The sequence below is a fragment of the Achroia grisella genome, unplaced genomic scaffold (genome assembly GCF_030625045.1).
Source record: "Achroia grisella isolate CSIRO2021 unplaced genomic scaffold, CSIRO_AGI_Agris_v1 utg1470, whole genome shotgun sequence".
NCBI lineage: Eukaryota > Metazoa > Arthropoda > Insecta > Lepidoptera > Pyralidae > Achroia > Achroia grisella.
Genome location: NW_026712639.1, coordinates 33,799 through 105,887, shown reverse-complemented (window position 1 = coordinate 105,887; position 72,089 = coordinate 33,799). Strand labels below are relative to the sequence as shown.

Genomic DNA, 72,089 nt, shown 5'->3' with positions numbered 1-72,089 from the left:
TATTTAGCTGATTCCAGCAAATAATTGGCTGTTTTCGTATTTGCGTACGTGCGCACTTCGTTCGTATAAAGCAAATCCCTAGGGCGAGTAAATATAACCGGAACGATATGATAAAACTAAATAAATATTACGATTGTAGCAAATAGCCATGTTAATAGAAATATTAATGTTGCCAAAATGTTACGATATGTAGATTAACATTTCTGTCTGATGAAAAATTTTATTTGTAAAAAAATGTTTATTAATGACTAACTGTGCACACGGTTTCACTCACATGAAATTTACAGCTTGTGTTATTTTGATATAAAGTTTCTTTAAAATCTGTTCAGTAGTTTTTGCGAGTAACAACATCCATTCACACTTACCAACTTTCGCGTGTATAACATTAGTAAAATAATAATGCTTTTGTAAAAAAATCTAACCAAAAATTCATAGCGCGGACAATATTTGATTTCACAAATAGTGAGTACGTAGCGATTTCTATGTTGATTGTCGCATGCCTAATCCTTTTTAATGTGTATTTACCTAGAACAACATTTATTTAATAGAGCAACACGCATGTTTGGTCATTTTTGAGATGAGACTGCGTTTCGACTGAGTGATAGAAATAAAATATACATATATGTAGTGCTTATGCTAAGTTTATCTGAATAAAGATTGATTATAAAGATATAATACAAAAATTAATAATTAAAATAGTAAATTAATGCCAAAATTAAATTATAGTATACAAGAAGTGTCCACGATTTCCCACGCTTTAAATTTCAATGAAAAATATATACCCTATATATTATTCTGATACATAAGCTACATCATTGTAGTTTCATCAAAATCCGTTCAGTAGTTTTTGTGTGAAAGAGTAACAAACATCCATCCTTACAAATTTTCGCGTTTATAATATTATATATAAGATTAAGATTACCAGGATGTCAACGATTTTTATAATATTAAGATTACCAGGATATCAACGATTTTTATAAGATTAAGATTACCAGGATGTCAATGATTTTTATAAGATTAAGATTACCAGGATGTCAACGATTTTTATAATATTAAGATTACCAGGATGTCAACGATTCTTATAAGATTAAGATTACCAGGATGTCAACGATTTTTATAAGATTAATATTACCAGGATGTCAACCTAAAATGTGAAGCAAAAAAATATCCAATTTATCGAACTATAAAACCGTAAAGCTGATTCCTATAGGTGGCCTGTACAGCTTTAGAGCTTTATCGGATGAAAAATAGAGGAGAGTGCAGTGCAGCAGAGGCACTCAATATTAAAGGAAGTGAAACGGAGGTAAATAATATGTCTGATGAGAAAGAAATGATGAGGAAACAACGGAGATAAAAATAATTGCTACTAATATCACTGCGATATCTATACATCTGTTTAAAACCTTTTTTGTACCTAAATATTTAAAAACATTATAAAAACAATTGAAATATATTCACATATGTCAACAGACAACAGTCTTTGATTTCATACATAATAATGTATAATATATAAAAGAACCGGCAAATACAAACAACATCTATACATATAAATAAAATTGGAGTGTCTGTTTGTAATATTGAAATAACCGTTTTTTACTACATGTATATGAATATAAATGCGGTACATACACCAAAATAACATTTTTTATAATTTTTATCTGTCTGTCTGTTTGTTCCGACTAATCTCTGAAATGGCTGGACCGATTTTAACGGGACTTTTATTGGCAGGTAGCTGATGTAATAAGGAGTAATTTAGGCTACCTTTATTTTAGAAAAATAAAGTTAAATTCCACGCGGACGAAGTCGCGTGTACAGCGAGTATATAATAATAGAACAAAAAATAAAATGTCAAAGAATATGTAATATTCTAATTTATTTAAATATGTATAATTTATGGATTTCCCCTTGACGGAAACAACCTTAGTGAAAATTTTCAATCAGTAGTTATTAAATAATCATAATCTCAGGACAATTCACACAGCGTCATCTAGACCCAAGTTAAGCTAGCTAAAGCTTGTGTTATGGGCCCTAGATAACTGATACAAATACATAAATATATTTTTTTCGTAAATACATACATATTATACATAGAAAATACCCAGACCGACACAAACAATCATACTCATGAATACAAATGTTGGTGCCGTACGAGGAATCGAACCTGCGACCATCGGGAATAAGGGGGTGTGTTAACCGCTAGACGTGCCATATCAATTAAAATTGCTATTAAAAAATTAGGGGTTGGTGATAAAAGGGTGAAAATTTATTACTGTATATATTTTATAATGCCATACAATAAAAAAATAAATAATTTTGTTGAAATAACGAAAGCACTTTTTTTTACCCTTGTGATACTTAGAGGTATAAAAAATAGTTATAAACTTATTCTCAGACTCAGATTATTATATATAAATACTAGCTGTCTTGGCAAACGTTGTTTTGCCATATAAATTTAAGTACTAATATGGCTTTAAAAAAATAGGGGTTGGTGGTAAAACGATGAAAATTTTGGGTTGTATGTATTTTTTAATGACACATTATAAAAAATAAAAATATTGTCCTGAAAATAAAAAAAATGTTAGGGATGGACAACCCTTTTCACTTAGGGGTATGAAAAATAGATAGTAGCCGATTCTCAGATCTACTGAATATGCATATAAAATATCATAAAAATCCGTCAAACCGATTGGGAGGAGTATTGTAACTAACATTGTGACACGAGAATTTTATATATAAGAAGATATACAACTAAAATGTAGGTATATACAAAGAATATTTCATAAGTTCTAAACCGATAGGCGGATTACTAAATAGATTTCAAACCTTTTACAGAAACTACAAACTTACTCACGTGAAACATTGGGCGGTAGAATAAACATAGAATAAGTAAACACTAAACGCACTTGGATAACATCTTTTTGCTTACAAGTGGAACAGTTTCAGTTACCTGTTACTCGTTACCTCAGTTACTGCATTAATATTACCATAAATAAATAACTAGTTACCTCCAAATTACTTTCTTAACGTATTGTTAATAATATATGTCAATATCACTATATAGTATAAAACAAAGTCGCTGTGTTGTTAAAGATATATGTCAATATCACTATATAATACTATAAAAAAACAAAGTCGCTGTCGCTGTCTGTTTAATAGTTCTCTCAATAATATATATAAAGTTCAGATTTATTAAAATAACTAACAGTATTATCACAGGCGCGCCAGCAATATACGAAAAAACAGAGTTTCATAAATTAACGAATTTGATATGAAATTGTATACACCGTTGTTACCCAATATACGGTTTCAATGAGTCTGGTAGGATGAAGAACCAAGAAAACTGTCTAGCAATAATAATAGGAAACTCAGTTTAATAGTTCTCTCAATAATATATACAAAGTTGAACTTTATTAAAATAACGTAAGTTTATTTATAAAATAGTATAGTTTAGGGGGGTCCGGCGGGGGGTTGGAACCACACTAAGTGTCTGGCAACGCAACGCAAGTTATAATAATGCTACGAACAATATATGAAAATATGGAGTTTCTTAATATAACGAATTTGATATGAATTTTTTTACACCTTTGTTACCTGGTACCTACCAAAGGAACCACGATCCAGGTTTCATGTTTGGGGATCGTTCTTACCTGTGTTGGGGACACACATACAAGAACTTTCACATTTACCAATAAGACGTAAGTCTGGACGTCGTGGGCTCTTGCTCTATATGTATGCTTAAATCTTTAACTACGCAACGAATTTTGAAGCGGTTTTTTTTTTAATAGATAGAGTTATTCAAAAGGAAGGTTTGTATATATAATACATGTACACCTGTGGGAAGCCGCGGTGGGTAGCTAGTAACTTATAAGCGAAATGAATTCTATCAATTACAAACACAGAACAACAACGAAAACATATTACAATCAATACAATAATATAATTAGGAGCGTGTAGTTCTGTACAAAACTGGATTGTAAACCAACACTATGTATGCCTAAAAGCTAAATTATATAGACGCATTCAATATACGCTAGATAAGGTTATATAATAAAAATTAAACTAAATAGAAAATAATATATAACGTAACGTGTACTATTATGCTACGGACGAGAAGCAGCTGCAATTCACTTCACTTCGCCCCTTATTAAGTACCTAATAATAATTTATTTAAATAATAAAAAATATTGAGATCGTTAAAAATAATTAAAAAGAGTTCCATTCAGTGGTCCTAGGTAAGCCATACTTCACTCCACTATTCATTTAGTGACAGCTCGGCAGGTGTTAATGTCATATTAGTCTCAAGATTCGAGAATCGAGACTTAAAAAAATTGACTAATCGGTATTAATGTGTTATAGGTTGTCGTGAAGAGAATTTTCACTTCGCCGACGTCACCTGAGATGAAATCAAAACTATAGCGCGTTTTAACTTTTCCACACCGCCATCTTGTGAGTTTTATTTGAACCCCAAGTTTGAACACCAAATTCGTATAACTGTACGATAGGGAAGAAATATTAGAACACAATCCTTAAAATGTCCGACATTATTAAATGATTTTTGAATTGTTTTGATTTGATTTAATGAGTCCATATTATATTTGTTAGTAGATGACAGAATTGGTCAGTAATACAATATTGCCTTGCCTTTATCCCATTACTTGTGGTCGGCGCAGTTTGCCGTTCTCATCCACTGCTCTCTATCGGTCGTCATGTCTGACCATATTCTTCATTTATCTATTGATCAGTAATACAACCTACTATAAAAAAATTCGACAAAAAATTTTACGAACGATATTTTATGGTAATTTACCAGAACAAGGTTTTCTTTGTGCATCCTAAGTAGTTCTCGACTTTGTCAACACACGTATGCGTTCAAATGAAATAAAAATTCATTCATTTATTCATTTATTCATGTAGGAAACTTTAGCTGCTTATAAACGTAAATTTTTGCATTCATATTTTTTCCTACTGTCCAGTTCAGTGTACAGATTCAACTGTAAAGAACTGGCAAGAAACTCAACTGAAATTCTATTGTTTTTAACCAATTTATTTACATTGTAAATTGTATATAGTGAAAATACTACAATTATGCACGTTTGTCATTCAAGTAATCGTTTAGTTTGTAATAGGCTTTGCTCAATAAATATTATTATTTATTAATAGACGTTTTGTTGCTTAGTTTTAGTTTTCATTGAAAGCTACGAAATATTATATATGTTCCAAATATAAAACAGACTAGTACTATGCAATACAGAAACAATAAGTTTATGTATTATCTAAAAAAAGTCTGTAAGAGCAATAGTGTTCAAATGGTACCTACACTGCCACCTATGGGAAAAGCACGGGTATTATCTCCATGACTTTTTCCTTCTAGGCTTTACACCTGAATTTCACAATTTCAGACCTCCAGTTCTTATACAGTTACTTTAAACCGTATAATATTATTTTAACTTCGCAATAGATGGAGCTTTGGCAAGATGAGAAGGCACTCCATCGAGTATAAGATTCATTTCAAACAAAAATATTTATTTAACTTACAGTGCAACTACTAATGTTATAAACGCGAAAGTTTGTGAGTAGAGATGGAAAGATAGAGAGACATTAGTTACTCTTCACGCTAAAACTACTGAACGGATTTTGATGAAACTTTACAGAAATAGAGTAATATATCAGAATAAAACATATACTATACGTTCAAAATCGACAGAGTCGCAGGTAACAAGTGCAAGCAAGTGAATAATATTCTGCCTACAATTGTAATATTCCTGTCAACTTGAAACCCTTTCATTATTTTACGTCTCCACTATTTTTTTTATTGGGTTGTTTGAGCTATTGTCAGCTGCCTATAACACCTGTAGCACTGCGACCTATATAGATCTATTGTGCTCGCCCTTTTTCAGAGTTCGCTACCTAGACCCGTCAGGGACAAGAATTGAAGGATATTCTTAGGAGCGATGGCTTTTATCTCCTCGGGAAAGAGTATACTTTCCAAAGGAGATATTTCGTTCATACATGAATGGGCTACAACCCGTGTAGTGGTGTTTGCTCTTCAGATTAGCAAAATCTGCAGATTTTGTTGCGCAGAGGCCTAGTTTCGCCATATGTTTGTTTAATTTGCAGTGTCCTGTGAGGGTTCTGGTCATCATGCATATATTGTTTTTTTTTTACTCAACAGCAGTAGTGTATTGGAGTATTTGTTCGAGTAGCCCGATATTAGGGCTTATGAATGTACCAATCCTGGCATTTTCTGCTAGTGATTCAGTGCTTCGTTTGGTTATTAATTTAAGATGTCCCAGTTTTAGGCAACGAGACACGCCACAGATGAGTTCGGGGCCCCGTTGGGCGGTTTTTGCCCAGTTGTCCATTTTCATTGTCTTCAATGTTTGAGTGCCCGGGGACCAAGATACAATTTCTAATAAGTTTAGATTGGACTTCATACGAGTGAAGTGCTAGTAGAGCATGCCTCCACTAACATAGATTTAAGTTACATGTTAAACCAGTCCAAGTTACCAATAAAATTACTAATGCTATTTATTGTAATAGTAACATTATTTCACCGGTATACTCACTACCTAAATAATACATTTTTCTATTATTTTTTATTAGTCATGCTCACTAAAATGGTGGGCCGGATCATTGGGCTCCCTAAAATATGGTCGAGCGCAGTGATGGCTGGCTCATCCGTCATACTCGTGAACGAGTGTAGCTTTTAGGGACTGGTCTGCTCTTATCACTACGACTGATTTAATCTTATTGTATATTTATATTTGACCCTAATAAATTAGTGCTGGTTGGTAGTTTGTATTCACACGTTTCGACTTGTAAATGTAAACTTGCAAGGACTATTTAAAAGAGCAACACACAAGTTTCTTTCTCGTTCTTCTTGTGATGAGACAGTTTTCCGAACGAGCGGTAGATAAAGAAAAAAAATTGTTATGATTATTCAAAGGTGCTTAAACTAAGTTTATTTGAATGAATGATTTTCTATTCTATTCTATTATGTAGTGACACCTCATCACATCATATATAACGATACAGTAGTGAGGTGATAACCAGCGGGACACAATATAAACTTTATTTCTTAACTAGATTCCTAATGGAATGTCGCAAAACAAAGAAATGGTTCCACTGGACGAATTTTCATGGTACCTTTGTTATTATGTTGTTGAATGTTGAAAAAAAAAGTTTATCTACCAAAATTTCACGATCTCAATTACATTTATTAACAACAATTAATTGAAAAATGAATGAATAGTGTACTATTATGTTACAGACGAAGCGCAGCTGCTCCTCCCTTCACTTCGCACCTTCAAATTCAATTCAAAATTCATTTATTCATGGAGGACATTTTAGCCGCTTATGAACGTCAAGTTTTTACATTATAATTTTTTTTCCCTACCGTCCAGTTCGGTATATAGATCTAATTGAGAAGCACTGGCAAGAAACTCAACTGAATTACTTTTTTTTTAAATCCAGTTTTATTTCAATGCATAGGTATACATAGGTGTCTATGTCTAACATTAAATATAATAATAGAAACAGTTCCACTGAACGCATGATTATCTATTCTACTTGAATAATAAAGTTTACATAACTAAATTTCCCGATTTCAATTGCAACAATTGTTAACAACAATTTTGTTAGTTGTATTGTAGTTTAGAACTTAATGTGCTATCGTCGTCGTCGATCTCATATTGTATTATTTTACTGATAAAGGCTATAACAGAATAGCAGAGAGGGTGGACTCACTGCCCTCACTGAGTTATAGACCGTTTTGTCTCATTCATTAGTTTTACATTATATTATTGTATTGTATTAGTTTTTTTTGAGACAAATAAAGATTATTATTATTAATTGCAAAATGAGATTATAATGCATAAAATATTATTAAACGATAATTCAATTATACGCTATATTTTTAACTACCTTTTGCCTGCAGCTTCGCTCGTGTTAATTTATCTCCTCAGGGGTGGAATTTGTGAAAATCCTTTCTATGACGTAGGCATCCCGCCTACGTCATAGTAGCTTTATGCACGCAAAGTCTCAGCCTGATCGGTTTAAAATTGACAAAGTTTCATATAAATTTTCATCCCCTATTTTATCCCTTTGGGGGTAGAATTAATCAAAATCCTTTCTTAGCGGATGCCTACGTCATAACATCTACCTGTATGCCAAATTTTAGCCCGGTCCGTCCAGTGGTTTGGGCTGTGCGTTGATAGACTACGTCAGTCACCTTTGAGTTATATATATTTAGATAATACTACGGCGAGATATATCAAATCTCGTATATATATACATGTATATATATATTACTTCCAACGTGTACTATTATGCTACGAACGAGGCGCAGCTGCCTTTCATTCTCATATTATTAGGTACCTAATAATTTTCCACTATTCATTGCAGCTCAACAGGTTTTTATATCATATTATTCTCGATTCGAAAATCGAGACTTTAAAAAATTGACTAATTGGTATTAATGTGTTATAGGTTGTCGTGAAGAGAATTTTCACTTCGCCGACGTCACCTGAGATGAAATCAAAACTATAGCGCGTTTTAACTTTTCCACACCGCCATCTTGTGAGTTTTATTTGAACCCCAAGTTCGAGCACCAAATTCGAATAGCAGGATGATAGGGGAGAAATATGGTAACAAACAACTTGAACTTGATATTTTTAATCTGCTTTGATTTAATAAGTCCATACCACATTTATTACTAGATGACTGATCAGTAATTGAATGTTTCTCATTTGATTTCAATTACTGAGTCAATGACGTCCTCATTGACTCAGTAATTGAAATCAAATGAGAAACATTTGCACATCGAAGAGGGATGACCGTTTCATCATGTGAACCTACTTCGAAATGGATATTGGACTATTGTCAACGTGCAACAGGAGCACCGATATATTCGTGGGGGAGCTGCCAGTTAGAAGACGAAGACTTAAGCCAGCTAATTTGACTCCAAAAATGCCTGCTACAGGCTCGATACAGAAGGCCGTTCACCGACAAGCTCGCCATCAATTTGCTCGCTGCCTTCATGATTTTTTTAGTGGATGATGATGCACCAGCCTGCGCTAACGGTTTACGCTGACGCTCAAAAGTAATTCAATTGAGTTTCTCGCCAGTTCTTCTCAATTGGATCTATATACCGAACTGGACGGTAGGGAAAAAAATTATAATATAAGAACTTGACGTTCATAAGCGGCTAAAATGTCCTACATGAATAAATGATTTTTGAATTTGAATTTGAATTTGACGAGGCTCTATTGGAAGATGATAAGATGCAGCATGAGGTCAGTTAACCCATCGTGACAAATTCACTAAGAATTTAGCACGATGGTTTCCAGGGGGAACCGCGTGGAGGTCGACCTGACATTGAATATTGTTAGACTTTACAAATAATCCCCTGTTCAATCTTGATTGGGAGGGTGAGCAATGGAGAGTAGTTCTGATTCATGCCTCTTTGTATTTTTAAAGTCTATTAAGCTATACATACAAATAAAATTGGAGTGTCTGTTTGTAATATTGAAATAACCGTTTTTACTATATGCAGGCCGGGGGAGGCCTATGTCCAGCAGTGGACGTCTTCCGGGCTGCGATGATGATGACTATATGCAGATAAATACGGTACATACACCAAAATCATATTAAAAATCTTTTAACAATTTGTCTGTCTGTTTGTTCCGGCTAATCTCTGTCTGATGTAATAAGAAGTAACTTAAGCTACTTTTATTTTAGAAAAATAAAGTATATTCCACGCGGCCGAATTCACGGGTACAGCTAGTATACAATTACCTTTCATCGTACCAACTGCACAATAATAAATATACACATTCACAATAATAATAAATTAAACTTGTTGTCTGTCAAAATTCTTTGTTTTTTTTTTATACCACGATGGTGGCAATCATGCATACGGCCCAAATGGTTACCGTAGCCTATGAACGCCTGAAACACCAGGGGTATCACTTGCGCGTTGCCGACCCTTAAGAAACCTTAATATACCCTTCTTGAAAAACCCCATGCTGTTAGTCTCGTGGGAAAACTTCAGCAGGAAGTTCATTCCACAATTGGTACACGGTATTTGTTGGTATACAAAAACTTGTAAGTAATAAAATTTTTAATATAAAGTACAATTTAAATAGAAAGTATAAAACTATATGGCCAGTACATCAGCAACCGTTGCTTCTCAATATATTTATGAAAATATCATGTATGCCAGGAAGAATATAGACAGTTTCAAAAGAGTTAGTGATTGCACTAATAAAAGCTTATGTAACAATAACAAACTGATTTTACCTACATGTCGTTTGGCTAAAGTTAGTAATTCGTTTCATGGCAATTGCGTAAGGTTTTAGAATAAAATACCAGAGTCTGTTATAAATCTACCAGAAAAAAGATTTAAATGTCAAATAAAAAATTTCCTTTGCAAAAAAGCTTACTATAAAATTGAAGAATTCGTTAACGATAATAATGTTTTTGTAGAAAAATTTTAAATACATAGCACTGACAATATGATCTGATTACACTAATAATGAGTGCGTAGCGATTTCTATGTTGATTATCGCATGCCTCTTACTTGTTACACTGTAATTATTTGTATAAAAAAAAAACATCTATTAAAAAGAGCAACACACAAGTTTCTTGCTCATTCTTCTTGTGATGAATCTGCATTCCGAATGAGTGGTAGAATCAAAATATGACTATTCAAAAGTGCTTGTAATGAGTTTATTTGAATAAAGATTATTTCTATTTCTATTTATTTCTATTTCAACAATAATATCGCTGATTAAATAGAAAATTAACATTTTTCAAAATTAGAAACTAGAATTTCCTCATTTTATATAAGTCAATTAAATGAACCACGCCGTCTTAATCATTATCTAAATACTTTAACAATGATATATAACTGCGGTGTAAATTTTTGTTAAAACTTTAAAGGAAAAAATGTGAGTAGCTTTGACGTGGTCTAGTGTTTTGAGTAGTCATGCTCACTAAAATGTCCAGACTTGTGGCGGGGTGGTGGGCCGGGTCATTGGGCTCCCTAAAATATGGTCGAGAGCAGTAATGGCTGGCTCATCCGTCATACTCGTGAACGGGTGCTGCTTGTAAGGACTGTTCTGCTCTAATCACTATGACTGATTTCCTCTTATTAATTGTTTAACCAGTTTGTTATGTATACAATATTTTTTCCTTTTGGGTATTTAATTGAATTAGTGCTAATTGGTGGTTTGTATTCACACACTTAAACTTAAAAATGTAAAGTAATAATAAAATTATTTAAAAGAGCAACACGCAAGTTTCTTGCTCGTTCTTCTTGTGATGAGACAGCTTTCCAAACGAGCGGTAGATTAAAAAAAAAATGTAATGACTATTCAAAAGTGCTTCAATGTAAGTTTATTTGAATAAATGATTTTCTATTCTATTCTATTCTAATAATTTATATAAATTTAAAATCTTTAAATGCTTGCTTTGTAATAAATGTACATTTTGAATAGTACCATCTATTTAACGGACCGATGTATTTAAAATGAATAAAACATCTGTGTTTAGCTGCAAGTACTTTCAACGTACTATTACGCTGTGGACGTGGCGCAGCTGCTCCTCCCTTCACTTTCACCTCATTAGGTATTTGGGGACCCTCGCGATTTCAGGGACACGAGTATAATAAGTACTTGCTGTACACGCGACTTCGTCCGCGTGGAATAAAACTTTATTTTTCTAAAAACTCTAAGTAGTCTACGTTACTCCTTATTACATCAGCGACCTGCCAAAAAAAGTCCCGTCAAAATCGGTCCAGCCAGTTCAGAGATTAGCGGGAACAAACACACAGACAGACAGACAGACAAAAATTATAAAAAATGTTATTTTGGTGTATGCACCGTATTTGTAATCATATGGATGTAGTAAAAAACTGTTATTTCAATATTACAAACAGACACTCCGATTTTATTTATATATCTAGAATATTGAGGGCCTATACTAGTATAATAACCTGGTAAATGTTTATACCGTTCGATTCCTCGCTCGGTGCTAACATATATATATATATTCATGAGTATGATTGTTTGTATCGGTCTGGGTGTTTTCAATGTATTTGTATCAGTTATCTAGTACCCATAAGACAAGCTTTATCTATCTTAACTTGGGTCTAGACGGCGCTGTCTGAATTGTCCTAAGATTTAGTATCACTAAATAACTATCTGTCCCGGCAAACGTTGTTTTGTCATATAAATTAATAACGCTATAAAAAAATAGGGGTTGGTGATAGAAGGGTGAAAATTTAAGGTTGTATGTATTTTTCAATCCTAAATAATAATAAAATATTATGTAAAATATAAAAAAATAAATTAAGGGGTGGATATCCCTTTAGGGGTATGAAAAATAGATAATAGCCGATTCTTAGACCTACTGAATATGAATATAAAATTTCATAAAAATCAGTCAAGCCGTTTCAGAGAGTATGGTAACTAACATTGTGACACGAGAATTTTATTATATTATATTTAAAAATGTACCCCAATGTACTTTTAAAAATTGGGGTCGACTTAAATAATAGGGTTAACGTTTTAGTACTAAAAAGACTTTAAAATCCGTTATATGTGTCGAAGCAGGGATGTAGAGAGCTGCAGGGAGATATAAAAAAATTTTCGTAACCGTAACCGAATCCGAAATAAAAGTTTCGGATAATATCGGATACGGGCGGAGCCTAATTGAGACACGTTATGTGACCATTTTATTAGCTATTCATATTTTACTTTTGAAATTCCTTAAAAAAATAATATCCGTAACCGAAATTATCCGAAACTATCGGATAATCTGAAATAATGTTATATTCGCATCCGTATCCGGTATAATAATCATTCCTATATCCGAAATTTCATATCCATAACATCCTCGTTCGAAGTATAAAGCATATAGCACTTCACTAATAATTTAGTGGCAGTTTAGGTAATATTAATCTCGATTCGAAAATCGAGACTTGAAAAAATTGATTAATCGGTACTAATGTATGGAGTGTTGTCGTGTAGAGAATTTTCACTTCGCCAACGTCACCTGAAATGAAATCGAAACTATAGCGCGTTTTAACTTTTCCACACCGCCATCTTGTGAGTTTTATTTGAACCCCAAGTTTGAACACGAAATTTGAATAACTGTATGATAGGGAAGAAATGTTTATACGATAGGGAATAATATAAACAAACAATTTGACGTTCCTAAGCCTTTAAAATGTATAAATGAGTAAATGATTTTTCATTTGACTTGATTTAATAAGTCCATATCATGTTTGTTATTGCTTTAAAAATGTTAGCTAAAACATTTTCAAGAAGGGTATATTAAAGTTTCATAAGGGTTGGCAACGCGCATGTGGTACCCCTGGTGTTTCAGGCGTTCATAGGCTACAGTAAGCATTTACCATCAGATGGGCCGTATGCTTGATTGCCACCATGAAGTATAAAAAGAAACGACCATTGTTTTAAGGTTATTTACTAAAACGAGGTTTCCTATGGCTGACCGGACCCCATGTGCTTATTATATTGTGCATATTATATAAAGGCGACGGATGAAAGACGACTGCATGCAACTGAAATGAGAATGTTGAGGTGGATGTGTGGTGTGACAAGAATGGATAAGATAAAGAATGAATACATTAGAGGAAGTATGAAAGTGGCACGGTGTCAGAGAGGTTGAGGACTAATCGTCTATCATGGTATGGACATGTAATGCGTAGGAACGAGGATAATATTTTAAGAAAGATGTTACAAATGAATGTGGATGGTTATAAGTGGCGGATAACCCTTAGCATTTATTACTTAGGGGTATGAAAAATAGATAGTAGCCGATTCTCAGGCTTACTTATTACTGCATATAAAATTTCATAAAAATCGGTTAAGGCGTTTCAGAGGAGTTTGCCGGGACAGCTAGTATATATATATACATAATCTATTCAAATACAGGGTGGCCCATAAGTCACTTTACATTTTGAAAATTAAATAACTTTTTTTCTATTAATATATTTCTTTTTCTCTTTTCAGAATTAAAAAATATAATCCCTGGAAATTTTTATCATGGATAAGTTTACAACAGAACAACGAGTGAACATAATTGAATTTTACTTTGAAAATGGATATTTAATTGTTGCAACGCAAAGTTCGTATATGCGCCATTTTAATGTTCGACATCCCCCTAGTAGGCCTGTAATAAGGATAAGTTCCTTATTACAGGCCTACTAGGCCTGTAATAAGGAAGGCCTGTAATAATACAGGCCTACTAGGCCTGTAATAAGGAAGAAGAAGAACTGAAGCGTTTTCAACAGCATGGCTCTGTAAGTGATAGGACTAGAAGTGGAAGAGGTCTTTCAGTACGTACACGTGAAAGTACTGAAGCTGTGAGCCGTAGCAATGAAGAAAACCCAACTACATCCACTTGAAGGCGTTGTCAAGAACTTAGCATCTCACGGAGTTCTCTGCAGCGCATTCAAAGAGACTTGCACATGTACCCTTACAAGGTTCAAATAGTGCAATCTTTAAAACCAGCAGACTTTCAGAAATGAGTAAATTATGCTGTCAGGTTTTAGAGAGCTTGTTGAACATCAAAATGGCGCATATACGATCTTTGCGTTGCAACAATTGACCATCTATTTTCAAAGTAAAATTCAATTATGTTCACTCGCTGTTCTGTTGTTAACTTATCCATGATAAAAATTTCCAGGGATTATATTTTTTAATTCTGAAAAGAGAAAAAATATATATATTAATAGAAAAAAAGTTATTCAATTTTCAAAATGTAAAATGACTTCTGGGCCACCCTGTACAAATATATATATAGTAATACAACTATTCAAGAATATTTGCGTTGTTATTTACATATACATACATAATTAATATTACTTCATATAAAGTTATTTTTATGTAGTTATAAATTAGATATCTATATATATGTAGGTATGTATATCATCATTACTTAGTACAAAATAAAGTCGTTGTCGCTGTCTGTCCCTACGTATATAGGGACAGAGAGCGACTTACGAGCTTAAATCTTTAAAACTACGCAACGGATTTTGAAGCGGTTTTTTTAATAGATAGAATGATTCAAGAGGAAGGTTTATATACCAATAGAAATAGAAATAGAAATAATCTTTATTCAAATAAACTCATTATAAGCACTTTTGAATAGTCATATTTTGATTCTAGCACTCATTCGGAATGCAGATTCATCACAAGAAGAATGAGCAAGAAACTTGTGTGTTGCTCTTTTTAATAGATGTTTTTTTATATAAATAATTACAGTATAACAAGTAAGAGGCATGCGATAATCAACATAGAAATCGCTACGCACTCATTATTAGTGTAATCAGATAATATTGTCAGTGCTATAGATTTAAAGTTTTTCTATAAAAACATTATTATCGTTAACCAATTCTTCAATTTTATAGTAAGCTTTTTTGCAAAGGAACTGTTTTATTTGACATTTAAATTTTTTCTGGCAAATTTATAACAGACTCTGGTATTTTATTGTAAAACCTTACGCAATTGCAATTGCCATAAAACGAATTACTAACTTTAGCCAAACGACATGTAGGTAAAATCAGTTTGTTATTGTTACGTAAGCTTTTATTAGTGCAATCACTAACTCTTTTGAAACTGTCTATATTCCTTATGGCATAGATGATATTTTCATAAATGTATTGAGAAGCAACGGTGAGGATATTTGATTCCTTAAAACACTCTCGCAATGACTCCCTGGAACCCATACCATAAATGGAGTACATGTACCCTCTTGCGAAGCCGGAGCGAGTAGCTTGTGTACATGTACATACTCGTATAATACGCCTGTCTCACTTTCACGTCAAAACTATTAAAGCGATTTAAATGAAATTTGGCACATAAATAGTCTAGAACCTGGACATACGCTACTTATTAATGGGAATTCACTGTGTGAATTGTCTAGAGGTTATTATTATACGACGACCTCGGTGGTCTAGCGGTCTAGCATACCGCTTTACGACCGATGGTCGCGGGTCGATTCCTCGCACGGCACAAACATTTGTATTCATCAGTATGATTGTTGGTCTGGGTGTTTTCTATGTATAATATGTATATATTTACAAATACAATATCTATGTATATTTATCAGTTAAGCTAGCTAAAGCTTGTGTTATGGGTACTACCCATAACACAAGCTTTAGCTAGCTTAACTTGGGTCTAGATGGCGCTGTGTGCATTGTCCTGAGATTATTATTATTATTATTATAAATGCAAGTGCATTTACAATAATAATAATAATCTCAGTACTATTATTAGGTTTCTATATTTTCTATATTATTAGATCTGTAATAGAATCTCAGATTATTATTATTATTATAAATGCACTTGCATTTATAATAATAATAATCTCAATGCATGCATAACTTTGTATTATGAGTACTTCTCCTTTAGTCGCGCACTCTTGACAGTGTGGTTGTGGATTTAATGATAGTATCTGTTCGTGGTCCTCCTTGGCGACGGAAAAACCGTACCAGATGAAGACAAATTGCGAGAATTTGTCTTCATCTGGTACGGTTTTTAGTACGAGAACATTGTACATGGAACTGCTTTTTTCAGACTACTGTAATGCTGTTGGCCGCAGCTGGACTTTACAGCTTCACCGGACGATAGGGGGCGAGTGCAGGTAACACTCCAAACTAAAGGAAGGACTTATTTTATTTTATTTATTTATTCATTTATTTCAGGCAACTAGGCCCATATTTTAAATACCTTGTAGACTAACATACCTATAATATAATATTTAAAAACTAATACAATAATATTGTCTGTGTGATCACGGCACTGAAGACGGCAATCTGCCACGGTAGCGCCGATACACTACACCTTTCGGCCAGTAGTCCTCTTTAATGAAGGTGGAGCGGATGAAGGTGAAATTCCGCCTGACGGATACGACTTTAGTCTGAGAGCACCGCTAGGGGTTCGAACCTCGGCTCAGGCCGTCGTAATTTCAATACCTGCTTGAATTGGACGGGGAATCGATGGGAGAGGCAGAGAGGTTACCTGAAGGTTGTGCTTATATTAGTATCTGCTGAAACCAGTAACGTATTTATAGGATGGCAAATCAGGAAAAAGCCTCAGGCCTCCAGAAAACCTAAGAGTCTGCGGTCCCGGATCAGACGAGATTACCAACTCGTAACATTTATTATTACACATTTCGCAAAACAATATATTGCGGCACTGACCACGGCAATATACCGTTCCGTCTACATTACGCCACTAAGGAGCAGGACAATGTCGATTATATATGAACCAAGAGTTACCTGACATTGAGGGTGATGCAGCTGGCGGGTCATAACGCGAGTTTCAAGGCGTTTATGGCCCCCACCTTCATGAAGGAGGACTACTGACCGAAGGTTGTTGTTGCGAAGGTGGTGCTGCCGTGGCAGATTGCAGTCATTGCCGTGACCACACAATTTTAATATCTTAATTTGATAACAATCTATGTATGTTAGCCTATAAGGTATTTATAATATGGGCCTAGTAGCATGAAATAAATAAAAATTAATAAAAAATTGTTTATTTATTGAAGTTAATTCGTTTTTATGGTTAAGGGAATGGTGCACCCGTCTGCGCTAACGGTTTGCGTAACGGGGCACCAGTGGAGGATGAGGTGAGGTCAGATAACCCATCATGAGATTATGAAACTTATATGGACCTTCAAAAAGTTGAGAAATATGACCGATTTCAATCTATTGCGAACAATATATTACTCCCTGGCTCAGTCAGTATTCTGTTACTGTATTACAGTCTGGAGTGGAGCTTGTAAAACGCATATGATATCATTAGAGCGAGCTCAAAGATCTCTTCTAAAGACAATGACTTTCAGTCACTATAGATTCCCTACAAAGGCCTTATACCAAAAAAATGTCAGATACTAACAATTAGACAACTATATATATTTCATCTGACTTTAAAACAGTATAACATAACACCATACAATACAAATGACAACAAAAAAAAAACGCACTGTAACTAATATTTGCGGCCCTATCAAATGTCGTACAGCCTTTGCAAGACACCAACAATTTTTCATGTGTCAAACACACCATATAGCCAAAAACAACCTTAAGAAATGGTTATTAACACTAGATTATGAACAGACAGAATTATTGATACGGTAATAGCACTTCTATAGGCGTTTCTAGATTATCACCAATTTCTCAAGACATACACACACACTCACACTCACACACACACATACACACACACACACACACACACACTCCTACGATTACACCAACCTACTTAAATTGTAATATATCATAACAAACTCACTTAAAGTACACCTCAATATGGAAGAGGTCACTGACTTCTGAAACACAGGTATTTTCTATACCTACCTCAGAATTCAGGGACTTCATAATTATTTGTATTTGTAAAAAAAAATTAGATATTAGACAATAAAGATATATTATTATATGAGATACCAGGAATTTATCACGATGGTTTCCAGGTGGAACTGAAATGGGATTATAAATCCACATTACTAACAATCCTCTTTCTTCGACTTGTTACTAAAAGTTAGTTGCAAAAATTATTAAAATTTCATGAAATTTGTTGTAAAAGTTGTGATCTAGTTTTAGAAAGAAATCCAATTAATAATTTCGGAGATATGCGTGGACAAACATACATACGCTTCCAATAATTTGTGTATCCGATTAGCCACGGTCTTTGAACGGTATAGTTACATCGCTGGCCGAGACAGCTTCTGATGCCAACTTTGTATGTTTGTTTGTCTTGTTTTTGTGTATGCATGTTTATATGTTATTATGTGCAGTATTGGTTATTATCTATTTAACTAATAAGAGTATGATTCTACTTATTCTCTTCTGGAGAGCATCTTCTATTGACACTATAAGGATCGGAATTCTGTTGATAATACTACCTGGTAAAATTTAGACTTTATATTTATATATCTACTCATATATATACATTAAGATATAATCTATACACATACCTAAATAAAATTGGTGTGTCCGTTTGTAATATTGAAATAACCATTTTTTATTACATGCATATGAATATGAATACGGTAGATACACCAAAATATTTTTAAAATTTTTGTCTGTCTGGTGGTTCGTTCCGGCTAATCTCTGAAATGACTGGACCGAATTAGACGGGACTCTTTTGGCTGGTAGCTCATGTAATAAGGAGGAACTTAGGCTTATATTTTAGAAAAATATAGTTAATTTCCATGTGTACGAAGTCGCGGGTACAGCTAGTATAGGTATTATGTGACATTTTAATGGTGACATAATAAAAAAAATAATTTCTGTTCGATTTTTTATTACATGCATATGAATATGAAAACGGTAGATACACCAAAATATGTTTAAAAGTTTTGTCTGTCTGGTGGTTTGTTCCGGCTAATCCTGAAATGACTGGACCGAATTAGACGGGACTTTTTTGGCTGGTAGCTCATGTAATAAGGACTAACTTAGGCTTATATTTTAGAAAAATATAGTTAATTTCCACGCGGACGAAGTCGCGGGTACAGCTAGTATAGGTATGTGACATTTTACTGGTGACATTATAAAAAACATAATTTCTGTTCGATGCTTACGATCTTTCAAACACATTTGACTATTAAAATGTCACATAATTATATCTAAATTATAAAATTTCCGCATACGACTACAGCATGCTGTTTTTATCAGGGTATATTAAGGTTTCTTAAGGGTCGGCAACGCGCACGTATCACCCCTGGTGTCTCCAGCGCCCATAGGGTACTGTACTCACTTACCATCAGGTGAGCCGCCGCTCGTTTATTCATATGCTTAAAAAAAATTAGTCTACGGTAATAGAAAGAAAACTACACGAAATAATGTTGTAATTTCTTCATTTTCCTCAGGTACATATCGGCCGTGTAAATTGACTGAATTATTCCAATATCACGAAGCGATACAGTGTTATCTTATAAATAGCTTCATTGTGACGGTAGCTACGTTAAAACAGGGATGAGCAACATCCGCCCCGCCGGCTGCTTGCGGCCCGTTACACATGTTCATACCGCCCGCCAAGTAGTTCTATAATTGAATGAATTTTCCTATTTTCTCCCGTTATAAAATTAATTATTATAATATACCTACTAAACTTTGTATATGCAAACATTTGTATTCATGAGTATGATTGTTTGTATCGGCCCGGCCTGCCAAGCAACACACAAGTTTCTTGCTCATTCTTCTTGTGATGAATCTGCATACCGAATGAGCGGTAGAATCAAAAAACTTTACTATTCAAAAATGCTTATATTAAGTTTATTTGAATAAATATTATTTCTATTTCTATTGTAATGTTTATTCTAGCTTATGAGCACGTTTATTAATACGGTTGCTCACCCCTGTGTTAAATATTTCTCATGCGCTATAAAGTATACTATATATATAAGGTTATATAATTTCAAATATACAAATAGCCTGGTTAGAATGTTAGTGTTTGCACCATAGCTCTAGGGCTATTCATAGTAAATTTAATACTGTTAATAATCATGGTAAAATCCCAAAAGAATCCATTACAGAGGTTACAATAAAACGCAAAATGTATGGGACTATTTCTTAACTGGTATGTTTTCTAACTATTTTAATGCTGTTGGCCGCAGCTGGCCTTTACAGCTTCACCGGACGATAGGGGGCGAGTGCAGATGGCACTCCAAACCTGAGGAAGGACTTATGGAGCAGCTGAAGGACTACTCCCGCCTGACGAATACGACGCCAGTCTGAGGACACCGGTAGGGGTTCGAACCTCAGCCCAGGCCGTCATAATTTCAATCCATCTTTTATCAAACCATACATTTTGCATGACATTTGTAACATAATGCATTTATTATATATTGCTAAGTCCTTTATTATCTCAGTTGCTATGAATCTTGTGTGAAAGATGTTATAATTATGTGTACCAATTGACAGTTAGAACTGTCAAATACATAACAATACATAGTGAAACTGTCTGTTTATATCCATTTCAAACGAGATTGTTAGCAACGGAGTTTTATAAGCGACCCATTACGATATGACAAAATCATACAAACAATTATAATTATATAGATATGCAACAGAATTAATGCAAAATTTATAATACTGAAAGTTTAAAATATAAAGTTTTACGATCTTACACTAACTGAATATTTGTATTCAAACGGATTCAAAGTTTGTTAAACCTTATATATATATATTCAAATAGATATCTTTCTTTTCAGAAGTGGTTAGTTTATTTTTTTTTTTTTATTTATTATGTTTTACAGCTCTGGATGGAAGTCCTTTTAACTCCGTAAAAATTACAAAATTAGCTATTCTTAAATTTTAAGGCTATATTTAAAAACAGAAATAAAGTACAAAATTAGCTATAGTACTTTATTTCTGTTTTTAAATATAGACTTAAAATTTAAGAATCCAATTGGACGTGACGTTCAGAAAAATGAATATTATTATCATTGCCTTGCCTTTATACCATTATTTGTGGTCGGCGCAGTATCTCCACTGATCCCTATCAATCATCATATCTGAGCTTACTCTACTTTTATACATATCATGTTTCCCATAATCCATCTTTACGTCGTCCTCTCCCTTCCTCTATTAATATTCCTAATTGTGATGCATAGTTACATTAATTCTGTTGCATATAGTACAACATATAACAAGAGCATTTATATTATAATATATATATAACTAATATACAAATAAAATGTAATATTGACAATATATTTTTATTTTAATACTACAATGGTAGCTCATCTAGAACCAAATGTATTAATAACTTCATTATTCAAAGAATACAACATAAGATTTTTAATTCACTAAATCACGACTTTATAAGATTTATCAATACTATAGTATAACACTATATACATAAGTGCGTTATGCTGGTTATAACACACGAGGCGGTATTTCAGCCCGAGACGGAGAGGGCGTAATATGGCCGAGTGTTATATACACGTATATTGTATGACGTTTTTCAAGACATTGATTTTGAACAATCTCAAACAAAGTAAAACGAGTGCGTTTAATTTTTTTAAATCAGCGCGAAAAATACTAGCTACAGTCGGTTCGAAAGTTGATGAAAATAGCAAATAGTGCTATTATGGAATATAACTTCACTTGCGTTTGCAATAAGACATTTTAAAATATCTAAGCTAACAGCGGAAATTCGGGAACTTTTTGTAAAAAAAATATCTCGAAAACGGTTACATTTAGGATAGGATGTCTCCTAGTGAAATCTGTCAGAAATGATATATAGTTTATATCATTTATGCCGTTAACGGGAATAGGTCGACTGATCCAGTAACCCTGTATGAGCAACTGGTACTTCTTAGCACGGTTAACAAGCTGACTTATCATTCCCCATACGATGGTAAGTCAGCTTGTTTGTCGATCATATGAAATAAAAAAAACCACGGCCGCAGTCCTAATAAAAAAATTAGTAACTGTACAGGGTCAATAGTAAAGAGTATACTCAGGGCTACACAGCTCTTTTACAGTAGTAAAAAAATTAAAAAACAAATTTTGAACTATTCATGTGACTCATATTTTTATTATGATTTTTGTATATTCTTAAATGACCATAATTATAATTTATCGAGACATTTAATGGTAGTAGGAACTGTTGTTTAACAAATGCTTCCATATAAATAGAAGGCATGTATTAAATATGTGTGTAAACAAAATACATAACTGCCTTTACACGAAACTTTCATTCACGCGCCATCGGGAGCGCGCGCCATTTAGCGCGTGAAAAAAGGCAGCGCGTGACAGTTCGCATTTTACTATTTTCATATTCACTCTTTGACGCATATTAGCGAGACGAATTTATGTCATTTTACTTTCTTTTAAAATTGCTTTTTTTATTTGAAATTTTCCAAAGGGGCCGTTCAAGTATTACGTAAGCACTATAGGGGGGCGGGGGGTCTTTTCTTTGCTTATTTTGGATGACATGGGGGTGTGGGAGTCTGTATGATGATTACGTCATCGGTCGTAATTTACTTTTTTACACGAATGGCAACCCTCACATTGTCTTTGCTAAAAAAACAATACATTAATTGAGAGATGTTTACGTAAGCATGGGTGGAGGGGGTAAGAGCTTTGCTTACTTTTGCTGACAACGGGGGATGGGGGGTAAATAATTGTGATAAATCTGTTTACGTAATACTTGAACAGCCCCAAAGACACATTTAAGATTAATAAACCATTATTAAATATTATATCTATGCTCCGTACTCAGTCCGGCATATTGCAGTGATTAATTACAATGAAACTTGGTTAAGTGGGACCTGGTTAAGTGAGAAACCTATTATTGAGAGTTGCAACGCGGTTCGGGTACTTTTTCATTGACTTCCCACTGTTAATAACTTTTCGAACCTGGTTAAATGAGATTTGAATACTAAATTTTTTTCAATCTTTATCTCTATAATTGGGACTCAGTAGCTCAATTCCCTGTAGATATAAGTGTGACAAATTAATCAGATAAGGGACAGGTTCTGACACGTTTCTTTATTATTTTATTTAATTTGATTTCTCACATGCTTCGTTTGTCAGTACAACTTCAGGTTTTTCCATCTCTAAAAATGGAATAACGGTACATTTCGACTTCTATAAGCGCCCTCTGTAAATGAGATAATCATAATTTTAAACTATTTTAATTGGGAAACTGGATTAATTAAAACGCTTACTAATTGGTACAGAATTCTTGGTTCTTTGAGTACCCAATTAATCAGGTTTCACTGTATTAAAAAAGACGCTAAAGCACGCACGATCGTAGAAAGCGAGATTTCGTTTTTTTACAGCTCGTGCGGTCTTTTACCTTCTTCTTGTCTACATTTACACATTCTTTTCTGCGTGTAAATCGCTTCGCACGTGAATGAGCTCTTATGTAAAGGCTTATGATTTAGTTTGAATTCGTGTTTACAAAACAGTTTTAAAATACATATGTATTTTTTACCTTATGTTTTAAATATTTTAAGTTCAAAAACCATTTTCAGTTTTCCACTTTGTATGTACTTGGGAAATATGTTCACATTTAAAAATATGGGGTTACAATTATTGAATCTGAACAATTAATATCGAGGGATCTACGTATGGTATACCTTTTACAACTGCCCTTGTAATTTAGAGTCAAAACGGATAGGAAATTAGACAATAAACATATTTACGTGTGTACGTAATATATAAATAATACTGCAAATATTGCACGATATTCTCTCACCATTCTCTTCGCAATATTAGACTTTAACTACAACGTCACAAGGTCTTAATTGAAGCATTCACAACTGTTAATTATATCCCACTAAAAGTTTACCACAGAAATGTATATAAAGAAATAGATGTCGTAATTGTTAAACGGCCATTTTCAGTTTTATATTATTCAATATATTGATAATTGTACGGCAATAAGGAGCCGTACAATTACAATTCAGATTTCTTAAACAAGTTTTATATTTAGCGAACCGTATGAATTTCGCATGGATGCATTACAAATCTACATAATCTCAGGGCAATTCACACAGCTGGCGCTGTGTAAATTGCCCTAAGTCCTGAGTTAAGCTAGCTAAAGCTTGTGTACAAGATAACTGATATAAATACATAGATTTGTTTCGTAAATACATACATATTACATATAGAAGAAAACATCCAGACTGATACAAACAATCACTCACGAATACAATTGTTTGTGCCGTGCGAGGAAGCGAACCCGCGACCATCCGATGTAAGGCGGTATGCCAAACTACACCACCGAGGCAGTCTATCTAATAAAAACCCTGCCTGCAATCTCGTTATTTTACAATATTCGATTTTCAATTAAAATTAAAATCACCTATATCCTTCATCATAAACTATAATAACATAAGCTTTGCATTTATACATATCATTACTGTATTTAATAACTAAAAGATTTTTTTTTTTTAAACCCTTAACAAGCGACCCTTCCCGTCTTCACACGGTGCATCCGTTACAAGTCTTTAAACCCTTCAACTTGTTCTATACTATAACACGCATGTATTATACATATAATCCTGCCTCTTGAATCACTCTATCTATTTAAAAAACCGCTTCAAATCCGCTGCAGTTTTAAAGATTTAGCATACATAGGGACAGACAGCGACATCGACTTTATTTTATACTATGTAATGATGATGATATATATATATATACTAGCTGTCACGGCAAACGTTGTTTTGCCTTAAAATAAAAAAAAAATTAGGGGTGGACTACCCCTAACATTTAGGGGGATGAAATATAGATGTTGGCCGATTCTCAGACCTACTCAATACGCTCACAAAATTCCATGAGACTCGGTCAAGCCGTTTCGGAGGAGTATGGGAACGAAAACTGTGACATGAGAATTATATATATATATATATATATATATATATAGATACATTAATAATGCTTTTACAAAAAAAATCGATGCATTTGTATCAGTCTAGTACCCATAACATCAACGAATCAACTTGGGACTAGATGGCGCTGAATAAATTGTCCTTAAATATTATTATTATATATATATATATATAGACGACGTCGGTGGTCTAGCGGTTTAGCACACCGCTTTACGTCCGATGGTCGCGGGTTCGATTCCTCGCACGGCAAAACATTTGTATTCACGAGTATGATTATTTGTATCGGTCTGGATGTTTTCTATATATAATATGTGTGTATTTACGAAAAAAAAATCTATGTACTTGTATCAGTTATCAAGTACCCGTAACACAAGCTTTAGCTAGCTTAACTTGGGACTAGATGGCGTTGTGTATTGGTCTGATATTGTTATTATTATTATATATATGTATATATTTCTGTGGTACATATAGTTTTAGTAGTTTTATCATGTATTCAGATATTAGATATTAATAGAAGAGCATTGTTGTCTGTTCAAAACACGATTGTCATGATATTTCGTTACATACTACGTTATAAATATATTATTTTTAATCATACTCCATCGCTTGACCATTGGTGATCTCACGAGTTCCTATCGAGTATTTATATATAAAAAAAATATTTAAATATAAGCATATAATAATCTATACATATTAATAAAATTGGAGTGTCTGTTTGTAATATTGAAATGACCGTTTTTTACTACATGCATATGAATATAAATACGGTACATACACCAATATAACATTTTTTACAATTTTTATCTGTCTGTCTGTCGGTCTGTTTGTTCCGGCTAATCTCTGGAATGGCTGGACCGATTTCGATGGGACTTTTTTTGGCAGGTATAAGGAATAACATAGACTACTTTTATTTTAGAAAACTTCTCTAATTAACTTTTTGTTAAATTCCACGCGGAAGAAGTCGCGGTTACAGCTAGTTTTAAATATAAATAAACTCGAGGAACTCCTGTGAGATCATACTTAGGCCCCTCACAGCACCATGTGGAAAATGTAGTATACATATAAATATATATTAAACATAAGAATATAGAGTACAGTATAAACAAAACAATATGTTTCATTTACAAACGGTTAGTTGTACTTTCGAATGACAGATAGAGGATTAAAAATATTTGAGCTATACCTTAATAATTGAAAATATCTTTACATCTAATAAATATTGCATTTACTATGTACTTATATATTATAGGCAACTACTGAAGCCCAAAAACACGCTTATAACGCAAGTACCTGCTTCAAGTATAAAATTAGCAAAAAAAAAAAACAATAACAAACATTTATAGGTACAAATATAAACAACTGAATTATTGAATATTCATCAAATTAATAATTCCATAAACTTTCATATAGACGAATCCCGAGAACTAAAATTTATGATTAAAAAAAAAGCTATTGCAATTGTTGAAAAGTTAAATAATCTATTCAAACATTCAATTTGTAAATAAAACGGTTACATTCATAATTTAATGATGTAAATAATTAATTATACATTTAGTATGGTCCTTTATATGTCATATATCTAGTACAATACTGGTGTAATTCAGAAAAATTAAGTTTTTTTAATTTACATTTTAATACAACTTTATTGGTCTGCTCTTATCACTATGACTGATTTAATCTTATTGCATATTTATGTTTGACCCAAATAAATTAGTGCTTGTTGGTAGTTTGTATTCACACGTTCCAACTTGTAAATGTAAACTTACAAGGATTATTTAAAAGAGCAACACACAAGTTTATGCTCGTTCTTCTTGTGATGAGACAGCTTTCCGAACGAGCGGTAGATAAAAAAAATTGTTATGACTATTCAAAAGTGCTTAAATTAAGTTTATTTGAATAAATGATTTTCTATTCTATTCTATAGTTATAAAACTTTCCAAATATTGTAATTTTTGAGTTAAGCTAGTATTGTACTAGACGTGTGAGATTTGTTTTTATAATATCCAAATCACATTGAGATGGCATCTACAGGATGACGTTTAGTCAATAATAATCTTTATTTCTTTAAATATAATTAGTATTTTTAGTTAATACTTTATTTTCTTCTACGTTTAAGTTAGAATGGGCTGTATTGTATAATACTATTTGACATATTTTTGTTTCATTTCGATTTAGAATACCGTTTTCAGAATCATATATTTTATCATACACTCGGATTATCTAGATACATATATTTACATATTATATACATATAATTGTATATTGTATAAATATGAAGCTTTTTGTATATTACATATTAATTAAATTAATATCCATAGTCTGTAGCTACAAGCTTCATGTAATTCATGTATACATATGCCATGTAAGAAGCAATTAACATGCAATAAATTTAATTTGTTGTTAACAGGGCACATATCTTATGCATAACAATAAAAAACTTGTACAAACCCATTTCATTGCAATGTTTCATCACTGTCATTCAAAATAAGAAAGTAGTTAGCAAGAACAGGACAAAACAGTTAGAAAAACAAATAGGTTTGATACTAGTTTTCCATCATTGTGAATAAAGCTTCAATTACAATTTAAATGAATCACTATCATATATTTTAGATCCAGGGACCTGTCTATTAGCGACTCATTTCATATACAACATCTTATTATATAATATTATATGCTACACCACATATACAGATATAGTCGATGATAAAACTTTAGTGACAATATACATTTGATATGTAGCACTATATACAAATATTGTATATAGTGTCAGTGGAACTTAACATAATCGCTACATTTGAATAAATAATCATTATACATCTAACAAGCATTATATAGAATTAGTCGGACAGTATATACTAAGCCTATATATGAATCCTTCAATTCTAGTACCCGACGGATCTAGGTAGCGAGAAAGTATGCCAAACCGATAGCTCCTATGAATATATATTGTAAATAAAACTGGCTTTTAAAAAAAAAGTCATTCAATTGAGTTTCTTGTCAGTTCTTTTCAATTGGACCTATATACCGAACGGGACGGTAGGGAAAAAATAAAATGTGTAATGTAAAAACTTGACGTTCATAAGCGGCTAAAATGTCCTACATGAATAAATGATTTTAGAATATGAATTTGAAAATTTTTCATATCTTTCAATTCTTGTCTCTGACAGGTTTAGGTAGCGAACTCTGAAAAAGGACGAGCACAATAGATCTATGTAGGTCGCAGTGCTACAGGTGCTACAAACTCCTGACAATAGGGGGGAAAGGTGATTGGTCATAATGTGGATTTATGACCTCATAGCTAGCAATGTACCATGTCAGGTTGACCTCCACGCCCCCCTGGAAACCATCCTGGTAAATTCCTAAGGTTTATAAATTTCTAGTGAATTGGTCACGATGGGCTAACTGACCTGACCTCATGTTCATCTTATCATCCTCCACTGGTGCCCCGCCAGCGTAAACCGTTAGCGCAGGCGGTTACGTTACATTATCATCCACAAAAAAAAATCTCCTGAAAAAAATCCGGTAGAACTGATATATTTTAAATATTTACTAACCAACTGTGCCCTGGTTTCGCTCGCGTCTAATTTGTAGCCCATTTGTTTTTCTTATGTATAAGCTATATCATTGTAATTTGATTAAAAAATATTTATTTATTTATTCTTTTACACACAGAATTGTATAGATGGCGGATTTAATGCCTGATGGCATTCTCTACCAGTCAACAGTAGCGTTGATCAGAGATAATAAGGCGGTGCAATTTAATAATTAATATATAAAGAAAATAAATATAAATAAATACATTATGTAGTTTTTGCATGAAAGAGTAACATCCAACAATATTAACAAACATTCCGAGCGATATTACTTCTGAAACCTATTATTTTTTTTTATACAAAAATCTTGTATTATTATTACAAAAAATCGGCAACCCTATTCTTTGGTTCAATCAAAAGCCAACGCTGTTTATAGTTAGATTAATAAATAGGGGTGTAACAAAAAAAAACATACCACTTATTTTCATTAAAAAAACAAATGTATAACAAAATTTTTCTATTATGATAGGACTGATGACAGCTGATACTAGGGATGTGATTGCATTTTTAATTAAATAATTTTGAAACTCGAAAAAGTATATACTTTTTCGATATATGTATATACTTTTTGAAACTCGAAAAAGTATATACTTTTTCGTGTTACAAAATTATTTATTAGTATATATATAGAATGAGTCGTTCCGATGTGTACGTCCATAATTGCGACTTAGTATACCCTATCCGACTGACCCTGCATAGAATATATATTGCGCGAACTATACATATAACTTTCATACAATGAACAAGAGAGCGCAAAAAGAACGGAGTGTTAATTGAATGTAGTCCATCCCTTGGGTAGGGTTGTATTGTCGTTGGCACTGGTACTAGAGCCGGCTGGCTCCAGTCCGAACTGGCTGAAATCCAATCCGTACTCGTGTAACAGGGCACTGTCCGTGGATGACTTGGACTTGATTGGATCATTCCTATCGCGACACTTGAGGGGATCGAAATCTTCTAAACACGTTGGCGAATCGTCCAACTTTATGAGATCACTTATAGAGCCACACGACTGAAAAAGAAATTCCTGTGTTAAACACAAAGCGACATATACGCCCACACAGTGCTCACTGAATATTAGATTTAAATACATATATTTTAGAGTATAATTTTCATTAGTGCAATTCAACATATATTAGTTACAACGGCACAAATAAATTTACTGTCCGTTATATTTTTGTGGACTTTTTTCAGATAATTCAATATTATGTATTGTGTAAATATGTTACACAAAAATTGAAATACATATAATATTAGATGTATTTTTACATTATTATTGTTTAATTACTACATTTAAATTTTGAATATTCCAACTTATAAATACAAAAACGTACTATATGAATATATACAATGAGGAATACTAATGAAAATCTTAGTAATGATATAATTAAATAAATGTTTAGTAAATTTAACACTTATTTAATAACTACCCCTTTACAAAGTACTGGAAAATAATAAATTTATTATTCAAACCAAAACACATACTAAAACTAAAAGCAACATTTATCGCAAAGCACCACGAGTATATAAGCGTTATCAATAATATAAATTGTGTATAATTTAAAAATATGTATAGAAAATATAAATTTTGTTAAGATATATCATGCATTAGCGAAATATATGGTAATAGAAAGTCTAACGGGAATAGTGCTAAATTCAGAACGTAAGCAACATTTCAGATTTATATATTACGATGTAAAAAAAGGTTACATTTAGCTAGTCAGTTAAAAAATTATAAGTCAATAGTAAACATTAATATTAAGATAAATTTTAATTGTATTTATTAATGTGACAATATTGATTATTTTCAAAATATTACTTTAAATTTCAAAATTGATAAATCTACTATTTCTTTCGGCAATCAATTAAACATCATTAGTTTTATAATAGAACCTTCTTAATAAATTTTGGTAGTCCTTACTTTTGGTGTAACAAGTGGCTTATGCACAAAAATATAACAAAATATATAGTGATATTTTGTTATAATATAACAATGTATTTAGTTGACAAAAACAACATACTATTTTAAAATGTCCAATTTGAATATAGATTTAGAATACAAATAAAAAATATAATAATTCATGTAATAATGATTTGTTTTTGTCAACTAAACACATTGTCATTTATATTATTTACGCAATATTAAGCATAATTAATATATTATAACAAAATATCATATATTTTGTTATATTATATATAAGCCACTTTACGTTACACCAAAAAAAGATTGGCAAAATCAAAATATTCTTTTTTAGTTATAATTGGAACTTATATTTTAACATTTTGAATACTATTTTAATTTTGCATTTTCATTAATTGTCATATCACTTACGCATTATTAAGCATTATTTCCGTCAGACCTATATATTATTATTATATTAACAATATAAAACGTCATTCAGTCACGGATAAGTCATCAGTCGTTAGTCAAAACGTCATACTCGTGCAGAGTAATATGTATATCTAATATCAAAATGAATATGACCAAACGCGCACTAAACATAAAAGCAACCGTTGCTACTATTTGGTTATGAATTTAAGAGTAAAAGTGGGATTTTTTAAATTATTAACCGGGTCTTAATACGAATAATTTTATGGCAAATAAAGTTATTTACCTATCTCGACGTTTCGACTAGGCACTAGCTGTGGTTACCAGCTGGAGCAACAGCAATGTCAATGTAGTCAAGTGACAGCAGTTTTTTATCTAGTCACACACGCGGTATCCATACACTTATCGACTGTTGATGCCACTGAACTTTGCTTGAATTTATTTACCCTGCTGTGTTGCGGTTTTTCGTTGAACAATCTAGTGACGGTAGATGATAAAACTGCTGTCACATGTCTACATTGACATCGCTGTTGCTCCAGTCAGCTCGTGACCACGACTAGTGCAACCGAAACGTCGAGACAGGTAAATACCTTTATTTGCCATAAAATTATTCGAGTTACGACCCGGTTAATAATTTAGTAATGTATATTAAACGCGAAAGTTTAAAAATAACCATTGTGAAAGTAGGATCTCATCGTGTTACAAGCACTAAATGCAATACAGCAACATCTGTTGCTTTGTTATCCAAATATTAAATTGTTCTCCAAAACGTCACAAGATGGAAAATATATAGGTTAATATGCATTAGTCGGCAAAACGTACAGTCCGCTTCGGAACTCAGACATAATGCCCGGTAAATTATCCATCGTCAAAGTATATTTACCTTCACAAGAGGAATTATACTATCTTCTTTGCGTAGTTCTGTAGATTCCTACTGAGCGTATTCCTCTGTTTGTTAATTATTCTCTATAAAAGTGCATCTGCTAAACTTGAACCTTGAGTAATTGCACTAAGGTTTATATTCGTCGTACTGCAGAATATTTGATTGCATTTAAGACAGAACCACGTGTTTTTCATACCACTAGATTTCTATGGGACAGGTTGAAAGGGGTACTGAGAAATGACGTCGTAAGTAATAAAGGGACAACGTTGTTATGTTAGAAATATATTAAACATTAATTAATTAACAATAATTGTAAATAGATACATATTATTTGATTAATATAATTCCGTAATGTTAGTGCAAACAAACTCCACTCTTGTACTTCATATATTGTGAATGCATTAATATGTACTTAATTCCGTTTTACAATAAGATACAAAATCGATATGACTACAAATGCACATATCACAATTACCTCTTGAGCATTCCATTTGGGGGCGACGGTTGCTAACTTATTATCGTGACTCTGCCTACTGTTCACAGAGGACGCGTTTCCATTGCACGGCAACGTGTTAATTTGCGGTGCCTTTCTCTGGTTGGACGACATGGTCAGTTTAAGTTTAGCCTTGTCTTTCCCTTCCGTGAACCGTATAGCGCTCGTGTGAAAGTCCGTATCCGGTTGGACGGCGTTTTTTGTAATGTTTCTTACAAAGTTGGATCTTTGAATTGGCGGCGGGATTGCTCGCGGTGGAGGCGCCGGCGCGTCCGACAAATCGACAAGTTTCCTCGTGGAAACGATTGGGTACCGAAGGGGGGGGTGAGGACGTTCCGGTAACCGGGGTGGGGGGCATGGTGACAGTGTTCTCTGCAAAACAAAATTACATAATGTGCCACGCTGCCAGTGTTGCCAGTCCTACCCGGGGAATCTCACGATTAAACTAAAAATTACCAATTTTCCACTTCCATTTTCACACCAACAATGCACACAATATTGTAGACTTATAATAACAACAAAATAATTGTAATTTTAAACACAAACTACAGACAGACTAACCAATCGTTATTAAAATAAATCACAATGAAATTTTCATATTTTCCGATATGATTAACTTCTGAAATATAATCAATTTTCTTATCGTACCGTATAAATTGCAGACATTGGATCAGGCAACACTGGCCGGTACTCCTAGACTTCATGCTAATAACGCATTCATAAAAACACACGAACAAAACTCAAACTAAGCAGAGTACATGTTTGGCAAACTTTACTTGTAATGAAAAGCACGTCTCAAATGATTGGCATCACTATAATTACTGAAGCACCGATTTGATAATCCTTACAATAAACAATATACATCAAAAAGTCATTTCTTAAAATTGTGCTAAACCATATAAACAAAATATCATTATATCCTTTTTCAAATTTGACACATCATTATTTATACGTAAAAACAAAAATCAAGGGATGTTACCGTTTTTTATTTATATTTATTGAGTTCTCGATATTAATTATCACATGCCTAATCCTTGTTATCCTGATATTGTTGCACGCCTAATCCTTGTTAAGCTATATTTATTTAGAACAACATTTATTTAAAAGAGAAACACGCAAGTTTCTTGTTCGCTCTTCGTGTGATGAGTATGCACACAGAATGAGTGGTAGAATCAAAAAGATGTGACTATTCAAAAGTGCTTATATAAGGTTTATTTTAATAAACATTATTTGTATTAATTATCAATAAAAATAAATAAAACGAGATAAGATCCCTTGATTTTTCTTAATTTTACGTATAAACATACGATTATTCTACTCTAATTATTCCAATTTATGTAGCTAAAGAATAAAATGACAGTAGTATATCAAAACTGTACTTCTATGTAACAAGAAATATAATTTCTATCATAACTTATGTAGATAATATATATTTTTTTATATTTCTGTACCTAATATTAACTATATACATTATACTATATTATTCTCATTACAGTCAAACCATAAATTACGATACACTTTGAGACGGAGGGGAGGAAATCCACAAAGTGGAACTGTGACAATGAGGATCGCCCCCGACCCTAATTGTCACAAACAGGATTTTTCGTCACGTCACTCTATGGATGATAGGAGTGCATTAATGTGACTTAGTGTGACAAGAACGAAGTGAATGCCCAAAATACTACGTAATTTATGGATTATTCCTTAACTGTAAAAAATACTGATATATAAGTACATATCATCGAAAGTTATGATACAGATATAGAGTATGTTACTATAAAAACGACACAAGCTAGCAATACGTTGCCATACCGAAATGAGACATATCACATACATAATAAAACTTAAATCAGACACACGTACATGAATTTACATACAAACTAAGCGTGTCATTACTAAACTTGCCTCAATATTACAAATACTATACTAATATAAATCCTGATGGCACTAAAATACTGATAATTACTATTTTTATATACTCTACATTTTAAAAATAAGGTATAATTTAAGGCAAGAAATGACACGCAAAGCACATGCAATACCCTAATATATTTGTTACAAACTCCTCAGTACTTTGTTTTATATTATATTTACATTTTGAGATCACTTAACACCAATTCTACAGTTTCATTTACTACAATTCACAATTTTCTTTACTCGATCCGGCTCGAAGGCCCAATTTTTTTTTTTTAATAATCATAGGAATAAAAGAAGTTTGTAACACTTATTATGTGTTGATGGACCGTATCCAGATTATTTTATTCCGAACTCACCGCCTTCTCTGGCATGCTTATGTCCAAGTCGCGCGAGCTGTTGGGGAAACTATCCCGTCGTTGTACATTGCTGCTTGACAATAGAAACTCCATTTCTGTGAGGAGGTCGAGTGGGATGGTGGGTGGTGGATCACGAGGCGGGGGCTCGTGTGACGGTGACGAGTCAGAGGAATCTGAAGACACCGGCGTCGCTGAGCCACACGAAAACCTGTTACAAAATATATAATTTAATAATAAGAATATTTATTGCAAAGAATTATCGATTGTGCGTATCTCAATCGATAATTCATGCGATAAGGATACGGTTTCTATCTCAATTGTCGCATGCCTAATCTTTGTTAATGTGTATTTACATAAAACGATATTTATTAAAAATAGGAACACGACTCGCGAGTTTCTTGCTCATTCTTGTGATCTGCGTTTCTAATGAGTGGTAGAATAAAAATATATATAAGTATATAAAAGTAGTAGTAATTGTTCTGCGTATGCATGTGTATGTATATATGTATGTGTGTGTGTGTGTGCATACATGTATATATGTTAATTGTAGATGTCAAAATGTGTAAATGTATGTTCATATCAATAATGGTTGTCAATAAATGTTTTTCTTTTCTTCTCTTTTCTAGTTTATATTAAGTTTATTTGAATAAAGATTGTGTTTATTCTATTTTCTTGTGCCTACACTTGTAATATTTCTGTCAACAGTTGACGCCCTTCCATTACGTCTCCATATGATATAAATTTATGTTCAGTGTAATGTCAGTCCACGTTACGACTCCGCGTGGAATGTACGCGTTACTAATAAGCCATGTAGCACACTAACAAATAAAGTTACTAATGTACAATAAATAGTACAATTATTTCATCGATATACTCACTATCTAGATACGGTAATAAAAATCCCATCAAAAACATAAATGTGAAATGATAGCCAAGTTCAATATTATGATATATGCCTTGATGGTTGACTTCAACGACAAAAGAAGTGAGATATAAAAGGGGGTCAAGTTCAATGGTCAGTCCTAAAATTTATTTATAACAATATAAAATATCACATCCTATAACTTAGGATAATATATTGTAGCCTAAGGTCTGACTTGGCTTGTTTTCATATACGAATTATACTATAGCCGTCGCAAGTTCTAAATCTGTTACTTGTCGGTTCCTATTTTATTATTAGTAGTAACTAGCCATCGAAAGTAATAATTGGTATATGAGAACTAGCCAAGTCAGACCTTAGGCTACAATATAATATCATACCTACTCTTTTCCTTTGTATTCACCTAATTACATATCTGCATGCCAAATTTTAACATCCTAGGTCATGTGAAACTGGGTTATAATTTTGATCTATAATTGAGTCAGTGATAAAAATGTCGATTTTTGGATGTTATATCTAAATAACCGTTTAGGATGTGTTTATGAAATTTAGAACACATATTTATCTCGCAAGTCTCAATGTATGAACCAAATTTGACAGGTTTATGTGACAGAGTTTTTGAGTTATGAGGGGGTCAAAAGTGGCTCGAAATGGTTCGTGTAAAACTACACACGGTGCTGCTCGTCAGTTCTCTTACTTGAACTTGGCTTTGAGACTTGGCATTAAATCCATCATAAACACAATTTTGTAATCTACAGATATAAATAAAATTGGAGTGTCTGTTTGTAATATTGAAATAACCGTTTTTTACTACATGCATATGAATATAAATACGTTACACACAACAAAATAACATTTTTTACAATTTTTGTCTATCTGTTTGTTCTGGCTAATCTCTGGCTGGCTAATCTGGACCGATTTTGACGGGACTATTTTTGGCAGATAGCTGATGTAATAAGTAGTAACTTAGGCTACTTCTATTTTAGAAAAATAAAGTTAATTTCCACACGGACGCAGTCGCGGTAACAGCTAGTAACAAATAAATAAATTATGACGTACCTGCTATCATCCATAGTGTTGATCGAGGACGGCCGCGATCCAGTTTTAGGCATTTTATTTTTTAACCCTTTGACTGCCGACTTCATATTTTTACCACCCTGGCGGACCTACATTAAAACAATTATAACAATTAACACTTAACAATAACTGGTTCTAACAAATAAGGCAAACATGATTCAATAAATAAATATTAAATATATCACCATATAATTGTCACATATACATATAAAGATACACCGGTTCAAACATATATATACTATATACCAGATTTCATATAGTTCATAAGCGTCATAAGGGCTGCACAGACATAAAATAGTTCTCGAGATACAATCTAAAATATTATTAGTTTCAAAGCGGTATCCAGCATGTTAACACATTATGAGCGGAGCAAGTATTTTACCCGTGTTAATAAATATATATATTATATGTATATATAAAATTCTCGTGTCACAATGTTAGTCACCATACTCCTCCCAAACGGCTAGATCGATTTTTATGAAATTTTATATGCATATTCAGTAGGTCTGAGAATCAGCTACTACCTATTTTTCATTTACTACTACTATTATATCTTTAAAAAAATAAGGGTTGGTGTTAGAAGGTTGAAAATTTAGGGTTGTATGTATTTTTAATGACACATTATAAAAAATAAAATTTTTGTTCTAAAAATAAAAAAAATGCTAGGTAATGGACAACCCTTATAACTTAGGGGTATGAAAAATAGATAGTAGCCGATTCTAAGACCTAATGAATATGCATATAAAATTTCATAAAAATGTCAAGCCGTTTGGTAGGAGTATGGTAACTAACATTGTGACACGAGAATTTTATATATAACATAGAATTCTGCACTCTTGCTGTATATTATAACAATAATATTGTCTCAGGACAATCCCCACAGCGCCATCTAGTCCCAAACTAAGCAGAGCTTGTGTTATGGGTACTAGACAACTGATATAAATACATGGATACATTTTTTTTTGTTCTTCCAGTAGTTTTTGCGTGCTAATGTAACAAACATTAACATCCATACTCATAAACGTTTGCGTTTATAGCGTTAGTAAGAAATGATATTTTAAATAAATTTCAGTTAACTTATTTTCACTACATATTAATTCAACTACTACATATTCCTGTTAAACTGAATTATTTGTCTGTTATTCACTTGTAATCCTTCACAAGTACAATACTTAACTTTCTTAATATCTTAAATTTCATCTTAACTTTAAACGTGGTTATACGACTTCAAATCTACTTTTTAAGCTTCACTCAAAACTTAATTTTCAATTTTTCTTTAATTTTAACTTATTCTTATTTTTTTAAACTATTGCAACTCTATTAAAGTGTCCTGTTTTTGAACTAAAATGTATATACAAGTTCAGATACCGTTTTTTTTAAATTGGGGTTGGCAACCCTAGATCGCTGTATACTAGTTTATTAAATAACTATACTATTATTAAACAATTAATTGTAGTTTAAAAAGGCGTAGAATACAGTATGATTCACAATATGCGGTTGCATGCAATAAATACCGTTTACAGATCCTGTAACAACCCAGTTTAGGCAACAATTTTGATTCACCTCTGATATTGTAAACTTAGTGGAATGTACATTATTTATAATACGGACAAACTCGATTTTTGTTATTATTATATATAAAAAAAAAATTCAATGGTTTTAAAAAAAAATCAAAATTTGCCGATTTTATATTCACCTATCTAGGTGATGATGATCAATCTATCGATGAGTAATTTGGGCAGTATATTATTAAAAAAAACTCCTAAGATAGTAATAATAATAAAGCTGGACCATTCACACAGCGCCATCTAATCTCAAGCTAAGCAGAGCTTGTGTTATGGCTACTAAACCACTGATTTTACCTACACTTTGAATTTTTTTGTACATATATAATATAGTATAATAGAAAACACCCAAACCGATACAAACAATCGTAGTTATGAATACAAATGTTTGTATCGTGCGGGGAATCGAATCCGCGACTATCGGGAGTAAAGCGGTATACCAAACCGTTAGAATACCTCTTTTTTCTTAAGTTCTTTTTTAATGTGATTCTTTTATTCTCCGGGATTGTATCTTTGTCTCCGTGATTAACAAACAGACATCAGACTATACTTCAATTCAATTCAATTCAATTTATTTACTGGAACATGTGTACATAATGGTCTTAAGATTATAATAGTTCCAAACATGCCCTGCCGTTTCCGGCGTGTAAAATCTTACAATAATATTTATTACATTTACATTATTATCACATTTTTATATTTAAAATTATTATTACAATACATTATTATGAAATTATTTTATTCACTTAGTAGGAAAGGAAAAAAATACTATTTTTACCATTTTCTTTAGTTCTTTTTAATGTAATTCTTTTATAAATACGTAGTCCTTATAAAAGAATTACAAAAATTTACCTTATTACCTTATATAAAAAACATCTATTAAAAAGAGCAACACACAAGTTTCTTGCTCATTCGTCTTGTGATGAATCTGCATTCCGAATGAGTGGTAGAATCAAAATATGACTATTCCAAAAGTGCTTGTAATGAGTTTATTTGAATAGAGATTATTTCTATTTCTATTTCTAAAAATATAAGCCTATTTAAAATTGGCAAAATGCTGGCAACATAAGTGTACAGGACTCCTTACATTCGGGCCATTGGCTAGTACGATAGTTCCCTATTTTTAAATATTTATATTTTTGGCAAACGTAGTTTTGCCATATAAATTAAAATCGCTATTAAAAAGTAGAGATTTATGCTAGAATGGTGTCAAAAAAAAAGAGATGTATGTATTTTTCAATTCTAAATAATAATAATAAAATGAAAATAAAATATTACATCGAAAAAATAAAAAAAATATATTTAAGGATAGATATCCCTTAGAGGTATGAAAAATAGATAGTAATCGATTCTCAGACCTACTGAATATGCATATAAAATTTCATAAAAATCGATCAAGGCGTTTGGGAGGAGTATGGTAACTAACAATGTGACACAAGAATTTTATACATAAGATATTGGTTGCTATGGTTTTGTTGTAATTCCTTCTACTATTGCTCTTGCTCTGTATATAATAGTTTAACGACATATATTTTTATAATATACTTTTACTTTTACATATTTCGCCTTTAATGCCCACCATCGATGGCTGCACCGACCCTAGCCCCTATCACAGTATATACACAGTCCCACAGAATAGATAATGTCAAATTTGTATTCAATATTAAAATACAGACTATAGTTCACATAGTAGCAAAGAAAAAAACTAGTGTAATTTATAAACTGTGCCAAGAACAATCTATTTTTTGCATTTGAGGTCTTGTCACGTGCAAAATTCAAAATATCTTTATTCATGTAGGTCTATTACAGACTCTTATGATATGTCAAATCTACCGTCAGTTCGGAATGATTTCGAGATGAGAAGAACTGACAAGAAACTCAGCTCGTATTTTGAGACTGTGAACAGGGATGAATGGAAGAGAAAAACATATTACGCCGACCACAAATAAATGGTATAAGGAAGAAGCAGATGATGATGATGATGATGATGATGCTTAAGTGATTTTTAATTTCATTTATTTGTACGACTAACAAGACAGACTATACAACTACTATGAGGTTACAATTAGTATTACTTGCAAAAGGTTCAGGTATATAGTGTTCACTTCATTACTGGTTTCCACGGCATGCGTAAATGTTTACAGAAGTTTATATATGTACACATTATTTTTTTATTTTATTTTACTTTATATATATTTATATATATTAAAATTTTTATTTTAATTATTTTAATTTATTATTTTGAATAATTGAAATTATAATTGTGACATAATTATCATACAAAAAATGTATAAAGTGTTATTGTATAACAACATGTTTACATTTCAGTAGTAGTTTTTTTTTTAAAGTCATTTTTGAAAAATACGTAGTCCATAAAAGTACAGTCCACCAAATATTAAATACCAGAGGCGCAACGGTTTCATCGAGGTCGTGAGAGTACAACAGTGTTCTCTAAACTCACCGTTTTCACAGCCGATTGTACTGCTGGATTGGCCTGTAAATATTCACAATTTAAAGCCAAAGAAATATCAAGTACTTACAGCATGCAAGCGTTACGTAGGTAAGGGCTGCCATTAAGTTGTTTATATAATATATAACTTCATTTATACAGAATATGTCTTCATAACTTCATATTAACAGCTTTTAATTATATACATATATATATATATATTTTTATTTTATTTAGGTACAACCATTGTAAGTACATGTAAAATAGCTACTTGCAAACGTTGTTTTACCGTATAAGTTAAAAGCGCTTTTTAAAAATAGAGGTTGGTGATAAGGGTGTAAATTTAGGGTTGTATGTATTTTATAACGCCACATTATAAATAAAAAACAAAAAATATGTTAAGAATTGACAGCCCTTATCACTTAGAGCTATTCTCAGACCTACTGAATATGCATATAAAATTTCATAAAAATTGGTTAAGCCGTTTCGGAGGAGTATCGTAACTAACATTGTGACACGAGAATCATTACATAGTATAAAACAAAGTCACTATTGCTGACTGTCCATCCCTATGTATAGTTAAATGTTTAAAACTCGGCAACCGATTTTAAAGCGGCTTTTTAAATAGATAGAGTGATTCAAGAGAAAGTGTTATATATATAATACATGTACCTACAGACGTGCGAAGCCGGGACGAGTTTTATAGGGACTAGTTTTATATATAAGATATAGAATGTAACCAACAAGTACTGAAACGTAGATATAATATGAAATACAAACATATTAAAGTATATACGGTACATCAATAACATATTTGAAAAAGTTTTGTCTGTCTGTTTGTCTGTTCTTGCTAATCACTGAAACGGCTACACAAATTTGACAGGAGTTTCCCTCTCAGAATGCTAATGTTATAAGGAGTATTATAAGATACTGTAATAATGTGTATATAGTGTAATTTATATATGTTCAGCCATAAGCTTATGAATAGTTAGATATAGTAGATTGTTCTAAACTGAAAATAATAGTAATACACGCTTTCAAATAAATAAATTATTCACAAATCCGAATAGCAATTAATAAGCAATAAAAAAATATATATTCAAATTGAGATCCTCTTTTTATGGAGTCGGTTAACAATACATTATTCAACTGGAGTGATAAACAAGCTAACTCATCACCGTTTGTGTCATCATCACAGTCGTTTGTATGAATAATCGTTACTATAAGTTGGTAACGATTGTTGTATGAACAATCGTTACCATAAGTTGGTAACGATTGTTCATACAAATGAATCGGAATTATTTTTAATTTTATATGTTTCTGTAATATAACTAGCTGTATCTGCGACTTCTAAAATAAAAGTAGCCTAAGTTACTCCTTATTACATCAGCTACCTGCCAATAAAAGTCCCGTCAAAATCGGTCCAGCCATTTCAGAGATTAGCCGGAAGAAACAGAGAGACAAAAATTGTAAAAAATGTTATTTTGGTGTATGTACCGTACTTATATTAATATGCATGTAGTAAAAAAGGTTATTTCAATATTACAAACAGACACTCCAATTTTATTTATATGTATAGATGACTTTATACCTACTCTGATTTATTACTATGTGTTTTAAAAACAATTTTTATGATTGTTGAAGAAACTTACTAAAAAGTGTATAATAATTAACTGTAATATGGCAATACCAAATAATGTTCGTAGAAAATAGTAGCAATTAATAAACTTTATAAACGTAATGGCAACCCTTCGAAATGAAATATGTTAGCTAATGTTAAAAGAAGTAGAAGACAGTGTGATAGGACAAAATAGAAGTTACAACAATTGAACTGTACCCAATTGTTCAAACAAGGCGCTATTTTCATATAGATAAGAATTTTTATATATTACTACACACATATAGGTTTAATTACAAATTGTATACAATACAGATTATTCAAACCAATTTTCCCAAAGTGGTCTATATCGACCCCCAGGGGTCTATGATAAATTGCAAGAGGTCTACGACAGTGGTCATACTATTGTTTTTAACAGGGATGTTATGGATATGAAATTTTGGATACGGATACTTATAGTTAGATAGTATCAGCGTGTAAGAGTAACAAACATACATACTTACAAACCTTCGCGTTTGTAATATTATTAAGACAAATATAAAAGCAATACGATATTCAATATCTCTTTATTCATATAGGTCTATTACAGACTCTTATGCAGGGATGTTATGGATATGAAATTTCGGATACGGATAGGTTTCGGATATAGGAATGATTATTATACCGGATACGGATGCGGATATGAAATTATTTCGGATTATCCGTTAGTTTCGGATAATTTTGTATACGGATATTATTTTTTTAAGGAATTTCAAAAGTAAAATACAAATAGCTAAAATGGTTACATATCTATTACACTCCTATGCAGGGATGTTATGGATATGAAATTTCGGATACGGATAGGTTTCGGATATAGGAATGATTATTATACCGGATACGGATACGGATGCGGATATGAAATTATTTCGCATTATCCGTTAGTTTCGGATAATTTCGGTTACGGATATTAATTGTTTAAGGAATTTCATAAGTAAAATACAAATAGCTAAAATGGTTACATATCGTGTCTCTATTAGGCTCCGCCGCTACCCGATATTATCCGAAACTTTTATTTCGTATTCGGTTCCGGTTACGACTATTTTTTTATATCGGATATCCGATAGTTTCGGTTACGTAGTTCCCTAACATCTCTGGTTTTTAACACTAAACTTTACTACAGTTAGAAATTTACAAGATCAAAACCAGGTAAGAATGGGGGGTCTACCCAAATCCGAAATATGGTAAGGGGTCTACAACACAACATTTTGGGAACCTCTGATTTAAAACAATACAATATAAACCTGCATGTGTGTGGTACAGGAATACAAAGAGGTACACAGCTCAGAGTGGAGAATCACTCAAAGAGCAGCTGATTTCTAGATATCCCAGCTGTTATTTACGTAATCAATTAAATATTAACACATATAATTTCCATCCCAGGGAACTAAAACATGGAGTTAATCATCGCCCGTTGAACATTTTTCCTGATGACGACAGGGAAAAATCATAGAGGAATAAGTAATCATTCACAATTAGGCAAGAAATGATTATTTTTTATACCTCTCACACATTTCTTTTTCGCGAGGTATGTACAAGAAATCCTGATGATGGCAGGGAAAAATCATAGAGAAATAAATAATCACTTCTGCGAGGTATATTTGTATATACCTCGTAGAAGACAAATGTGTATGGTATAAAAAAGATAAATTTCTTGCCTAATTGTGAATGTGATTACTTATATCTCTATGATTTTTCCCTGTATCCTTGTGGATATACATAGATGCAGGTACCTTATCCTTGACGGTTTTTAAGAAGGCCCCGCCTTCTTTTTTGACAGTCTTGGCCCAGTCCCGGTACTGTTGCTTCAGTCTCTGCCCGCTGCCTGTATTTAATTTATCAGCGTAGTAACTGCATTCAATCTCAAACTCGTCGCTGAAACCTCGCCCTGAATTTAGTAGGTCCAGCCTTTCGTCTATAAACTGAAAGAAACAATTGTAAATAGTAATCTAATTTTATAATATACTAGCTGAGTTTATTTTTCTAAAAGAACAGTAGTCTAAGTTATTACATTAGCTACATGACAATAAAAGACCCGTCAAAATCGGTCCAGCCATTTCAGAGATTAGCCGGAACAAACAGACAGACAGACAGGCAATAATTGTAAAAATGTTATATTGGTGTATGTACCATATTTATATTCATATGCATGTAGTAAAAAACGGTCATTTCAACATTACAAACAGACACTCCAATTTTACTTATATGTATATACTAGCTGAGAATGCAAACTCCGTTCCACCTCAGAATTAAATAATGTCATGGGTTTTTAAGTTTAGTAAACCAATACATATCTGAACCTGTTAGACCTGTTTACCTGTTTGACAGGTACGAACAGTTTGTATGGGAAAATAAAATTGTTGACTTTCTAGTTTGTATGCAATTTCTTCATATTTTATCACCGTTTATACCTTCACTGGACTTCCACGAATATTTCAAGTAAGGGGTTTGAAAGGGAAGGTTGTATGGAATAATCGTTATTTTTGAAGCTAGAAAGTTGATACTTATTTTTAGGACTACTGATTAATTACATATATATATATATATATATATATATATATATATATATATATATACGACATTCAATGTTTGTAAGAAAATTAACCTTAGGGGGTAAAGAACTTTGCCATTTTTTAAGCTAGAACAATCATTTTTACTTTGGCTTAGCTTAATAAATATTTTTCTTCATTTGGTCACTACTCTAATGTTGTTGGCCGCAGCTGGCCTTTACAGCTTCACCGGACGTTAGGGGCGAGTGCAGATGGCACTCCAAACCAAAGGAAGGACTTATGGAGCGGCTGAAGGCCAACTCCTGCCCGACGGATACGACTTTAGTCTGAGGGCACCACTAGGGGTTCGAACCTCGGCTCAGACCGTCGTAATATCGATCCCCGTTTGAATTGGACGGGGGATCGATCGGAGGGGCAGGCACTGCTAGTCGAATATAAACAGAAATAAAAAATATACAATACCAGTTCCATAACGTGCTAATATATTTTCTACTTTATTATAATATACATAAAAACTATGCTACACCATTACATTGTTACACTGACGCCGTAAATACTATGTGGCACACATACACTTATTTATTGTATTTATATATTGTATGTATCAACATCCACACTATACAGTTACACACAACATTATAATTAATTGTATTTATTTTATATCCACATAGATTCCATACTCAAACACACTACACACATTACCTGCAGCAATCGGTTAAATACCGTTAGCCGTCTCCGTAAGCAATCATGGCTGCATAGCTGTGAGCACTGCAGTCATCGTTCATAAGTTAACTGGCTAACCTGCGCTCGCTCTTATAAATTTCTAGTGCTTAGCTTACACCTAATTATTCTTTCTTTGTAGTGTCTATCTTTGTGTTTTCTATACCTTATTATAAACTGTATTGTGCTTGTCTGAACTGTCGCTTTCCCTTGTAAAATATTCATACAATATACGTTGAAGATAGTGAGTGACTTTTATTTAAATAAAGGAACATTATCGCTATAACTACATAATAAACACGAGTAGATTTTCTTTCAAACGTAAATTACGGGAACATTATTTAAACTTGTAACCTTTTCTGTGTCCTGTTTTCTCATTGTGCTTTTTATTTTTAGGTATAAATATATATATACTTTTAATTCCATTATTTGTGGCAGTACATGATATTTCATTGTCAGATTATTTATTAATTATGTATTTATGTACGGTTTATGTAAGTATATATATATGTAGTTATTTATTCATGTATATTTTTATGTGTATCGTTTTACATATATTTTTTTTTTATTTGTATCGCCAACAATCATTCTCTGCACCACCCATGGTTGACTGGTAGATAATGCCGCATGGTGTTAAGTCCGCCATATGTACTTTCAATTATGTGCATTAAAGTTTTAATAAATAAATAAATAAATAATAAACACAAACCTGTTGAAATATTTGGGATTGGAGTATTTTTCTAAGAAAGTGTTGCATATTTTTTCTAGTTCTCACAAAAGCCTCTGCGTTGAATGTTATTAACTGCCCATTTTCAATTCTGAAATAAATATCTAACATTAGCTTATTTAATTAAACTAACCTCGGTGGTCTAGCGGTATAGCACACCGGTTTACGTCCGATGGTCGCAGGTTCGATTCCTCGCATGGCACAAACATTTGTATTCAAGAGTATGATTGTTTGTATCGGTCTGGGTATTTACTATGTATAATATGTATGTATTTACGAAAAAATAATACCCATGTACTTGTATCAGTTATCTTGTAACCGTAACACAAGCTGTAGCTAGCTTATCTTGGGTCTAGAGGGCGCTGTATGAATTGTCCTGAGATATTATTATTATTATTAACATTAGAGAATGGCTGTATGGGCTTAGACTCTTTGCCTTTCCTATTAGGGTACATAAAGTTCATAAAAACCTTGACTTATTTCCAAAAAAACAGCAATACTCATAATATTAATACTAGATTTAAAAACAAACTTGCTGTCCCCAAGTATCGTTTAGAAAAAGTCAATAGGACTTTTATGGGAGTAGGTATAAAAATTTACAATAAGATATCAAAGGATATATATAAATTCAAAACATCTGTTAAATCATATTTACTGAGCAAGGCCTATTACTCACTAAACGATTACTTGAATGACGAGCGTGCATGGCAATAGTTTTCATGTTCGGGATTTTCATTTAATGTTAGACATAGACACCTATATAAATACCTATGCATTGTAAATAAACTGGATTTAAAAAAAAAGTAATCAATTGAGTTTCTTGTCAGTTCTTCTCAATTGGATCTATATACCGAACTGGACGGTAGAGAAAAAAAATATAATATAAAAACTTGACGTTCATAAGCGGATAAAATGTCCTACATGAATAAATGATTTTTGAATTTGAATTTGAATTTGCTGTGTGAATTGTCCTGAGATATTATTATTATTATTAACATTATAGAACGGCTGTATGGGCTTAGACTCTTTGCCTTTCCTATTAGGGTACATAAAAAAAAATAACATTAGATTATACACAACCACCATGTATAAGGGGTACAACTGAACTGTTGCCCCTGCCTGCGCTAACGGAATACCCTGGCGGAGCAACAGTGAAGAATAACATGATGAACATGTAGTTAGGCCAGTTAGCCCATCACGATTAATTTACTAGGATAAACTACGATAGTTTCCAGGAGGGACCGTGTGGAGGTCGACCTAACATGTTAAATTGTTAGCAATGGGGCTGTTCCCCATTACTTACAATCCCTTTCACCCCCAGAGAAACATATTAAGTTTTCTTAAGGGTCGGCAACGCGCACGTGTCACCACTGGTGTTTCAGGCGTCCATAGGCTACGGTAACCATTTACCATCAGATGAGCCGTATGCCTGTTTGCCATCTACGTGGTATAAAAAGAAATATAAAAGAACTAGCTGTCTCGACAAACGTTGTTTTGCCTTAAAATAAAATAAAAAAATTTAGGGGTGGACTACCCCTAACATTTAGGGGGATGAAAAATAGATGTTGGCCGATTCTCAGACCTACTCAATACGCTCACAAAATTTCATGAGAATCGGTCAAGCCGTTTCGTAGGAGTATGGGAACGAAAACTGTGACACGAGAATTTTATATATAAGATATCAATATAAATCTTACTTTATAGCATCACGATATCCACCTATAAGACATACGAGCGCCCGCAAGAAAGCTCTTGAAACTGCGTCGCCGAGAGCATTTTTGTCACTTAAAGCTTTTTTTAAGCTCGATACCTGGAATTATACAAGAAGAACCTCATTTAGAACATAGAGAAGAAAAAATAATACAGTGTGTTCTAATTTTGTAGGACTCGGTGGTGCAGCGGTTTAGCACACAGCTTTACTTTAGACGGTTGATGAGTTCGATTCCTCGCGGTGTAAACAATTATATTCATGAGAATTATTGTTTGTATCGGTCTGGGTGGTTTTCTATGTATAATATTTATGTATTTATGATAAAATATATCTATGCATTTGTATCAGTTATCTAGTACCCATAACACAAGTTTTAGCTAGCTTAACTTGGGTCTAGATGGCGCTGTGTGAATTGTCCTGAGATTATGTAGATTGTATTATCGTATTGAGTATTTTCAATGTATATCTATGTATTTAAAAGTGTATCTATGTATTTATATCAGTTGTCTAGTACCCATAACACGAGCTCTGCTTACCTTGAATCCTAGATAGCGCTGTGTGAATAATTAAAAAAAATTGGTAACAAATCAAAAGCTAAACTGCAAAATTCACTTTGTGAATCTGGAACAGCTGTTGGATTGTAATATTCTCAGCCGACAGCCTCGGTGGTCTAGTGGTTTAGCACACCGCTTTACTATCCGATGGTCGTGAGTTCGATTCCTCGCACGGTACAAACATTTGTATTCATGAGTATGATTGTTTGTATCGGTCTGGGTGTTTTCTATGTATAATATGTATTTATTTACAAAAAAAAAATGTATCCATGTATTTATATCAGTTGTCTAGTACCCATAACACAAGCTCTGCTTAGCTTGGGACTAGATGGCGCTGTGTGAAATGTCCTGAGATATTATTATTATATTTATTATTATTCTGGATGCCAGACACGACGAGCTGAAAGCCCGACCACCTGAGGCTGTCAGCTATAATTATGTGAACGGTGTGCTCCCATGCACGCTATGTGCGATTTTACAAACAAAATTGGCTACATAAGCTACATGCGAACACTTTAACGGCAAAACCGGAGTTGAAGACAGTCGCCGTGGCCGAATCGGCCGGGATTACATCATCATCATCATCATCACCATCATCACCATCATCATCATCATCATCATCATCATCAATATTCAATAAAATAACTTCATTATTATAATTGTAAACTATAACATTATAGGGCAACACGCTAGTTTCTTGCTCGTTCTGTTTGTGATAAATCAAAATTCCGAATGAGCGGTAGTTTAAAAATATAAGTATGAGTAAATAAAGTATTAAAGTATTTTCTATAATATTATAACTCGTCCGATCGATCCCCCGTCCAACCAAAACTTGGTTCGATTTTACGACGGTCTAAGCCGAGGTTCGAACCCCTAGCGGTGCCCTCAGACTAAAGTCGTATCCGTCAGGCGGGAGATGGCCTTCAGCCGCTCCATAACTCCTTCCTTTGGTTTGGAGTGCCATCTGCACTCGCCCCCTAACGTCCGGTGAAGCTGTAAAGGCCAGCTGCAGCCAACAGCATGTGTTTAGAACTACAGCCTTCTGTAGTTGGCAGTATATATTAGGGGCCAAGTTCAGGGTACTTATTGACTGATATATCTGTTTCGGTATGACAGCTGTAGTTGAGAGGTCGATTGGGACTATTGTTACTTTTTGTAAGTGCCAGAGTTCGGTTATTTCAGTTTATAATTCTTTATATTTTGTTATATTTTCGATTATCGTAAATATTATTATTTTTTATTTTCTCTCAGCTTTTACTGGTTTTTTTATTATTATTATTATTATAAGTGAAATTACAGCTCTTTATTGCACTTACCAATTCTGGAGGAAGACTTTCTACATCATGGAAGGGAGTTCTAAGCTCATTCATATCTACATCTAATATAACAACATCTCCAATTTCAGACATTCTCACAGACTGTAATAAAGAAATACAATTATTTAACATATTATTTATATATAAAATTATTATTTAAAATAATATATAGAGCGTATAGGCAGTAGGGAAAATATTATAATATAAAAAAAATTACGTTCATAAGCGGCTAAAATGTCCTACATGATTAAGTGATTTTTTAATTTGAATTTGAGCAGAGAAACTATAAGTTCTGATAATACTGTGCCCAACATTAGCACTTATACCAACATTAGCATTTGTAATAAGTTAAATTTTAATAAAAACACTACCATTTATTTTTTTCATTGAGTTACGCGCCACCTCGGCTTTGAGCGGTGTGAATTATGACGACCTCGGTGGTCTAGCGGTCTAGCACACCGCTTTACGACCGATGGTCGCGGGTTCGATTCCTCGCACGGCACAAACATTTGTATTCATGAGTATGATTGTTTGTATCGGTCTGGGTGTTTTCTATTATATGTATCAGCTATCTAGTACTTACCAGTTCAGAAATTTGTCGGAACAAACAGCTGTCTGTTTGTTTATACTTTTATACAGATATATTATACATATTTTTTATTTTATATTATATATATTACAGACAGACAAAAATTGTAAAAAAATATATTTTGGTATGTGTACCGTATTTATATTCATATGAATGTAGTAAAAAACGGTTATTTCAATATTACATACAGGCACTCCAATTTTGATGTACTCCTATATAATAATAATAATAATAGTATGTATAGATAGTCATGTCCCAATGACTAGCAAATATACAGTATACAGAATACTACGTTTTCAGTTATAAATTGTAATATTTGCGGCAACTATGTATATATACATCTTTATATATAAAAATTACGTGTCACGTTGTTATTCCTAAACTACTGAACCGAGTGCAAATTTGATTTGCACATTGTGTGCAATTCGATCCAACTTGTAATATAGGACATCTTAATTTATAGTCGCAATATTTTATTCAAGAACTTTAGCCACAGCAACGTGTGGCCGGATATGCTAGTTATATATGAATTTGTTTATGAGATATGGTAAGAAAGGAAGTAAATAACGCGATGACTGCGACCAGGGATGAATGGAAAGAAAAACATATTACGCCGACCCCAAATAATTGGGATAAGGAAGAAGCAGGTGATGATACGACTTTATTTATACTAGGTCAAAATGATTTCTTACCTCCATAACACATTTAGGAACTCCAATAAGAAAAGGCATTGGTGCTAACAAATAGTCAACAAGATGCTTCGGTAGTATTGGAATGAATATGTGTTGCCACGACATGGGAAACAGTGTAGCGTTGGCTGCCTGCACGCAGGCGGATAACCGGGACGGTTTGGATGCTACAATGGCCACTCGACGTTCATTCAACAAAGCAGCCCACAAACCAATCATGCTTTTTGGTTCAAGTGCGCTGAAATACTCCGTTAGGTTATGCTGGAAAATAAACATAGATTTTAGAAAGCGGCTTAAATTTTCAGCTAATAGCTTTTACCCGGGCTTTGAGCGCGACGACCGAATCTAGAAATTCCGTAACGAAAACAAAACACCCCCCACTCCGACCGGCACACAGCCGTGCATCGGCTTACGTCGTTTCAGTTCGGCAGACTTCGGCACGGTGCTTTTGAGCGTGCGTCTAGCATATACAGTATGAAGCTCGCACGGAACAAGACGAGCTGCTCCGAAATCTGACGAATACGTAAGCAGTTTGTGAGAAAGTATATTATTATTACTGTATAATAAATTGTTTTCTTATCGGTCACCACGCTCTATAAGTGTAACTTGATATTTATATCAAAAAGAAAAAAAATACTGCATAAATAAAATAAATAAATAATTATAATTCCATAAGTTGATATAGCTTTACCGCGGCAGTCCCCAAGTGCTATTTAATTTTTTTTTATTTTATTACCAGCTACCTGCCCCGTATTTGCACATTATTTACATTACTAGATGTAGTTAGCTACCTTAGTTACTTAGTATATGTTTGGGAAACTACTCTGCTACCAAAATGTTAGGGAATTTACTCTCTGTATATATATAGGGAAAAATAAGGAAGCGTCAGTCCTTTACCTTTATGGTTCTGCGGATTTCTTGGGCTTCAGGGTCTCGAAGGTATCTTCGCTAGCTTTCCAGTTTCACAGTAGGTTTCACAGTTCTAATTTATTTTAATTCACAACAAATGCGCGCGCGTCAAGGTCGCTGTACGGTCCGTTTGTTACTAGTTAGGGAGGGGAAGGGAACGCGCGGGAACAGAAAACTAACGGACTCTAATATAATATAATATCTGTGCTTACGATGATACAGGGTAGATTTTGAACAGTAGTAGTAGTTGCCAAGAAGCTTGCATGAGATTTGTATGGTAGTGAGTAAGAATGGCAATGAATTTATGTCACATTATAAATTAGACAAGAAAAACTGTAAAAATAGCTACTATCTTGGATTTTCCCAACAACACATCTGTTATAAATCTGCCAGAAAAAAGATTTTAATGTCAATGAAAACAGTTCCTTTGCAAAAAAGCTTACTATAACTTTGAAGAATTCGTTAACGATAATAATGTTTTTATAGAAAAACTTTAAATCTATAGCACTGACAATATTATCTGATTACATTAATAATGAGTGCGTAGCGACTTCTATGTTGATTATCGCATGCCTCTTACTTGTTATACTGTAATTATTTATATAAAAAAAAACATTTATTAAAAAGAGCAACACACAAGTTTCTTGCTCATTCTTCTTGTGATGAATCTGCATTCCGAATGAGTGGTAGAATCAAAATATGACTATTCAAAAGTGCTTGTAATGAGTTTATTTGAATAAAGATTATTTCTATTTCTATTTCTAACACACTGGAATTTTCTCATGGTCACTTTAATCAAAGGAACATTTCCCCCAAACATCGACCCCCGGACACACCTGGGAGAAGAACTTTGTCAATCAATGAGTCGTCGTATATTTTAGACAAGATCAGTCCGCAACGCTTGCACATATACATAGACTACGGTTACGATTACCATCCGGCGGGCCGTTAGTTTGTTCATCATTCTACTTATATTAAAAAATACAGTAAATAACAAAATGATACGATATAATAATTATAATATGTACTTTATTATACTACTAGCTCTACCCGCGACTCCGTCCGTGTGGAATTAACAAAAAAATTAATTAGAAAAATAAAGTAAAACTCTTTATTTTTCTAAAATAAAAGTTCAGTCAAGATCGGTCCAGCCATTTCAGAGATTAGCCGGAACAAACAGACAGACAAACAGACAAAAATTGTAAAAAATGTTATTTGGTCTATGTACCGTATTTATATTCTTATACATGTAGTAACAAACGGTTATTTGAATTTTACAAACAGACACTCCAATTTTATTTATATGTATAGATGTATAGATAAGATCAACCCGCAGTGCTGGTTGATCTTATCTATACATCTATACATACGCCACGTTTACGATTACCATCCGGCAGGCTTCAGCTGGTTCACCAAACAAATTATATTAAAAAAAAAATCTATACAACAAAAAGACATGCCGTAATAATTATACTACTTACGTTGTCTGGAATGCTGGGCAGCTTTGGGTCTGGACTTTGGCATGTGAATACACTGTGACCAGCATTGTAGGTCACCTTCAGTGTATGCCCAGGCATAGGTGGTCTCGAGCGGCATGATTCTAAAAAATATGTTAATTCCCCTCGTTCGGGACTGTTCAGTAAATTAGCTATACAATTCAACAACCTGAAATTAACAAAAGCTTTATGTCACATAATATATATATATATATATATATATATATCGCATAATTATTTTATTTATTTATTAAACTTTAATGCACAGATACATTAATAAAGGTGCACATGGCGGACTTAACACCTAGAGGCATTTTCTCCCAGTCAACCATAGGGCAAACAGAGATTCATGTGGGCGGTACATTATGATTAACATAATACTTACATAACGTAATATAATTACTGTATAACTCACATAGCAAGACTCAGAAGCAAGAACATTTTCGCAGTTGTTTATTAAAAGATTATAATAGAAGGAAATTAACATAACGCTATTAAATTTTAAAAGTATAATATGACCCCAATATTAATATAAAATAAGAGTTGTGCCAATAATTAGTAAAAAGAACATATAATATATAATTAACAATATTAACGCAAGCAATAAATAGCATTAGCAAAATATATTTATTAAAAACAAACGAAGCCATAACGCGAGCTCGAAAGGATACAACTGGTCCGCAAATAGTAATAGGCATGCATTACATTGTTGCATCAAAATAACAATAATTAATCATTATCGGAGTAAATACAATTATCAAACAACATATGATCCCTAGCCAAGTCGTATAATACTGTAATTTTCCAAAACAAAATATTAAAGCACTATTTCTAATTAGTTAAACAACTGTTATCTATTTGCAACTATGTTACTAAATCACAAATATTTACTATCATTCAATTTGAAGCATAATTAATCGCTTAGATTGGTATCCTTGAGATAGAAAAAGGAGACAAGGGCGATAGAATAAAAGGATTGGAGAATGATATAATAATAATACCAGGATGATGCAATAGAGGTAAAAACATAACTGTCAATATATATATTGACACTGTAGTTTCGGCTCGTAACGTATATATTGTTCTTATAGCTATTGTACTTTCTTTGATTTCATCAAAAATAACATCTTCACATAACACAACTTCTCCACACTTGGATAAGGCCCGTGTGGGTGAGTATCACCTTCTTTTAAATCAGATAAAAGAAGAGTAAAGAAAATAAACATAATAATGATATAATTTATTTATTTCTCCTCACAAACATGGATAGAAACATATACATATAGTACTTTCGATAATACAAAGCATAAAGGGTGACGCCCAGCTTACCGCGCATTTACCTTGGTGGTCTGCAGTGAAATTATAGGTTTTGGGATAGATGTTCCAAAACTTTTGATCAACGGCGTTTGATGGATCCCAAAGTTTTGGAACACTATATCTCGAGAAGGTAAATAGCCTCAAAACTGGCACTTGGACAAATGATCGTACTAATTATGAAGTATAACCCATAATTAAAGCATAAAGGGTGACGCCCAGCTTACCCCGCACTTTACTTGGTGGTCTACAGTGAAATTATTGGTTTTGGAATAGATGTTCCAAAACTTTTGATCAGCGGCACTTGATGGATCCCAAAGTTTTGGAACAAGGTAAATGGTCTCAGAACTGGCACATGGACAAACGATCCTACTAATTATGAAGTATAGCCCAAAACCAATAATTTCACTGTAGACCACTATGCAAAATCCGTCTAAATTATATGGGGAGTTTAGCTTTATTATTACAATCAATATGCTGTGAGGAGGCTTGTTCAGACAACTAGGTATAACCTGTAATACGAACAATACAGGCTGTAGCTTGACCAACACTTCCTTTTTAAGTTGGCTATGTACAATTAGTACGGGCGCTATAATCCTATACTTTGACAAGGTGCCCATATTTCAGGTAACTAGAAATCTTCCGTCCAGCTCCTGGATATTTGCTCTTTTTAGTCTTTTTGCTGGGTAACAAGGATAGCAACATATAGAAGAAAAGTGTTGGATAGAAAAACATGGAGTCTATTGAAAAAAACTACGTCTTAGGACAAGCTGACGAACCGAGGCAATGAAATAGAAACAAATAAGAACAAAATTACCTTGCATATCAGAAAAAAGGCCATAAATGCTATAAATAAGTGCAAGCATAATGCATCGCTCAGCAAAATACAGCATATACTTACTTATAAAATATATCGTGCCATGGTAAATGTGATAATAGAACCAATGCTGCTTTGGACTTTGGATCGTATCGGCAAAAACAAAAGGTATACTTGGAATCCATTGATGTTAATACAAATGAATAAACTTGTACAAATGGTCTGAAAATGAAACATCGAAACGTTAATAATACTGGCAGGAGAATAGTTGTCCCTCTTCCTATACTATAAATTTAATATATGTGTAATATTAGTCTTACATAAGCTATAAACTCGAAAGTTACTAAGCATGGATGTTTGTTACTCTTTCACGCAGAAACTACTGATCGGATTTTGATCAAACTTTACAGTTATATAGCTTATATATACATCAGAATAAGACATAGGCTATCATTTTAAAAAATATCATGTAAATTGGGTGAAATGTAATGATAAATATCAAGAGAGTGTAATGCAGACGAAGACAGATCAGCTATGAATAATAAGCCTAGCTTATTATGCAAATTTTCTAATACCAAACTAACGCATAGCTAGTAGTATGAGTGTGAATCACAGATAGAAATACTTTTTTAAACAATAGCAATCACACAAACTACACACATACAAATTAATACAAATGCTTATATAATGCGAGAGTCGAACTCGCGACCATCTAAAGTAGTGGTGCGGTGCTGAACCACTCAAATCGTCATCTTATCAACATAGTTAAAAGTAAATTCAACACACACTTAAAATTGACAATGAATACAAATATCTGTATCGAGCTAGAGTCGAACTCGCGACCCTCTGAAGTGAGGTGGTGTGGTGCTAAATCGCTGAGGCTATAATACTATAAAGATAGTTAAAAGTAAATTCACAATACGCACTCTTCAAATTGACACGGGAATGTAAATTTAGGAACATTTTTTAACTCCTCTTCGTTTTTGTACGACTCTGGATATTTTCTTATAATATAGGGCTCCCTGAGTTGATCACCCGGTGACACTTCACAAAAGAGTTCAAACAGGAACCGAACAGTATCTCTGTAACAAGAATAATCAATTTACATCATACAATCCTTAGTTTTAATTTGTGGGTACAGCCACGTGGCTACTGGCTACTTATAATTTGATTGTCAGATAAATAAATATTTATTCATATATTTTAGCCATTTTTCATTAGGTCGTTTACTAAATTCTTAATATCCTTTTTTTATCCTTACTAATATATAAATGCGATAATAACTTTGTCTGTCTGTCTGTCTCGCTTTCACGCCAAAACTACTGAACCGATTTAAATGAAATTTGGTACACAGTTAGTATAGACCCTGAGAAAGGACATAGGCTACTTTTAAACGCGATAGAAGAGTTATAAGGGGTTGAAAGAGCTATGTATGGAAGTGTCGTCATTTTTGAATGAAACTTTTTCATTAGGCTTTTATTGGGTTAGGTCATTACATATTTTTTTCATTATTTGGTCAAGGTCACTATTTTACGCGAACGAAGTCGCAGGTACAGCTAGTAATAATTATAATTGCATACAACAGTAAAGAGTAACTGATGGTAAACGGTTACCGTATCCTATGGACGCCTGAAACACCAGGAGTATCATGTGCCTATTAACCACCTGTATCCCCATATAGTCCATCGAGAAAACCCCGGGCAAGTATTTCATTCCACAATTTAAGTGTACGCGGGAGGAAGCTCCTCTGAAACCGCACTGTTCGAGACTTAGGTTCCAGATTAGGGATGGATTCCCTGTTAATAGCGAGTGGTGCGATGGTAAAACGAAATGGTATAATGTTAATATATATGCTATGAGACCATATGTACCTATTGTATATTTAGTATAGTTTAATATTATATTTAATTTGTGAATGTTCAATCTTGAAATGGATGTGTGGGGTGACCAGAACTGACAGAATAAGGAATGTGTACATACGATGAAGATGTAGAAGATGTTGAGGTGGATGTGTGGTGTGACAAGAATGGATAAGATAAAGAATGAATACATTAGAGGAAGTATGAAAGTGGCACCGATGTCAGAGAGGTTGAGGACCAATCGTCTATCATGGTATGGACATGTAATGCGTAGGAACGAGGATAATATTTTAAGAAAGGTGTTACATATGAATGTGGTAGGTTATAAGGGCAGAGGAAGGCCGAAAAAGAGATGGATGGACTGTGTGAAAGATGATATGGTAAGAAAGGAAGTAAATAACGCGGTGACTGCGAACAGGGATGAATGGAAGAGAAAAACATATTACGCCGACCACAAATAAATGGGATAAGGAAGAAGCAGATGATGATGATGGCATACGAGGAAGATAGTTGCACTAGTTATAGAAAAGTTGCGAGCTAACAGATTAAACTGATATGGGCATGTTAGGCGGAAGAACGAGGATCATGTCTGATGGAAAGTATACAATATGAATGTGGATGGATGTAAAGGGAGGGGACGCCCTAAGAAAAGATGGATGGATTGTGTGAAAGATGATATGAATAAAAGAAGAGTGTGTTCAGATATGACGGCCGATAGAGAGCAGTGGAAGAGATATACTGCGCCGACCTGAAATAATGGGATAAAGGCAAGGCAATGATCATTATATTTAATTTGTATGATAATTGTTAAACTTATATATTTTGGTTGTTTATATAATTATAGAAGTATATTTGTACGTTTATATCTATATTAATAATTTCGTCAAGGAGTACGGTAGACTCGAACGAAACCTTATGTGAATAACAGAACATAAAAACATATTGATTTCGAGTCGACAACACATATCCGCAAAATTCGGAGTTATGGAGTATTTCGTTAAATTCTAATGACACTGACAAACAAACCGCAGTCGCCATCTTTTCATTTCACTAGCATTTTCTTCGGTCGTTGACGTTTCGCGAAAATATTGTTATTGCGAAAACTTTTTTATGATAAAAGAGTATGTGTTTTTTCTTTAAACCTGAAATTGTCCGATCGCGAGACAAATTTGGCAATTTTTTTTTTTTATTAATTTATTTTACGGCTCTGGATGGACAAGTCCTTTTTACCCCAACTTAAAGTTTTACAAGATAATAAAAATTATTTGTATAAAAACTTTTGTACTTTTTATTTACTACATTTATTAAAAACAATGAACGAAGCTTTACAAATCTATGCCTTGCTTACTTTTAACATTCCATGAGAACTGATGACTACAGAAATATCTACCCACATTTCACCCGAGCGAAGCCGGGTTTTCATCTAGTATATATAGTTCTGTATTAATCTATTGTATACCTGTTACACTGCACCGCCATACTATCTCTGATGAACGCGACGGTTGTACGCCATACATACAAATCGTATGCAAAAGAATAAATAAATAAATGATTGTAACTGATATTACTAAAGCTGATAACAACTTCCTCCGAAACGTAATTTTCTAATACAATTTCAACCGGGCGAAGGGGATTATCAATTACTTTGTCCTCATTGCCAGTACAGTTGTACATTGAGGAAACGACGATCTGACATTTTAGAATTATTATTCGCTTCTTCTTTTTTACCTATCATCATCATCTGCTACTTCCTTATCCTATTTTCTCTTTTGTTTTTCATATTTATTTTATTATATGAATTGATAATAATTTCCTACATATTTTATGCCTATATGTTATACCTATTTCTTGTTTTATTATAGTTTTTTTTAATATATTAATATTTATGATAATGTAATAGGGCTGATTACAAGCTGTGGTCTTGTTACATGCGTCCTCGCGTATGTCTCTGGGCAGTGCCTGAATATCAGTGGTTTGCTGCTTGTATGCTGCAAACAATACACTGAGGTGCTGCCTTTTTACGTATGGGCTATGCACACACGCTACGTTACTCATACCGTTTTTTGTTATCTGTATTGCATTTTATTTTATCTGTAATTGTTGTGTATTGTATTTTGTTTGACTTCACTAATGTAATGTGTATATCTGTTTTTATTTTTGTTCTTATTATTACAGTGCCTTTTGTGTGTGTGTGTGTGTGCTTTTAACGTGAATAAAATTTTTATCTATCTATCTATCTATCTATTTATTTGTGGTCGGAATATGTTTTCTTTTCCATTCATCTCTGTTCGCAGTCATCTCATAATTTACTCCCTTTCTTATCATATCATCTACACAGTCCATCCATCTCTTTTCCGGCCTTCCTCTGTCCTTATAACCATCCACATTCATATGTAACCTTACCTTCTTCCTATTCTTCATTCCTACGTATTACATGCCCATACCATGATAGAAGATTACTCTTCCAACTCTCCTACACCGACACCACTTTCATACTTCTTTCTGTATACCTATATACTCTGATTTTTTGTAATATATACTGTGTTGTAAAACGTGTGTATATAGAAAGTACACGTCTATCTATCTATTAATTTACCCTGGACACCATTGTGCTGAATTCCTGGTTAATTTGCTACTGGCCTAACTGACGTAGCCTCATATCCTGTGATCCTCCACTAATGGCCCGTTGGCGTAAACCGTTACCGCAAACGGATGCACCATTTCATTATCATCCACTAAAAACTATATCTGTCAATCCTATAAAATTGTCATTTCGAATTTAATTTAGACATTCTTATTGTATATTTTATGGCCGACAATGCTGTAAACTCAGAATGTATACATTTATCTATACATATAAAAATTGGAGTGTCTGTTTGTAATATTGAAATAACCGTTTTTTACTACTTGCATATGAATATAAATACGGTACATACACCAAAATAACATTTTATTACAATTTTTGTCTGTCTGTCTGTCTGTTTGTTCCGGCTAATCTCTGAAATGGCTAGACCGATTTTGACGGGACTTTTATTGGCAGGTAGCTAATGTAATAAGGAGTAACTTAGGCTAACTTAGTAACTTAGGCTAGAAAAATAAAGTGAAATTCCACACGGACGAAGTCGCGGGTACAGCTAGTTATCAATACAATTATGTCACAGTTAAGTACTGTATTTTATCATATAATAATGTTATTTAATGCAATAAAATGACACACAATAAACGTTCAATTGCTACTTGCACTGATATGCATATCTACATATTTACTTATGAACATTAATGTTAAATATAGAAAAGGGTGCCTATGTAGATACACCTTGCAGCATTGTCTATGAATTAGTGTAAAGAAAATTGGCTATGAAAGATTACAATTAACATAATAATTGTTGCAGGCAATTTGTCCTCCATTCTTTTTATAAATGTTGTATTATTTTGATATCTGTTTTTTACACTCTATCCTGAGGAGATAAAAACCATCGCTCCTAAGAATATCCTTCAATTCTAGTCCCTGACGTGTCTAAGTAAGTAGGAAACTCTGAAAAAGGGCGAGTACAATAGATCTATGTAGGTTGCAGTGCTACAGGTCCAAGCACCTGACAAACAACCCAATAAAAAAACATCACTTTTGACTCCATCGCTATGGGTCCTTTTGGGAAATATATACATTTATTAAAATTAGTCTGTTTTTTAATAAAATAGTTGTTGTGTTCTGCTCCAGTCATAATAATAATAAGCATGGTTCATTCACAGAGCATTCTCTAGATCTAGAGATCTAGTCCCAAGTTAAGCAAAACGATTTTTTTTTTTGTGGATGATAATGGAATGGTCACCCGCCGGCGCTAACGGTTTACGCTGGCGGGGCACCAGTGGAGGATGATAAGATGAGCATGAGGTCAGGTCAGTTAGCCCATCGTGACAAATTCACCAGGAATTTAACACGATGGTTTCCAGGGGGAACCGCGTGGAGGTTGATCTGACATGGTACATTGCTAGCAATGGGGTTATCAATCCACGTTACTAACAATCCCCTTCCCACCGCTAAACAGAACTTGTGTCATAACACTGGTATCTAGGTACCAGAAAATTGATAGAATACTTTAAAATACATCTTACTACGTTAGTAATGTGGACTGATGATCCCATTGCTAGCAATATACCATATCAGGTCTACCTCCACGCGGTTCCCTCTGGAAACCATCGTAATAAATTTGCGGTGAATTTGTCACGTTGGGCTAACTGATCTGACTTTATGCTCATCTTATCATCCTCCACTGGTGCCCCACCAGCGTAAACCGTTAGCGCAGGTGGGTGCAGCATTCCACTATCATTCACTAAAAAAATATTATACACAAGCTTCTTGCTCATTCTTCTTGTGATGAGACAGCATTCCGAATGAGTGGTAAAATAAAAAAATGTGACTATTCAAAAGTGCTTATATTAAGTTTATTTGAATAAAGATTATTTCTATTTCTATAACGCGGATATACGATTGTCGATGTACGGTTGGATGGATTTTTGTTACATAGGCTATAAATTTGAAGCAGGTAAAACCGCAGGCACAACTAGTACATAATATACATAGAAAACACCCAGACTGATACTAACAATCATACTCATGAATACAAATGTTTGTATCTGTGTGGAATTAGTCCTGTGATCATCGGAAGTAAAGTTACTAGTAACTGCCTATGACTGTAGAGGCTTCCCTTTGGATAATATTAGTACATACAACTATATTGTTAGCTTCAATACATAAAGAACACTCAGTTGACTAATTTGTCGCTATGGTTTTAAATTTGAAATGTAAGTAACATTTCAAATTTAAAACCATAGCGAGTCACGTGATGTTGGTGACGTCACGATTATGACGCCACCAATAGTAATAGAGAGAAAGAGGCCGGGAACAAAGAGGGAGCGGGCTGCTCTCTCTCTGTTCGAGGCGACCGAGACGACCAGACGTGACTGTACAGTGACGCAATTTATGTGGAGTGTAATTTGAAAAATTAATAAAATAAAAGTACTGCTGCATCGACATATCATTTCCGAAACGTCCCAATAATATATTGTTGTAAAAATCATATCTGTATTTGTTACTAACAGATACTACCTACCTGTCTACCCTGCCTTCCTATAGATCATAAAACATTTTAGCATTCTATACTATTAATATGATGGATGGTTGCTCATCTGTCATACTCATGACTGGGTGATACTTGTGCGGACTGGTCTGTTCGGGTTACAAACACAGATTAGACTATTTGCTTTTGCAATAACATATTTACTATTAGCATATGCTAGTGGTCACTCTAGTCTTCCAAATTTGAATTTAAAAATGAATCTGTTTTATTATAAACATGTACATTTATTTGAAGAAAATACGAGCTGAATTTCTTGTCAGTACTTCTCATTTTGAAATCATTCCCAACTGACGGTAGATTTAACATATCATAGGAGGCTACCTATATGAATAAAGAATTTTCAAGAAGAAATTTTGAGTTTGAAAGCTATTGATGGATTGGATATGGATTTTGTTTATGAAACAACTACATCCTTGAAATATAGTCTATAATCATATTAAATTTCATTAAGATCCATTCAATAATCCTAGATGCATTTGCCAATTAGAAGCATAAATGTGAGATATAGAAGTCGTTGATGCACAATTATTTTATAATGTAAAAAAAAAACATGTATTACAAGCTCCGTTCAGCTATTTAGCCATAAAAAGATAACAATCAGATAAATGGAAACACAGCTAGGAGCTTATTAATAATATTAATATAATTTAGAAGTAAATAAATGACAATATGTAATTTCTTACTATTAATTGTTTTAATATGGATCTTCATAAGGTACATGTTATAAAGGAATAACAAATAAATAAATAAATATCTGAACCTTTATCAAAGCTATATAATGAGACATAGTGAAACAATAAAAATATAATTCATTCAATTAGATTCATTTAAACCTTATTAATAATGTAACATGTTTCATTTTCATACAAAGATAAATAATATTAATATTCATTACTCATGAGTTTTATCTCACAGCAAACACCATAGCTAAAATACTGATGTAAGCATTCCTGTGACTGGACACCCACAGAGAAAACATTTATCTTAATACTATAATAATGATCTAGGCCTCGGAGAAGGCAAGTTAAGATTACTGTAAACATCATGGATTATTAGAACGCACAAAAGGCAAATAAAATTATGAACTAAGCAAAATGAAGTTTAGTACATTTACCTAAAATTCCAAATTGTATCACGATTACTCCACACTAGTTAGTGATATCAACTAGGGTTAGGTAGAATTGTTAATTGAACAGATAATATTGACAATTAAATAGAAAATTCAATACGATATGGTGTATAATTACCTTAATCGGGAACCCATGTCTCGACGTGGACTTTAAGAAAATTTGATTACATCTTACACAGCATATATATTATTTGTTGATAAGTTGTTAAAATAAACACATCACGAAACATCACAAGCCATAGAAAACTATTTTTTAATTCCAATAAACATATTTTGATTATTTTAATTTAATACTCAATCAAAATGTTACGAAAGGTGGACTGACTATTATATATAAGTATTCGTGATAGCCGGCAATGATTGGTCAATATATAAATGCGATGAGTTTGACAATATTGTAACCAATCACAAGCCTGTATTTTCGCAACATGAGTGGTCATTTGTCAGTTATACAGCGAGTGACGGATGATTTTCACTTATGTCACTTTTATTCAAATATAGTTTTTTTTAATAGCATAGGCAAAGGAAATGGTCTCTATACAGCTATACTTGTTTAAATTTCAGTGTATAGTCAAACTTTTGACAGACTCGATATTGTTTCTGTAGTTTATTGGATTATTTTAATATTAAGATTGAGAACTCTTGTAACTTCTGATTAATGAAATAGTTCAATATTGGGAGGAAACAGGATTGTTAGTGGGTCATTTACATTAGTAGCAATGTCTTATCATCTTTCACTGATGCCCCGCCAGCTCATTGATATTTAAAACTGACTACCGCGCGGCGTTAGCCAGTAGGCAGCGCGCTGTGCGGAAAGTAACAGTGTGTATTACAGTAAAAATTAACAATATTTAATATCACATATAAGAACACAAGTGTGTTGAAAAACGTACGATGTAGGTGCGCATATTACGCGGCACTATTACTTCATGACGTACTGCATATCGTCATCTGCTTCTTCCTTATCCCATTTATTTGTGGTCGACGTACCTAGTACGTTTTTCTGGGGGAAAGGTGAGGTTACCAATATAGACTGATGATCTTATTGCTAACAATGTACCATGTCAGGTTGATCTCCACGAGGCTTCCCGTGTAAACCATCGTGATAGATTCATCCTTGTTCGCAGTCATCATTCGTTACTTACTCCTTCCTTACCATATCATCATTCACACAGTCCATCCATCTCTTTTTCAGTCTTCCTCTGCCTTTATAACCATTCATATTCATAGGATATGATCTTCATTTGCACTTACATCGATAATATACTGTTATTTCACAGTTACTCCCCAATGTCTCTAACCAGTGGTATTTTTTTTTGTAGATTATTTAAATTTTAATATTACGATTAAGAACTCTTCCAGCTTCGGATTTAGACATTAAATAATTGTTCAATATCAGGGATGTAATGGTTATGAAATTTCGGATACGGATAAGTTTCGGATATAGGAATGATTATTATACCGGATACGGATATAAAATTATTTCGGATCATCCGTTATTTTCGGATAATTTCGGTTACGGATATTAATTTTTTTGTCGTCGTAACACAACACTTGTTTCAATGACACGCTGACAAATTATCTGTTTACATTAAGAATGGGTACGTAGCGGTTTCTATGTTGATTAGCACATGCCTCTTACTTGTTATGGTTTAATTTTTATATGTAAAAAAACATTTATTTAAAAGAGCAACACAGAAGTTCCTTTGCATCCTTCTTGTGATGAATCTGTGTTCCGAATGAGTGTTGAATAAAAAATATGAATGTTCAAAACTGCTTGTATTGAGTTTAGTTGAATTTGAATTTGGTAGAATAAAAAATATGACATTATAACTGCTTGAAACTTTTATTTCGGATTCGGTTACGATTGCGATTTTTTTTATATTGTATATCCGATAGTTTCGGTTAGTTTTGTTTACGGAGCTCCCTAACATCCCTGTTCAACGTTATATACAAGTTATAGATTTATATTTTTACTTCACAGCTACTGCTCACAAGTTGGAAATTAATTAAATAAATATTGTAGTTTGTATTCTTGTAGCATCATCATCATCATCATCTGCTTCTTCCTTATCCCATTTATTTGTGGTCGTCGTAATATGTTGTTCTCTTCCATTCATCTCTGTTCGCAGTCATCCCGTTATTTACTACCTTTCTCACCATATCATCTTTCACACAGTCCATCCATCTCTTTTTCGGTCTTCCTCTACTCTTATAACCATCCACATTCATATGTAACACCGTCCTTAGGATATGATCTTCATTCCTACGCATTACATGTCCATACCACGATAGACGATTACTCTTTAACCTCTCCGACATCGGTTCCACTTTCATACTTCCACAGCTTGTATTTTTGTAGCGTCAGCTGAAATTGAGAGCAATAAAAATACAAATTTAATAATAATCACTATTTAATTACAATTAGGCGGTGTTTAACATCTATAAGCTTATGGTTTTATAACATAATGTTTATTTATTTTTATTTCTTATCGTCTTCAGTGAATGAGCTTCATTTCAATAATCAATTAAATTATTAATTTCAATTATAAATATATGTATATTATCAGTGATTGAACTTCATATTAATGTTCAATTAATTTCTAAAGTTTAATTATAAATATACGAGTATGTTATACACATTTTAATGAATATAAATTTATTGTTTATTAAAATTATTAGAAAGCATGTAAAATTCTCAACAAAACTCATTTGTGTAGTTAGGAAGCGGTTATACAGTATTTTTAGGTACACAAATGAGTTCAAATCTTTGTATAAGGCAATAACCTATTGAATATTAAGTTTTAACTATTACGGTGTTATAAATAATACTGATGGAAACGTATTATAGTAGAGATTATTATTTAAATAGGTTAATTTATAAATAAGCAGACATACTGGCAGCATGGTATATAGTTTTATAGTTCATATTTACATTGTATCTTTATATTGTATTAACAATTTTATTATATACTACTTTACCCGCGAGTTCGCGACGCGAAAAATCGGTGTTACTGTTTGTAATATTGAAATAACCGTTTTTTATTACATGTATAATATATAAATATATATATATATTTATATGGCCGTTGGGGTAGTAAAGTCCTCGAGTGGCGACCACGAACCGGAAGACGCAGCGTGGGAAGGCCTCCAGCAAGGTGGACCGACGATCTGGTCAAGATCGCTGGAAGGCATTGGATGCGAGCAGCGCAGAACCGATCGTCGTGGAGATCTTTGGGGGAGGCCTATGTCCAGCAGTGCACGTCTTCCGGGGTGCGATGATGATGATGATAATGATGATATGAATATAAATACGATACGTACACCAAAATAACATTTTACAATTATTGCCTGTCTGTCTGTCTGTTTATTCCGGCTAATCTCTGAAATGGCTGAACCGATTTTGACGGGACTTTTTTTGGCAGGTAGCTAACTGATATAATAAGGAGTAACTTAGGCTACTTTTATTAAAAAAAATATATATTTTATTATATATATATATTATATTATATATTAGACGAAGTAGCGAGTACAACTAGTTAATAATAAAAACTATAACTGTTCGTTGTCTGTACTGGAAAGCATGATAAAAACAATCATTGTGGAATTTTATCTATGTACGATAAGTAATAACCGAAAACAATGTTTGTTACATTCTTTTATCTGTCTGTTTGTACGTTGTACTTGCGCTGAGCATAGAAACGGCTTAACCGATTTGAGTGGTGATATAAAATTTTGTTTTTGATTTATTTTTAAACTAGCTACAAAAATAAAAAATGTACCGTATTTATATTCATATGCTTGTAGTAAAAGACAGTTATTTCAATATTACCAACAGACACTCCAAATTTATTTATGTGTATAGATTGTCCACTTGACTGTACGATATATATCTTTATAATTACTAATATTATAAATGCGAAAGGAACTCTGTCTGACTGTCTCGCTTTCGCACCAAAACTAATAATGAAATTTGTGAACATAGAGAACCCTGAGAAAGTAAATAGGCTACATTTTAATGCGAAAAAGGGTTGTAACGGGTTGAATAGGAAGATAAAAAGTTATTAAAAAAAATGATGATACATTTTTGAAAATTATTTTTAGGCTTAATTTTTTTTTGTTTAGGCTGCTGCCTATAAATATAAATGAATTTGACGTTCAGAGTTAAAAAAAAAATACCCATAGGGGGTAAAATAGAATAAGGGATGAAAGTTTGTATGCAAAAATTTGTCATTTGTCATCTATTCCACGCGGACGAAGTCGCGGGCACACCTAGTATGTAAATAAAAATGAAATAACGTTTGTCAATCTCGCTAAAACTGAAGAACGGCTGGACCGAATTCATCATCATCATCATCATCGCAGCCCGGAAGACGTCCACTGCTGAACATAGGCCTGGACCTACTTGTCTTGACCGATTTTTATTTTGAAATCTTTACTCCACGGAACGTTTCAGCGGTGTGAAAATATGAAGAAATTGCATGGACAAATCACACGCCATAAACAATAATTTTATTTTCCCATACAAACTGTTCGTACCTGTCAAACAGGGTGCGTTCAGAAAGTTATTGCGTAACTAACTTCAAAAACCTTTGACATTTTATTCAATTAAGAGGCGACACGTAGTTTGCCGGGTCAGCTTGCATTTATTTAGTGTTCTGTACTTTATCAGGTTATTTGTAAACATTAAATACTAATTTGCAATAATTTTTCCAATTCGTGTATTATTTAAGTACTTAATTTAATAAAACGATGACATAAATACGAATAACAATTGTAAAACATAATATTTTATTATAAATAGGAACTGTCAGTTTTATTGGGAGTTGAGTGTATTATTATCACAATTAATTTAGTAGACACAAATCTTAATACTTAAAATACAATTTTCTTATATCTAAACAGCTATACAAGTCTGTTTTAATTATATTTCATAGGACACACAATTTTAATTTATGTATTCTATATGCATATGGGGATTAATAACTAATATATAGGAACATTTCAATTATTAATTTAGAAATACAAACATAGTACTAAATATATTAAATATTTGAGACTTCCCTTTTTATGTATTTATTATAACATCACATCATTACAGCCTGCTTACACAAAAATATTTAAAAAACTAAAACCACAGATAAAATAATATTACATACCATAAACAAACTTTTGGTTATTTTATTTTTTACTCTGTACTTATGCGAATGAATTCGTAAGCTGTGTACATAACGGTATATCATTATTTTTAAAATTTCGTGGTTAATATACATTATTCATATAATTAACCGGGTCTTAACACGAATAATTTCGCATCGCAGATGGCCTTTACAGCTTCACCGGACGATAGGGGGCGAGTGCAGATCCCCGTTTGAATTGGAAGGGGGATCGATCGGAGGGGGTTGCACTGGCTGTGGTCACGAGCTGGCTGACCGTGAATACCTTTTTTGTTATAAAATTATGACAAAAAAGGTATTCACGTTATATTATCAAGATAAGAGCTTATTTACCTAAATGCCGTCTACACAAAGTTAGTAATTCATTTTATGGTAATTGCGTAAGATTCTATAATAAACTGCCAGAGTCTACGCTAAATCTTACAGAGAGGCAATTCAAATCTTATATTAAACAAAGGTTATGTAAAAAGCCTATTATAAGATAGATGAATTTATAGATGATAGCAATATACAGCAAGAATAAGTTTATTTGCGGACAACGTTACAATTTTAATTTTCATACTGCTTTCTTGATATATGATAGCGTAGCGGCTTTTGTATTGATTGCCGCATGCATCCTTATGTAAAGTGCGAATACTGTAACTACCACATAGTAATTTTTGTAGCTGACGTGGTCGTGTGGAATGAATAGTCATGCTCACTAAAATGTCCAGACATGTGGCGGCGTGGTGGGCCGGGTCAATGGGCTCCCTAAAATATGGTCGAGCGCAGTGATGGCTGGCTCATCCGTCATACTCGTGAACGAGTGCTGCTTGTAGGGACTGTTCTGCTCTTATCACTACGACTGATTTAATCTTATTGCATGATTATATTTGACCCAAAAAATTAGTGCTTGTTGGTAGTTTGTATTCACACATTTCGACTTGTAAATGTAAACTTACAAGGATTATTTAAAAGAGCAACACACAAGTTTCTTGCTCGTTCTTCTTGTGATGAGACAGCTTTCCGAACGAGTGGTAGATAAAAAACAAATTGTTATGACTATTCAAAAGTGCTTAAATTAAGTTTATTTGAATAAATGATTTTCTATTCTATTCTATTCTATTCCTTTTTAAAAGGCCGACAACGTACTTGCAATTCCCCTGGTGTTGCGGGTGCTCATGGGCGGCGGTAATCACTTACCATCAGGTGAGCCGCATGCTCGTTTGTCCCGTGTTATAAAAAAAAAATTATATTATTACCGACCCGGTAATAATATCCGGATCGTGATATGACCCGGTTAATAATATAACGGAAAATTTAATAAATTTATGTCATTAATATTTAACAAATTACGTATGAGATTCATATTAATTTAGATTTTTATATTTTTTTAAACCATTGCTGGGGTCTTCTGTCTTATCTCTTTTTAAGTATTGTAGTAGTAGGTAAGTAGTGATAGGAGATCCCGATCTTCTATAGGGTTGTTTATTATTATATTTCTACACGTGTACTTAAAGGTAGTTTTATATTAAACATTTCCATATGAATTTTGAGGTTATACTATGTAATATTATCTAATTTAACTTTATGGCAACACACACAAAATTAAGTTAGTATATTCGCAAGGTAAATTTATATTTTAAAGTAAATATATAGTGAATATACGAATGGTTCGCCTAGTACGAGGGCCAATCTGTAATCAACAATATTGTAGACTTATATTGAAACAAACTGTTACCCAAACACTCCTGATGTTTCAAGCGTCTAGTAGCTACGGTAACGGTTTACCATCAGATGGGCCGTATGCTTGATTGGTATTGGAAGTATGAGTCATCCTTTTACTATAAAGATTTGCATGTTTTTTGTAAACCAATTACTAAATATTTAATATATAATAATAATATCAGGACAATTGACACAGCGCCATCTAGATCCAAGTTAAACTTGTGTTATGGGTACTAGATAACTGATACAAATACATAGATAATTTTTGTTTTCGTAAATACATATTATACTTAGAAAATACCCAGACCGATAGAAACAAATGTACTCATAAATACAAATGTTTGTGCCGTGCGAGGAATCGAACCCGCGACCATCGGACGTAAAGCGGTGTGCTAGACCGCTAGACCACCGAGGTTGTCAATATTTGATATCAATGTATCAGATTACAATTCTAATTTTGACAAGACAAAATAAAATAATATATAACTCTGGACAATTAGCACAATGCCATAAAATATCATAAACTAATAAAAATATAAATCTGGATGATCAACATAGTGCCATCTAGTTCCATGGTAAGCAGAGCTTGTGTTATGGGTACTAGACATTGATTAAGATATAATGTAAGAGGCATTATTTTTAAGATATTACTTATAAGAGACGATAATTTCTATCAAAATTAACTCACTAATTAATTAGTCAGAATTACAAATCTCCTAAGCAGTGAAGACATAATAACATCTCTGAACAATTCACAGCGCCATCTGTTGGAGACTCCAACAAAATAAGAAGTAAAATTAAAAGTTCTAATTTTTTTGATGGAGTTCCAACACTAAGTCACAAGCTAAGCAAAGCTAGTGTTACATACATACATAGATAAAAAACATCCAGATTGCTACAAACAATTATATTGGTGAATACAAATGTTTGTACATTGGGGCCGTTCAAGTATTACGTAAGCACTATAGGGGGGCGGGGGCTCTTTTCTTTGCTTATTTTGGATGACATGGGGGTGGGGGAGTCTGTATGATGATTACGTCATCGGTCGTAATTTACTTTTTTACACGAATGGCAACCCTCACATTGTCTTTGCTAAAAAAACAATACATTAATTTAGAAATGTTTAAGTAAGCATGGGGGGAGGGGGTAAGAACTTT

General features: G+C 33.0%; 1 protein-coding gene across 3 annotated transcripts; it reads right to left on the bottom strand.

Annotated features, from left to right (window-relative positions):
• Positions 1-29,614: 29,614 nt before the first annotated feature.
• LOC131855710 (DENN domain-containing protein 1A) lies at positions 29,615-64,345 on the bottom strand. 3 transcript variants are annotated; one of them, XM_059207008.1, is made up of 14 exons: positions 64,167-64,345; positions 56,849-57,004; positions 56,007-56,144; positions 53,777-53,960; positions 51,390-51,647; positions 50,109-50,210; positions 48,225-48,337; positions 46,510-46,618; positions 44,304-44,492; positions 40,929-40,961; positions 36,885-36,991; positions 34,946-35,153; positions 32,655-33,044; positions 29,615-29,979 (listed from the first exon to the last, which is right to left on the bottom strand). In XM_059207008.1, exons 1-14 carry the CDS (start codon positions 64,181-64,183, stop codon positions 29,740-29,742), a joined length of 2,244 nt encoding a protein of 747 aa, XP_059062991.1. In that variant the 5' UTR covers positions 64,184-64,345; the 3' UTR covers positions 29,615-29,739. The 3 variants fall into 3 exon arrangements, with proteins under 3 accessions (XP_059062991.1, XP_059062993.1, XP_059062992.1); XM_059207010.1 differs by lacking the exon at positions 32,655-33,044; XM_059207009.1 differs by lacking the exon at positions 40,929-40,961.
• Positions 64,346-72,089: the final 7,744 nt, after the last annotated feature.

Bases quoted from the DNA above. Each gene is read 5' to 3' on its own strand.
- LOC131855710 (XM_059207008.1), bottom strand. The intron at 50,211-51,389 runs GTAAGAAATCAT...TCTTTATTACAG, and splicing joins TTCCTAAATGTGTTATGGAG to TCTGTGAGAATGTCTGAAAT. The intron at 33,045-34,945 runs GTGAGTTCGGAA...TTTGTTTTGCAG, and splicing joins TAAGCATGCCAGAGAAGGCG to AGAACACTGTCACCATGCCC.